General features: G+C 41.4%; 2 protein-coding genes across 6 annotated transcripts; one reads left to right on the forward strand and one right to left on the reverse strand.

The window, feature by feature from the left end:
* Positions 1 to 2,402: 2,402 nt before the first annotated feature.
* DRD1 (dopamine receptor D1) lies at positions 2,403 to 8,303 on the reverse strand. Its single transcript, XM_053376631.1, has 3 exons — positions 8,170 to 8,303; positions 6,564 to 7,473; positions 2,403 to 6,446 (listed from the first exon to the last, which is right to left on the reverse strand). The coding sequence occupies exon 3, from the start codon at positions 5,797 to 5,799 to the stop codon at positions 4,441 to 4,443; it is 1,359 nt and encodes a 452-aa protein (XP_053232606.1). The 5' UTR covers positions 5,800 to 6,446; positions 6,564 to 7,473; positions 8,170 to 8,303; the 3' UTR covers positions 2,403 to 4,440.
* Positions 8,304 to 37,080: 28,777 nt separating this feature from the next.
* Positions 37,081 to 59,954, forward strand: SFXN1 (sideroflexin 1). Of its 5 annotated transcripts, none has more exons than XM_053376636.1 (11): positions 37,082 to 37,381; positions 42,847 to 43,023; positions 44,655 to 44,825; positions 45,605 to 45,703; positions 48,652 to 48,727; positions 50,010 to 50,095; positions 50,846 to 50,973; positions 51,397 to 51,446; positions 55,629 to 55,678; positions 57,303 to 57,350; positions 59,685 to 59,954. In XM_053376636.1, exons 2-11 carry the CDS (start codon positions 42,860 to 42,862, stop codon positions 59,779 to 59,781), a joined length of 969 nt encoding a protein of 322 aa, XP_053232611.1. In that variant the 5' UTR covers positions 37,082 to 37,381; positions 42,847 to 42,859; the 3' UTR covers positions 59,782 to 59,954. The 5 variants fall into 5 exon arrangements, with proteins under 5 accessions (XP_053232612.1, XP_053232611.1, XP_053232609.1 ...); XM_053376634.1 differs by having other exon boundaries at positions 37,213 to 37,319; XM_053376633.1 differs by lacking the exon at positions 37,082 to 37,381 and adding an exon at positions 40,426 to 40,663.
* Positions 59,955 to 60,948: the final 994 nt, after the last annotated feature.

The following is a 60,948-nucleotide window of genomic DNA, read 5'->3' on the forward strand; positions in this document are numbered from 1 at the left end:
GACAAACATTTTCAAATCCAATGCAGAATGAAATAAAGGTCTTCGAGTGGTGCCCAAAAGACATAAGACCGAGCCCTGCTGAATCAGACCAATGGTCTATCATCCTGTTCTCACAGTGGCTAGCCAGATGCCTATGGGCAGCCTGCCAGCAGGATTTGAGCGCAACTCAATGATATGCAGAAGTATACTGCTTCTGAGAGTGGAGGTAGAACATGGCAAAGTTGCCATTGAGAGCTTTCTCCTCCGTGAGCATGCAGCCAGGTTCTTTCCCTTCATTAATGATTGAGCTGGTGAACCAGCCAAAGCTCAAGAACTCTAAAAACCAGCCAGGAAATCCCACTGCTGTGTTATTATTTCCACAATGTAATGTCAGATATAGTGCCAGATAGGTATCCTATTGTATGGTCAAAAATTACTGACTGCAGCAGGGCTGTGCCTGAACAAACTTGGTGCGCTACGTTAGAGAGCAACCTCTTCTTCATGTGGGTATTTAGTATGAAATCTGGACAGAGCCTGTGTGATCTAAACTCTCCATCTGTAGGCCCCCTCTGATCAGGAACTGTGGAAAGCAAGGTCCTGCCACACGTACAGAGATGGGCACAAACAGGTCATACATGCATGAGCTCTGTTCACAAGTTAATCTCAAGACACATAGGGAAAGGACTACAAATAGGGTCCAGCCCAAGATATTTTGCTGCCTGAGGCAGAATACCAAATCCCCACCCAAGGCTGGCCAAGTAAACTGGCTCCTGAGGCAGAAAATCCCACAAGTGCATACCACCTCTGATACCGTATTTCATAGCCATCTAGCTAGTATTGCCTATAGTTAGGAGTAACAAGGAAAGGATGTTATTCACATTGTACACCGAAGTAAACTTGGGCTTGCAGGTAGGGGTGTGCAGGTAATCATGCTCTTGAAGAATCCAATATAGTACTGGCCAATCAGATGCCTGAGGAGCAAGCAGGGCTCACTCAGTACCAGCCCTACCATTAGACAAAATCAACTGCCTGATTTTGGGTGTCATTAAAGGGTAACAAATGGTTATTGTTTTAATCTGTTATTACTGTATTTTAGCTGTCAGGGAAAGGCACTAAAGACATACGAACATAACAAAAACTACTAGATCAGATGAAAACTCTATATCAAGTCCATCATTCTTTCCCTGCAACAGCCAACAAGATGGCTATGAGAAGTCCACATATACACAACAGCACTCTCCTACCCATGATCCCCAGTGACTGGTATTCGGAAGCACACTGTCTCTGATATGGAGTGAAATATATAGCCATCCTAACCAGTAGCCATGGGTAGCCTTATCCTCCATGGGCACGTCTAATCCCCTTTTAAAGCTACCTTCAGCTAGTGGTCATATTCACATGTGATAGCAAACTTCTTAAGACTACAGCCTCCATGACGACAACAACAATGTTTTTGCAGGTTTCAACTAGTTCTCCCACTAACATCAAAGCAATGTTTCAAAGGACTCAAATATTCTTCAACAGCACTGATACTTCAGTGGATCACAGGTTAACAGAAGTACACAGCATTTCTCAATCCAACTCCAACAAAAGAAGACTCTCCGGGGGAGGTCAGATTTGTCCATTGCTTGAGACACCTAAACTATACAACCAATCACATATTCAGGATGCCCTCTATGATTATGAATCTTGGAATTACAAGATTGACCCACTGGAAGATGAAATTCAGCATCCATTTAATTGGCATTGTCAATCAGGTTCTGAAAAATGAAGCCATTCTTGTTTATTCTCCACCTCTGAGATATTACAGGCCAGAAACCACAAAATGGGAGAAGTTTCCAAGCAAAGAGATGAAGCAGTGGCTGAATTATAAACACTGGTGATGGCATAAAAGTGTGGACATCTTAAATGACCACCTTAAAGGTTTTTTTGTGCTTACTCTTTTGCTTATAGATATAATTGCAATAATAAATAACTGTGGGAGAAGAAACCACAAACAGCTCTTTCTGCCAAACCTAGGAACCTAGGAAATTGCCTTATATAGGTCGGATCAATGGTCCATGTAGCTCAGTATTGTCCATACTGACTGACAGAAGCTCTCCAAAATTTCAGGTAGGGGTCTCTCCCAGCCCTCTCTGGAAAAGCTGGGGACTGACCTTGGGACCTTGTGCATACAAAGTAGATCCTCTGCCACTTTTCTCACACCATTTCAAGGAGGATAGAAATCAGTCCAATCTGAATTCAAGTTTCCACGGGCACCAAACAAAGAAACATTTCAATGGGATATGTTCCAATATCTGACGCCATCAGTTAAATGTCTCAATAGTTGTTGCAGCAAGAGGTTACAAGGGCAAAAAAGGAGGAAAGAGATTGTTATTCTTATTAAAAACACAATGACAAATAAAACACAATGATTTATCTAATAAACGTAATGTAAATTGCTTTATTTGACCTTATGTTCACAAAATAATTTTTATTATATGTATGAAAGCAGCTTACAGGCAATAAGAATTATGAAAACATTCACAATACTTAAATAACACAGACCTGATTCAGGGTGTATATTTTCATTAGGCTTCTAAATGATCTCTCCCAGTCCTCTTTTGCTGACTACACTTCTGGATGAATGCTATAATAAGGAGTATGTTTCTGCAAAAGTTTGGGGTTTTGCTAACATTCTTACCCTTCCCCTCACAAAAGGAACCCCCCAGATTATTCTCTTGGAATGTGTTTGTATATCAATGCTGGTGTCTGTTGGTGAGATTGGCATCATCATTGTTTTTCGTTTATATCTTCAAGGGAATGTCGCAGGAATTTTGATTTCTACGTAGGTAGTCAAAAAGAAATGTTGGGCAAACTTGTGGGATAGTGGGGGGTTTTGCTTCTCCATTCACTGTGTCGGCATCCAGAATAGGAATGAGGCACTATTTTCTACATGAGGGAAGCCAACCAAGACAGCTAGAATTTATATCGCAGTATCTCACTTCCGACATTCTGAATGGGTACAGTAGCAAATCGTGCAGCTTCAGATGACATCAATATTTATTTATCTCTTCATTTTTTATTACCAGTTTCAAAAGAGCAAAGGAAACCTCAACAGGCCAGACCAGGGTGAGGGTGGGATGTTTCCCATGGTGGCCAAACAGATGCTTCCAAGAAGTCCATGTGCAAGGCCCAAGGGCAAAAGCCCTCCCTCGTGGTTTTTCAACAGCATCTGGTATTTAGAGGTATACTGCCTCAGAAAATGGAGGCTCTAGCTGTCATGGATAATAGCTATTGATAGGTCTATTCTCCATTTCACTGGTTACATGGGAGGGGGAGTTCTCCCCCCCCCCAAGAAACAATAGTCAAAATTTGACATTAAAAAAAAAGTCCGAGAGGGGTGGTTTATCTTACAAAATGACAAAAACCCACTGTTGGTTAACTAAGATGGTTTTCTTCTTAGCTCAATTCATCTTATAAGTTGTATTCATATATAAGGTGTACTATATACAGTTTCACATGCTGACGTTCAAGCAAAGTCAACATAACAGGAAATTCCAAAATAAATTTATGGCAATTTGTTTCGTTTCTTATAAGGGCACAACTTTTGCATCTTGCCATTCAGTCAACTCTGGTCCTATATTTTTGGTACAGAAAGCCCCACAAGAACACTGCATCATCACCATCACACAACTTTGTCGGTTCTTCAGCTTCTCCTGTGTTTTGAACAACTACGTGTTACATAGTTATCCAGGCAAAGCTCACTTTCAGAATTGTTCCTTTGTTTGTTTTATAAAGTGCTGACTAGTAAACTGGTCAAAAATGCAGTGAATGAGACCCCAGAAATATCCCATTATTTAGACATATATAAAATAAGATAAATAAAGCTAGATTTCTTAACATATGAAAAAATAGCCATTTAAATAATAAATAAATAAAGCCAGTATTGACACATTGTCTTCCTACTATTAAAAATATTCCACTCTTGTTATAAGGCTCTATTGATGTTCAGAAATCATTTATAAAGGCATCCACCTAACCTGGCAAAAGTCACCAAACTTTACTTGCAACCTATGAACACTCAAATACAACTATGCAAGTCAAACAGGAACCTCATACTTAGCTTAATACATTTTGTTCATAAATAATATTCGTTAGCCTCCCCCCAGTTCTGTTTCTGCAAACATTTAACAAGCTGATTTTCCATTTCCTTTGCAGCTGTGCAGTATCTACAATTTAGATCTGTTTCAAATTCAGGATGAACAACATAGAACAATCTCTAAATACAATGTTATGCAGGTTGGAATTCTTTGTTTTAAATTGGATGCTTCTGTCAAACAGCAGCTAACTGAGCTCTGGGCTTTTGTGTGATGGCTTTAAACTCTCGCGATAGCACACTTTCTTACAAAAGAAAAAGAGAGAGAAACACCTTACAAATCTTCCTTCTGCATTTCGATGGGCTGCTAGCTCTTTCACACCTCAGGTTTTATGCTGACCATTTTGTGTGATGGGGTTGATCTTTTCCAAAGAAACGTCAGCTTCAAAATCCAAGATACCTGATAGGGCTGGAGAAATTTTCTCCAACGTTTTAGACAGTTCCCCCTCCTCTTCCTTTTTCGCCATGTCATCTTCTTCTGGGCATATAACAGCATGGGGGATCAGATAGACTAAATTGCATTCTTTGGGGCTGGACCCTCTGGGCTCAAGCTGACTGGAAAAGGCTATGCCCCCATTGTTGTTAATACTAACCGTCTCTATCGCATTGATGGAAGCGGGACAGAGTCTGTAGCATCCCAAGAGAGTAGAGAATGCCTTGCGGAAGTCTGCGTTGAAGGCATAGATGATGGGGTTCAGTGAAGAGTTGGCCCATCCGAACCAAACAAAGACGTCAAAAGTGGCAGAACTAATACAAAACGGTTCTGCTCCCTTGGATTGTATGGTGGGCTCACAGAAGGGCACCATGCAGTTCAGTATGAAAAAGGGTAACCAGCAGCACACAAACACCCCCATGATCACCGACAAAGTCTTCAAGACTTTCGTTTCTCTCTTGAAGGACATTTTGAAGGAACTTTCTGGCTGCTGGCAATCCATGCTGCTTCCATTGCCGGCGGGGGTTTGGCAGTTTTTGGCGTGCACGGCTGCTCTTTCCAAGGCGGAAATGCGCCTGATTTGCTTCTGAGCAATCCTGTATATCCTCGTATAGGTGACTATCATGATGGCCACTGGGATGTAGAAGCTGATGAGGGAGGAAGAGATGGCGTACATCCTGTTTAAGCTGGAGTCACAGTTGTCCATAGCTACCCCTTGGAAAGTGGAGTTCAGGTCTAAGAAGCTGGTGGTTTTAGCCTTGTGCCAGTTCAGCTGCACTGGGATGAAGGAGATCAGCACAGACAAAGTCCATGCCACACTGATCATAATGAAGGCTGCCCTTGGGGTCATTTTCCTCTCATACCTAAATGGGCTGGAGATGGCCCAATATCTGTCCACACTGATGACACACAGGTTTAAGATGGAGGCTGTGGAACACATGATATCAAATGCCACCCAAATATTACAGAAGGACCCAAAAGGCCAGAATCCAGCTATCTCCGCCACGGCTTTCCAAGGCATGACCAAGACGGCTACTAACAAGTCTGAGACTGCCAGAGAGATCACAAAGAAGTTGGTCACCTTGGACCTCAGGTGGCGGAACCTGATGACCGCGGCACAGACCAGTGTGTTCCCTAGGAGCGTGGAAAGAATCAGCAAGGAAAGGAAGCAGCCGGTGAGGATCCGAAAGCAGGAATCCCTTTTCACAAGCATCCCTTCCCCGTCCATAGTGGTGTTGTTCCAAATCATGTTTCCTCCCAAGGCAAGATCATATCATGGGGGCTTGCGATGACATCAGCTCATGTCCTTGCAGAGCTTGCAAAAGAGACATCAGGTGTCCATTAATTACTCACCACCAGGCAGACCCCCTCTAAGGATTGTGCTAAAGTCTCTTCGCTCTCGGGAGGGATCCCATCATCCTTAGGAATCTCATTAAGAAACATCAGGCATTCTGTGGCAAGTATCTGAAACTGACTGTCACAGTCATGGTTTTCCCCCTCCAGTAATCCTTCCTGAATTTCAGCCTAAAATGGAATACTCTTAAGCAGAACAGGCCAGTACAAAAATCCTCAGAGTCCTGTACAAATAAGCTCAGCATCCCAGGGGCACAATCACTCTCCAGCCTACATGGATTCTCCCTTAAATAGGCTATTGATTCAGTTTGTCCAGTGTCCATTTAACTAGCCCTTCAGCTCTATTGAAGCAGAACACATTAGGTGCTTTTGTTTCCGATTTAATTTTCCATCCCTTCCATTGGCGGGACATTTTTATATACATACTCTTTCAGACTTTGTCCCTTTCTGCTACCAAAATTTAAAATGTCAGTTCTGTCTTTACAAGTAGATTCAGAAATCAGCTCCTCACACTGTTCCACATTGTTTTTAAGATTCACAGTCCTAGAGGCAAAGAAAATAAAATTACATTTTAAGACATTCAATACCTAAGAGATCACAATTTATCTGTCTTTTTTTAAAAAAAAAAAGAAAGAAAAGTAGAATTTTTCCAAGTCCTACCTTTTTGACTGTTGATGCTCTAGTGTTGTCCAGGGAAGAACATTTTCCTTTCTACTTTATTGAGAATTTGAATTGCATAGCAAAGCAAAAAAGACAACAATCGCAGCTGCCGGGCTGCATTGCATCAGGTATAATCTTCTGACGGTATGTAGGGTAGGCAGGTATGTGGACCTGCAGGTGTGCATTTTATTATTATTATTATTAGCAAAATCCACCAGCCCTAACTTTCGAGATCTCTCCTTCTAAATTAGTCTTCTGAGGATGTGGACGAGCTCCTTCCTTTTCAGTGCTCCCTTGCGATTCATGTGTAAACTCTGTGCATTAAGTCAGTCCCCGTTTGGGTGCTCATCACCCAAGTCACGTTTTGTACATCCCGTCGAAGTGGCCCATCAGGATGAAATCATCCCAAGCAAAGGCACAATATTTCCAATTATCTGGCAAAGATCTGGGAGAAGTTCAGCTTGTCTTGTAGCCGTCATTGGATGAAGGGAGGGAGGGAAGGAAGGAGTAGGAAAAAGACCTGAGTGCAGATCCCTTTGGCCCTTGATGTAGTTTCCCAGCCACCAACTATTATGTGCAATTGGAGTTTGTTAAGAAGCTGAGGTCCTTCACTGTTGAGCGACTTTCTCTTGTTTCTCTGAGGAGCATCCACCTTCTCCCTACAGCTCAAGATTGTGGCATCCCAGAGATCAGATCATAGCCAGTCCCTCTCCCTTAAAAACACATCCAGGAACAGCAGCTTCCTCAGGGTCGTCTGTTCTCCACCTCTGGGTTTACATCTCTGATCCCAGGTGCTCTTTCTTCAGCATGCTGAGCCAGGGACCCTGACGGCACACGATCCTTCCTGCCCAGAGTGGCAAGCAGCAACATTGCCATGCAAGAAAAGGTCTGTATATTCGAGGTCTCTTTCCTAAATCACAGAGGAGGGAAAGCCAAGCATGAGGCAGAGAAACTGACAAGAAGGAGCCCCTCAGATTGCCTGCCCTTAAAATTAAAGCAGCCTCCCCTGTAGAGAGCATGGAGGAAAACACAAAACTCTTTTCCCATACTCTTCAGGCAGCCACAACAGGAAGCACTGGGAGATTAATTACCTAAATATTCAGATTTTGAGCATGCTCTATTAATTTAAACTCTCCAATACTACATTGCTCTCAGGAGCACTATCTCACAATCGTCCCGAAAGTCAAGGAGTGCTGATTTATCCTGACAGTAAACGGACATAGGTGACAAATTAAATTATTTTGGAATAGTCCATGAAAGTGCACAGCAAGCGAGCCCCCGAGACCTAAGACCCGGGAGATGCCTGATTAGCAATGCCATTTGGCATACATATACACTTTTATATGTGACTGTGCATAGCCACACATGTCTATTAATATTGAAAGATAATCTAAAACATACCGAGCACAAAAGAATGTAGGCATTTCAATTCTCCTAAGTCACCCTTTGTATTTAAAACCAGAGCGCTATAGAAATAACAAGCAAACACCACAAATGAACTCTGCCGCCTTGCCACGAACCCCAGCTCCCACAAACGAAAACACACACATAATCCAAGCTGACACCAAGATCTGAAACTCATCTTTGCCCTCTGGCATGGACCTACCAACATAGAGAAGTCATTTATACCACCGTGTCGTGGCTGTTGCAGAGTGTAGTGGCTGTTGCTCCCAGCTGAAAGATCAACGCTCACCTCATCTTTTTCCTGCTGGTTTATTTCTGGTCCTCCTTTCTCTCTCCCCCCACCCCCCACTATACATCACCACTTTCTCTTTGCAGTTCACTGTGTTCACTAACTTCCCATGTCGCAGACTTCTGCGTGGGCCTGGCTCCCTCTTATGGCAAAAAAGAGAAGCACTTCCCCATATTAACAGATGCCATTATTTGTTTTGTGTCCCTTATGTGTGGCTGTGTATTTGTGCAAGGAGGGGGCGTTAAGAGTCAGGGGGAACACAACCCTTGTCCCTAGTATATATAGTACATACAAATCCTAAAGCAGACCTGCAGCTAAATGGAAAAGGTGTCTTTCTAAGCATGACTTCAGGCCTAATCATTCATTGCTTCAAAGGAGTAGTCTGGTATAGATGTGCCAGTTTCAACCACTTTTCCCCATTTCAAAAACAAAAAAACCCTAATTAATCATACAGGCAGGAGGCAAGGAGAAGAAGCAGACATTGCTCTCCCTTGCCCTGCATTCCTTACCAAAAGCAGGAGGGATTAATTTTGCAGCTGCTCCTTTGCAAGCATGTTCTCTGAGAAGCTGTTTGCAAAGAAGTGCCCTGCACCAGGCAGGAAAGTCGGGATCCATTCCATGGGGTTTCCTGGCTTTCCTTCTTGCCTGATGCCTTCGCCCCTGAGCATAGGCACTGAGTCCTAGGGCCAAAGCAGTTTTGGAGGCCCCAATTTTTTTAGGGGACTGCGTCCCCTCAATGTTCAAAGGACATTTGGCTCCATCCCTGGCTCCTGGACATCACATCAGGCCCCCTCAAATAACTAAAGAAGATGGTGTCTCTGGCCCTGGGCCATCCAACCTGGCAAAGAAGGCAGATATCTCATTTAAATCCCTTACTGGTTGTCTGTAGGCCAATTTTGGAAAGACTTGGAAGAGGCACCCTTATCAAATTGGCTTAAAGGGGTTTGACAATTGGCCCTAATAGGGAAATGGACCAAATAAATATGACTAGCTAACAGAGAGGCACAAAGGCTCATTTGCAACTGCTTGGTATTGTTTTATTGATTACATGAACAAGAAAAGCAATCCTGAACTCTCACAGACATCCAGGCTGTTTTGGTCCTCCCCAGACGGTGGAGATCTGGCTCCAACAGATACTCAGAAGTGATGTTCACTGGCTGGTCTTTGAGCCTAACCCTCTTCACAGAGGACTTCTGAGAATACAATGTGGCAGGATGGCATTTGCTTCTTTGAAATATGATCAATGCACAAAAAAGTGATTGGTGCACAGTCTTAGGGCATGGCATGGTATGTAAAACCAAGTCTTCTGGCACATCACACTGACTAGGCACTTGTAGCCTTCATTCTCCCATGTGGAGGAAGCTAGGCTGGTCACTAAAAAAGCACTCAGATTTGAATAAAATGTGCATGTGTGCTAATTTATATGCATTGGCACCAATTTGGAAAGAGTGGCTCTAGATTGAAAAGAAATTCAAAACATTTCACCATAGAGAGGAGACTCCAGGCAAACAACAAGAACTACCAGAATCCAAGAAATTCCAGGGAGACAAAAGACTCAGAAGGACGCTGACCAAGTGAGAGATGTGGTGTGAGAGCAGAGGGGCAGTTGCTAGGGGTCAAAGGCTATTTCTGCCGCAATATATCTGCCTCCAGTGTCCTAGAGGTGCTCAATCAGCATGAAAGGAGAGCTTTTGAGCCACTGAGAAGAGGTCTCAGAGTGAAAGCAGTGAGAAAGCCACTGAGGATTGACTCCTAGGGTCACTCTGGAGAAGGAATGTGGGGAGACCATAGAGGAGTTGTTCTGTATGCTCCAAAGCTAAATATTTAGGAACACTGAAAATGCACAGTGCTTCAGTTTCAAGACAATGGTGTGCAAGTTCTGTTTTGTACATCGGAACGTCAATGGAAGCACAATGTAAGTCACTCCAAAAGCAGATATTGGAGCACTCCAAATCATTTGCCCATGAATGTGCACAGAAATAGTAGTTCTAGCTCAAAGGCAACACACAGAGATCTGTGTTTGCTGTTGCAGTGCATCCCTAATAATGATTATTGTATGATTATAAGATTATTAAATAATGTTATAGTCTTAGATGGGAGAGGAGGTATGAGGGGACATGTCTGCAGTGACTATCATGAAGTGACCCTGCATATCTGACTTTGCCACTACACTGCTGCCCAAAAGGGAGTGTGGACTGGGATTAATCCCAATCAAGAGACCTGGGTGGAGTCTGCATTTGGCAACTGGGCTTGATGTTCCCTATCCCTGATCTATGGACACAAGTTAAAGAATGGACAACAGTCATGGGAAGATGTAGAGAGGTTGGGAATTGACATGGTACTCCAATGTTTCTTTGAATTTTGTTGACTTATTTTTGTAACACGTTAAGAAAAGATTTTAAAAAATAGATACAGAAATGGATAGATAAATGATAGATATTAAAAATCCATTTTGGTGCCAGTAGGCATATCTAAGATTTAAAGAAACTTCAAAATGTTGAGGGGTTTTTTTCTTTCCAAACACTCCAAGAACCTGTTTGCCCTTTTGTTTAATCTGCAAAGCTCTAAAGAAAGCAATGGATATGAAGAGTCTGACAACATAATGAAAGGCTTTTCAAACATTGAGATTTTGTGGAAGCAAGATTTGTGATCAGCTCATTAGGATAATCTGTTTTCATTATTTGAAAGAAAACCTTGACACCCCACTGTGGTCAAGGTAGTTCAGAGAAATGTGATTGAAGAGTTTCCTAAAAGCTGAAATGGCAGTACACTCACTCTGATACAAGCGAGTGGATTGCACATCTTAATGTGCTTTTGTTGGAGGGAGTTGTTGCGGATTTAAATCACACTGCTTTAGGACTTCCGGGTCTGCCGTGGGCAATGGCACATGGCAGAGATTGCTCGCACTGAGTGACCCACTTGCTGTGAGGAGACAGGAAGGTAGCGAGGGCAACGCACCTTCTCTAAAAAAAAGTCCAAAGGTTTTTAGTTCAGGTTCTGGAGTGTCCAGCAGTGTCGGTAGATGTTCTCAAGGAGTTCCTGAAGCTCCAGCAGGAGCTGTGGGAGGCTCTGAGATTGAGTGCAGACACATGGCATGATCGAGACCCCACAGCAAGAAGCCTTGAGATCCATCATTAAAGCACCAACCTCTCTAAAAGAAAAGGATTTGGGACCAATCTGGATACGGTAAAAGGACTTAAAATCTAGAGACTTTTTCTACCACAAACATTGTCTGACCACAACTCTATAATAGTGTAATTAAGAACAGGGAAGAGTTTCCCAATGAGATGGAGACTAAATGAAAATTTATTAAATGGTCAAGAAATATTAGGAAAGGGGGCAAAAAAAATAAAGGATTCCTTTGAAATTAAGGTAAACCAAGAGGCAGGTTTAAAGGTGGTTTGGGACATAAGTAAAGCGGTAATGCAGGGTTTCTTTATACAACAAAACGCGTACCAAAGAAAGATAAGAGAGATGAAAAAACAAGAAATTTTACAAGAAATAAAAAGAAAAGACAAATAATTAATAATTTCCCCATGAAAAGAGATAGTGAAACAGGACATTAAGATATTGCAAACACAATATTCAATTATAATAAAACAGGAAATAGAATGGAAAATTAAATATTTAAAACAGAAACAATTTGAACAGGCTAATAAGCCAGGGAAACTACTAGTTTGGCAAAGAAAGAAAGAAAAAAACCTGTATTGATAAAATAAATATAGAAGGAAGAGTAGTTTCTATACAGAACTTTATTGAGCTAAACAGGGTAACTTAGAAGAAATGAGTAAATATTTAGAAGACAGTGGAATACCTAAGATGTCAAAAGATAAAATGACATCTTTGAATGGACCAGTGACAATGATGGAATTACAACAAGTAATTTTACAGACAAAATTGGGGAAGGCACCTGGACTTGATGGACTTTCAGCCATATATTATAAAAAGCTACAAGATTACCTTATACAACCTTTAAAGGAAATTATGAATATGACCTTAAATACAGGGGAGCTGCCAGAATCCTGGAAGCGTGCTTATATAACTTTGATCCCTACGCATGATAGAGATCCAGAGCTGGTTAAAAACTATTGACCTATATCTTTGTTGAATAATGATTATAAACTTTTTGTAGATATATTAACCAACACATTGTAAGATATATTAAAAGGTAATCCATCAAGATCAGGCCAGATTCTTGCCAGGAAGACAAATGAAAGATAATATCAGAAATATAACTGATGTAATAGAATATTTAGCAGTGAGAAATGAAAAATAAGCAGCCTTAATCTTTTTAGATGCAGAAAAAGCATTTGATAATGTCTCCTGGGATTTTATATGTTTTAAGTTTTGGACTATATGAGCTGTGGAGACACTTTTATAAAAGGAGTTATAGCAATATATATAGAATCACAGCAAAATCGATAGTAAATAACATACTGACTATTGTGAGATTACTGAAAGTACTAGACAAGGTTGTCTACTGTCACCTTTATCGTTTATATTAGTTTTAGAAGTTTTGGTGCAAAGAATAAGATGTAATCAAGAAATTAAAGGGAAAAGGGTGGGACAGAGACAATACAAATTAAAAGCATTTGCAGATGACGTGGTCATATCTGTAGAAGAATCAATAGAGTCGATTCTGAAAGTATTAGAAGAGATTTTAAAAATGGAGGGCTTAAAATTAATAAAGATAAAACCAAGCTCCTGGTAAAGAACATGAATGATGAGAGTAAAAATAAATGCAAAATATATCAGGTCTAAAGATTGAAAAGAAGGTTAAGTATTTAGGTGTATGGTTAACAGCAAAGAATATAAATCTATATAAAGATAATTTTCTTAAAACCGACTTCCGGTTAGCGCCAGCGCTTAATGGCGGATTTCTCCCGGAGCTCCGGGAGAGATCTGCTTCGTAGGTTCGGGTCCCGTCAGCTACGGCGGAGCGGGGACCCCCAAAAATCACAGGCGCGTAGCCTGTGAACTGGAGACTCGGCGGGCACCTTTGCGCCCCCCCGACGCTGTGAAATAGCCTTTTTAAAGGCTGCGGATCAGCGGAGGGTGTGTGGAGCGGTGCTGAGAGTCGTCTTCACCCAGCCTGCGAAGCGAAGCCGCGTCGCCATTAGCGGAGAGCGCTGACTTCTTCCAGTGAATTTGGACTAAAAGGAACATCTATCCGTGAGTAGGATTGACCGCTAAGATATAATTGGGCACTAAAATTAAAGAAATTGGATACCGAGACGGACAAGCACCAAAAAGGAAGTCTGCTTTCCGTTCTGTAGCAAGATCAAAGCGAAAGGCATTTCAGCTGTAACTGTTTGAGAGTGGTGGGAACTAATAAATCCATCACCAAGTAAAGAACTCCCTCCCCGAAGGCAGGAGGGGGGGGAGAAGATTTTAAAGTGTTTCCCTGCCATTTTAAAAGAAATTGAGCTATTCATCGCTGCTCCTGTACCTGGGGATCGGACTGCCGGAGAAAAGGCACCGGCTAAGGATTGTTGATATAAGAAGGTAAAAAAGTATCTTTAACTGACTTTGGCTACTCTCAACCTGAAACATTTATTTTGTTGCACAGCAAAGCTATTTGCAGGACATTATTGACTTGGATTCTTTAGAAAGAGAAAAGAACAATAGAAAAGAACTTTGTTTATTTTCTGGAGAGTGGGGGATTAACTTGAAAGTAAAGAACTGACTGCACGCCCTCTAGAGGACTTATACATTGTTTCAGCAACAAGTGGAGCTTAAAATTTGAGAACTTTTGTCTGACAGCTCAAGAGTGTGGGAATGACCTTGAGTAAAAGACTTTGTTATGGCAGATGGTAAAGAGAAATCTCACAAGAAAGAGGATTTACAAGAAACAACCTTGAGATCTGGCAGACAATACAAAGTTGAATCTTTCATGCAAAGAAGGGCTTCTGTATCAGGAGCCCCTGGAACTACAGTTATTCCAAAGGCAAAAGTGAAAATAATGTCTTCAGAAGAATCCTTTGCTAAGGTATTGGAGAAGATAAATGACTCTTTAGAGGAATTAAAAAAGCAAGGTGCAGAAACCAAAGTACAAGTTGCTGAAACAAATAAGAAAATTGAAGAAATCTCTGGGAAAATTGATTCAAATACAAAAAGTATAACTGACCTTGGGAATAAAGTGAACTCAAATGCAGAAGCAATTGGGAAATTATTGGAAGAATCATCTACAACAAGAAAGATAGCTGAGGAAGCTAAAGAAATTGCAACTGCTGCTGAGGGAAAGTTTCCACCAGTGTTCAAGAAACTAGATGAGTATGAACTGGCACTTTCTATGCAAGATATGCAACGCAAGGAGAGGAACCTAAGGATCAGACTTGTGCCGGAAAAGGAAGGAGACAACCTGGTGGACTACCTGACAAAAGAATTTTCTGACTTTTGGAAGCAGGAGCTGGACAAAGAAGAATTTAAGATAGAAAGTGCATTTAGACTGGGAGCAAGGCAGAGGAAGAACAGACCCAGAGACTGTTTAATAACTCTGAGATCAAAGGAGGAACGGGACAAAATACTGAACCTGCATTACCAAACAACCCTTCGAATTGAAGATTTTCACATTGAGATTTTTAAAGATATTCCCAAAAGCATTTTGGACGCAAGAGGACACTACAAGGACCTGGTGATACTGCTGAAAAGGAACTACATTCAATTCAGGTGGGAGTTTCCCCAAGGCTTGTCTTTTAAATACAAGGGGAAGAAAAGAAGAATAAAGACAGTGAGTGATAAAGACAAGTTCTTAGGAGAACACGAAGAAGATCTACAGAAAGAGACGTTTCCAGGGCAAGGGCATCCTTCACTAGATACGGACACGGAACCACCGACAAACGAGGAACAAAAATTGGGAGCTGTAGGAGGAAAGAGTAAATAACCCCATCATGGCTCTGCAACTTCTAACCTGGAATTGTAACGGTTTGAACATTCCCAGAAAAAGGAAAAATATATTTCATGCTCTAAAGAAAGACCAATTGGACTTGATTTGCTTACAAGAGACCCATGTGACAAGAGCACATAGGAAATTATTAATAAACAAAAGACTGGGACAAGAATTTATATCTTCAGACAGAGTAAAAAAGAGAGGAGTAGTGATTTATGCAAAGGAAAAGCTGCAACCGAAACAAATCTTCAAAGACGACCAAGGAAGATATTTGGCAATTGAAATCCAATTTCAAGGAGAAAAGTATCTGATAGTGGGAGTTTATGCGCCAAATGAAGGGAAAGCTGAATTTTTCAAGAAGTTGCATGAGACTTTGATGGACTATATGGATTATAATCTAATTATGATGGGAGACATGAATGGAGTGGTTTCAACAAATATGGACAAAGCACAAAGACAGGTAGTAACAAAAGATGGAAGACTACCAAAGACCTTTTTCGAAATGACTGACAATATGGATTTGATAGACATCTGGAGAACAAAACACCCATTAGAAAGAGAGGGAACCTTCTTCTCTGAAGCCAAAATGACATGGACAAGGATCGACCAAATTTGGGTGACTAGCAGTATGGCGCAGAACATAAAGAGAGTGGAAATCTGCCCAAAAACTTTCTCCGACCATAACGCAGTAAAGATGGTGATGAAGCAAACAACAACTGGTTCCTTCAGATGGAGAATGAATGACACCTTATTTAGAGATGAGGAGATTTGCAAAAAGGCCCAAAAAACTTTGAAAGATTATTTTGAAATTAACTTAAGGACTAAAGTAGAAAAGAGAATAGTATGGGACGCAAGTAAAGCCGTGATGAGAGGGTTTTTGATACAACAAAACACATTAAAGAAAAGAAAGCAAAACGAGAGGAAAGAGAAAATTTTGGAAAAGATAAAAGAAGGGGAAAGGAAACTAAGATTGAAGCCAAAATCGCAAGAGATTTTAAGAGAAATTAAATTGTATCAAATACAATATATGGAACTGATGAATCAAGAAATAGAATGGAAAATTAAACAAATGAGACAAAAGACTTTTGAATCTGCAGATAAATGTGGTAAGTTATTGGCTTGGCAAATAAAGAAGAGACAAAAACTCAACACGGTAACAAACTTAGAAGTGGAGGGAAAGAATATATGCAACCCAGTGGAAATTAGGAATTGTTTTCAGAGCTACTTTAGACAACTGTATACACAAGGGCCGCAAAAAGAAACAGATATACAACAATTCCTCGAGAAAAATGGGCTGAAAAAGATTTCGCAGGAAAGTAAGACAATTTTGAACCAGGAGATATCAGCACAGGAAATAGAAGATGCCATTCAAAACATGACGTTGGGCAAATCACCTGGACCGGATGGACTGACTTCCAAATATTACAAAGTTTTGAAGGAAGGGCTTATACAACCTTTGAAGGAAGTCTGCAACGAGATTATGGAGGGGAGGAAGGCACCCGATACGTGGAGAGAGGCCTACATTACACTTATACCAAAGACAGAGACTGAAAAGACCCAACTTAAGAACTACCGACCCATCTCGTTACTAAATGTGGATTACAAAATCTTTGCTGATGTTTTAGCAAAGAGACTGAAAAGAGTTTTGATGGAGGAGATTCATGGGGACCAAGCGGGCTTTCTCCCGAAAAGGCATTTGTCGGACAATGTAAGGAATATAATTGACATTTTGGAGAAGTTGGAAGTGAATATAAATACTAAGGCTGTTTTGATATTTGTGGACGCCGAGAAAGCCTTTGACAACATTTCTTGGAGCTTTATGTTGAAGAACCTCCGGGGGATGGGGGTAGGCCAAGGGTTTGAGAATGGTATAGGTGCAATTTATTCTGAACAGAAAGCAAAATTAATTGTAAATAATGTGGTTACAGAAGAGTTCAAGATTGAAAAAGGGACACGACAGGGGTGCCCTATCTCCCCATTACTTTTTATATCGGTCCTGGAGGTTTTGCTTAATATGATTAGGAGGGACCAGTTGGTTAAAGGGATTCAGGTCGGAGCTAAACAATACAAACTGAGAGCATTTGCAGATGACCTAGTACTTACATTGCAAGAGCCAGAAGCTAGTACGAAAAGAGTTTTGGAAATAATCCAAGAGTTTGGTCAATTGGCAGGATTTAAATTGAATAAGTTAAAAACAAAGGTATTGGAGAAAAATCTAACACAGGTTGAAAAAGAAAGGTTTCAGAATGAGACAGGGTTGACTGTGGTTAAAAAAGTGAAATATTTGGGTATAAACATGACAGCTAAGAATGTGAATTTATTTAAAGATAATTATGAAAAAACTTGGACAGAAGTGAAAAAAGACTTGGAGATTTGGTCAAATTTAAAGCTTTCCTTGTTAGGTCGAATTGCAGTTATAAAGATGAATGTATTGCCAAGAATGTTGTTTTTGTTTCAAGCATTGCAAATAATGGATAAAATGGACTGTTTCAAGAAGTGGCAAAAAGACATATCTAAATTTGTCTGGCAGGGCAAAAAGCCCAGAATTAAATTTAAGATATTAACGGATTCAAAGGAAAGAGGGGGGTTTGCCCTGCCAGACTTCAAACTGTACTATGAAGCGGCAGCTTTCTGCTGGCTGAAAGAATGGCTGCTTCTTGAAAACACAGACATTTTGGATTTGGAAGGTTTTAACAATATTTTTGGGTGGCATGCATATCTGTGGTATGACAAGGTTAAAGCACATAAAAGTTTTAAAAACCATATTGTCAGAAAAGCACTATTAAATGTCTGGGTCAGATATAAAGACTTGCTGGAAAACAAAACTCCAAGGTGGCTATCGCCAATGGAAGCAAAGGCTGTTAAAAAGTCTAATATGGAGTCAAAGTGGCCAAGATACTGGGAAATCTTGGAAAAGGAAGGGGACAAATTGAGATTGCAGAGTTTTGAGAAATTAAAAGGGAAGGTGAGAGATTGGTTGCACTATCATCAAATAAATGAAGTGTTTAAAATGGACAGTAAAATTGGCTTCCAGGTGGAAAAATCAAAATTGGAGACAGAATTGTTAGAACCCAGTACCAAGAATTTGTCAAAAATGTATAATCTGCTGCTGAAATGGAATACACAAGATGAAACGGTTAAATCAGCTATGATTAAATGGGCTCAGGACATTGGTCATAATATTTTGTTTGCTGATTGGGAAAAGTTGTGGACCACCGGGATGAAATTTACGGCATGTAATGCCTTAAGAGAAAATATTATGAAAATGATATATAGGTGGTACATAACCCCAGTCAAGCTTGCAAGGATTTACCATTTGCCTGACAATAAATGTTGGAAATGTAAAGAAAAGGAAGGTACATTTTTTCACCTTTGGTGGACGTGCCCGAAGATTAAGGCATTCTGGGAAATGATCTATAATGAACTTAAAAAGGTATTTAAATATACTTTCACCAAGAAACCAGAGGCCTTTCTCTTGGGTATTGTCGGCCAAGGGGTGTTAAAGACAGATATAACTTTCTTCATGTATGCTACAACAGCAGCTAGAATACTCATTGCGAAGTACTGGAAGACGCAAGACTTACCCACACTGGAAGAATGGCAGATGAAGGTGATAGACTATATGGGCTTGGCAGAAATGACGAGCAGAATCCGAAACCAGGGAAGAGAAGCAGCGCAAGAAGATTGGAAAAAGTTTAAGGACTATTTAAAGAAATACTACAAAATTAATGAGAGTTAGAATGATGTTGGATTGGAAAGTAAATGGTTACTATTAGTAATGGTTAAGACAAGGAGAATAAGGAAGATTAGTTTGAATTTTTATTAAAATAAGGGAAGATTTGCTGAGTAATTGATAAGAACTTGGAATACAGAGAAGGGAGGCACGAGGAAGTCGGGGAAGAAAGGTGTAAGAAACTAAGATATGAAATGGTACATGTTTTTTGTTTTGATTGTGTTTTTTGTTTGTTTATGTATTTGTTATATGTTTGTGTTGTTATAAAAATCTGTAATAAAAAATTATTATAAAAAAAATAATAATTTTCTTAAAACCTGGGAAAATATCAAAATAAATTTGCAAATATGGGGTAGAATTAAACATTTGTTGCTGAGTAGAGTGTTGACTATAAAGATGAATGTATTACCAAGAATGTTAATTTTGTTTCAATTAATACTGCCAGTTGGCAAGACAGATTGCTTCAGCAAATGGCAAAAAGATATTTCTAACTATATCTGGCAAGGGGGAAAAACAAGAATAAAATATAAAATACCAATAGACACGAAAGAGAGAGGAGGTTTCTCCCTGCCAGTATGAGATTATATTATGAAGCATCTTGTCTGTGCTGGTTGAAGGAATGGTTGCTGTTGAAGAATCTGCATATTTTAGATTTGGAAGCTCACAATAATATTTTTGGTAGGCATGCTTCTTTGTGGTATGAAAAGGTGAAAGTACATGAAGGTTTTACAAACCATATAATTGTGAAAAAATGATATAGCATATGGGATAAATATAAAAAATCACTGGAAACTAAAATACCTCTTTGGCTTTCACCTTTGGAAGCCATAGCAATGAAAAAGAAAAATATGATGGAAAGTTGGGCAACTTTTAGAAATTTACTAAGAGAGGAGGGTGGAGAATTTAAATTAAAAGAGTTTAAGGATTTACCAGGAATGTTAACAACATGGTTACAATATCATCATTTGAAGGAAATATTTTAAAAGGATATGAAGCGGGGGTTTGAGGAACAACTATCTCAATTAGAGAGAGACTTGTTAAATTCTAATGTTAAAGTGATGTCTAAAATGTCCAAAATGTTATTGGAATGGGAGACAAAAGATGAACAAGTGAAATCTTCAGTGATACATTGGGCAATAGATATTGGTCATAAGATGGGAACGATTACTGAATACAGATATAAAATTTACAGCATGTTATGGTTTAAAAGAAAATTATATGAAAATGCTATATAGATGGTACCTAACACAATGCATAAATCAAAGTTGAATAAGTGTTGGAAATGTAAAAAGAAAGAAGGCACCTGTTATGTATGCCGGCGTGGTTGCTCGAGAGCAAACAGGCAAGACTCCCACTGGTCTTTTCAAGGCTTTATTATCTGTACAAAACATTTACAGTGCAGAGCGTCTCCAGTCCATGTCTGCTCAGTTGCTAGCAGAATCTGGGAGTGGGCGGTCCTTAAACTTTCCCCAGCATAGCAGTCTTTTGACCCCCATCCTACGCCTCCCCTCTCTGCACGTAAACCGACTGCGCAGAGAGGGCGTGGGCAAAGGGGGACCTGCCTCCCCCCCCCCGCTTTGCTCAGGCTCGGTGTTGTGGCTCTCTCTAGCATCTTCCGAGCCCTGCATCCCTTCCCCACTGGAGGCGGGGCTTCCCTCCTCACCGGAGGAAGAGCTGCTTCGCATGATCTTCCGAGGCTCCCTGTAACCCAACTGCCCTTCTACCTCTCGCCTCTGAGCTGATGGCAGTTCCCTGACAGCACCTTTTTCACATGTGGTGGTCTTGTAATAAGGTTAAAGCTTACTGGGAAATGATATATAATGAATTGAAAAAGATGTTTAAGATAACATTCGTAAAAAAAACAACCCAGAAGCTTTTCTCTTGGCAATTATAGGATTAGAACTACCGAAACAGTATAGAAATTTATTCATGTATGTGGCTACAACTGCAAGAATGTTATTTGCCCAAAAGTGGAAGGAAGAAGAGGAGAATGGTTGCAGAAACGAATGGAGTACGCATAAATGGCGAAACTTACCGGAAGAGTAAGAAATCAAGATAACAAACTTTTTAGAAAGGAATGGAATGCAATTTGTAGGGAAGGGTGGAAATAAATGTAAGGAACCACAGAAAGAGGGGGAAGGAAATTGATTGAAATTGAAAATATTAAAACTTGGTTAGATAATTGTTGTAACATATATAAATGAAAATTATAAATATTTTTAAATAAATAAATAAATTACACTGCTTTAGTTCCCAGCTTTCTTTCTGTGAAGGATTCCTATCATGAAATGTCCTCCTCTACCTTCCTGATCATCCTGCACCCTCTGAAAAAAAACTGCTTCTGGAGGTTAAAATACCTATGGGAATAATGTTAATTATGGTACAGGAACTGCAGGCTGAAGGAGGAATTAGCAGAATTGCACTTTCTTTTGTAAACAAAGGAGCAGCTTGGGTCTCAAGCTTTTCATTAATAATAATAATTCTGATCTACAAAAGCATCTTTCAGGTTTCTTGAATGTTCCAAAATAAGAAACTTCATTTCCTTTCTTCCCTGCAATGCAAATTATTTATAACCCTGATGTATACATTATTAAAGGCCAGTAAAATAGTTATTTAGGTGACAATTCTATGCTTACTTACTTGGAATAAAGTCTCATTGAGCTCAGTGGGACTTATTTCTGAGTAAACCTGTGCAAGTTTTGCAATGTTAAAAATAAATCTCCTATATTGGCATAACAAACTGTTCTCCGGTAAAGCTTGTAAATGAAGACTTAAGAAATCTAAGGCAGGGCGTTGGAGGGAGGGTTAACTGTCATGAAAGAACAAATAGACTCACTGAGCTGTCAAGCAGAATCAAAGGTTAATTTCCTAGGGTTTAGCATTTGTAGAGCTGCTTTTATGCCACCTATAATTTTTCTTAATGTCAGTTACGACAGATAATGCTTAGCTAACCTTGAGCAGCTAACAGTAATGCACGTTACAGTCTGTTGGGTTTGGGGTTTTTTTCAAACACACACACACACACCAAGGGGAGGGGAGAGGGGGAATTGTACCACTGCGAGCTTCCCTTCCCACGGCTTATTATTATCCTGTCCTCTAAACATTATTCATTTCATCCTTGAGGGAAAAGATGTGGAGCAAGGAGGTGAGAAAACATAATTATTTGCCACCAGGAGAGCCTTTATATGCTACTTAGTGGGATTTGTTAAAACACACACACACAAATAGATTATATTAATACACAACCATTTTGCCGTATCTGTTTAAATGGCTTCCACTGTTTTTTTAGAACAGCCTTCCTCAACCTTGTGCCCTCCAGATGTTTTCGATTACAGCTCTCATCATCTCTGCCTATGGGCCATGCTGGCTGGGACTGATGGGAGTTATAGTTCAACATCTGGAGGGCACCCAGTTGAAGAAGTCTGTTCTACACTAAAGGCAACAGCAATAAATCTGTGAAGCATTGATTTGATTAAAGAAGGTGCTTGAGTAAAAATGGTAACATGTTCCTAGTAGTATAATGTTTAAGGCAAAAGGGTAGATGAAACAGGCTGAAGGGCCCACCAATGACAAGTGGTCAGTTTGGAACTTCTTCATTTAAGGGTCCTGCTTCCTTCACAAGCTGGATGGTGATAAAAGCAACAAAATCAGTTGCAAAAATGTGTAGGCAACTGCCTTCCATGCTTCTTATATGGACTCTCATTTATTGAAGGTTTTAAACAGAGGTTGGATGGCCATCTGCTACGGATGCTTTAGTTGAGATTCCTGTATTGCAGGGGGTTGGACTAGATGACTCTTAGGGTCCCTTCCAACTCTATGAATCTTTTTTTTATAATAATTTTTATTAAATTTTTCCTTTACAAATTGATCAACGCAACCATGTTCTCAAATTTCCAGTTTTTGTACTTCCACCAGCTCCTCCACCAATCATCCATATTTTCTATCTTTACGCATTTTCTATATATAATATTGCCAATTAATATTTTCATCTCTGTTTCTTTTTTACAATACACCTTTAACTATCACAAAGCCTCTTTAAAACCCACTAGCGTTGTCTGTTCATCACATATGTTTTTCAGATAATCCGTGAACTTTCCCCAGTCCCCAACTCTATGATTCTTAGGTCACATCACTGACCTACCCCCCATGTCTCTAGTATCTAAAGTCATGCCACCTCCTGGCCAGGTGTAATTGTCAACATGCAGAGGGCCAGAAGGCTAGTTGGCTAGCCCCAGCTGGGCCATCTCCTTCCAGCCGTCCCGCTGCGAAGACCCATTGGCCTCTGCTCTGACGTAAATCAGCGACCTGGGCTTCAAAGCCAAGGCACACAATCAGCAGATTGAACTGCACACACAGAATAGGCGTGAGGCTTGTGAAAGCATACTACAACTACAGATTTATTAATCATAAATCAGGACAAAGAAACATGTCGTCTCTCTCTTCATCTCAGAGAGAGAGGGAAAAACAAAAGCAATGCACACAACATAAGTTTCCAGCAAGCTGTGCTGGAATGTAAACAGACATGTGACACGCAACAGTTCCACACGTCTGCTCCTTAAGGTGGAATAGAAATTCTCAACAGTAAGGGGGGGGGAGAAGCAGGAGATGGGCTGAATCCCAAAGTACAGACCTCCTTTTTCCAGCTGGGACATCGGTCATGGAATCATTACAAACACTGCATTTTGCATTGCAATATTGCAGGATTTTAACAGCCACCCTACAACGGGTGCAGCTTTCAAGTTGTGTGAATTATTCTTTTGAAAATGTTTACAACAGAACAAGCCCGTCAAGATAAATCTGGATTTACAATGAGGTCTTTTGAAAGTTTCCATTTAAATCTAAGGCATCCCAATAGCACTGCATGTCAAGATGACAGCACTCTTGCCGACTGCTGGGGGAGGGGATTGTGCAGCACAATCCCAGGCTATTTCTTTTCCATTTTGATGACTTGCCTGTCAGCAGCCAATATATGGCTGTACATATGCTTCATTCACGACAACTCAGAATGACTGGGAAACATCTGTAAAACTTATGTAAACCTCTCAACAGGTTTTAAATTCTAGCATTTAATACACTGTGAGCCCTATGTTGTTAATAAAACACTGCAACTCGTTTGCCGGTCTAAAGAACCAATGTGATTTAGAACTGATTTGTCCCATGTGAGTAATAAAATGAAAGCTGTTAAAATCCCATTGTTAATATTTAAGTGACTTCAGAGCAGGGGAATCATGTCAGACTGATGGAACCCTGGAAATCATTTAGCCACAGCTTTAGACTCAACCTTCCTGTTGATGTGCCCCAATGTGCTAGTTCAAGGATCAATTATTTTTCAGTGATATATCAAACATTTCCTTTGGCAAACAAAGACTAACCTTGATCTGCATTTAGGCAGGAATAGCCAGATGCACAAATATAAGATTGGGCACATCTGGCTTGCCAGAAGTACATGTGAAAAGGATCTATGGGTCTTAGTAGACCACAAACTTAACATGAGTTGCAGCAGCAAAAAAGCTAATGCTATTCTAGGTTGCATCAACAGAAGTAGTGTATAATGCCCAGACCAAGGACAGTAATAGTCCTGCTATATTCTGCCTTGGTCAGACCACATCTAGAGTACTTTGTCCAGTTCTGGGCACCACAATTTAAGAAGCATACTGACAAGCTGGAATGTGTGCAGAGGAGTGTGACCAAGATGATCAAGGGTCCGGAATTCAAGCCTTGAGGAACAGTTGAGGAAGCTGGGTATGTTTAGCATGGAAAAGAGGAGACTGAAAGGAGATATGTTAGCCAATCCAGTATATAAAGAGCTGTCACATGGGAAATGGAGCAAGCTTGTTTTCTCCTGCATTGGAGGGTAGGACCTGAATCAATGGCTTCAAGTTACAAGAAACGAGATCCTAACTAAACTTCAGGAAGAACTTTATGACAGTAAGAGCTGTTCAGTAGTGGAGCACACTCTCTCAAAGGTGGTGGACTCTACTTCCTTGGAGGTTTCAAAGCAGAAGTAGAATGGCCATCCATCACGGATGCTTTAGTTGAGATTCCTGTGCTGCAGGGGTTGAACAAAATTACCCTCAGGGTTCCTCTACAATTCTATGATTCTATGAAATGCTGCATGAAATGTAGGAACAATATAAGAATTCACTACCTTCATTTCAGTTAAGTCAGCCGTTCCCAACCTGGTGCCTTCCAAATGTTTTGGACTCCAAATCCTATCAGCCACATCCAGCATGGCCAACAGTAGGGAGTTGTAGTTCAAAACATCTAGAGGGTATCAGGATAGTCTGACTTAGATCAACATATATGATAGTGGTGAAGAACCTCCAACCCATAAGTTATTTTAGACCCACCATCAGTCCCAATTTGGCATGTGAGGCCATTTTCTCCAAACCACACCCTCCTGTGTCAAGCCCCACTGGGATCAGCTATACTACAGAACTTCTGACTGGGAACTCCATAGTACAGCTGAATTCTATCCAAAGCAGGACTTGCCAATCAACTGGGTGCCTTCATAAGATTTCCATGAGAAAGTAACCGACAGCAGCAGAGAGGGGTTGGTGGGGAGACAGGATCAGAAAAGGGGAGAGGGGATTGAATAGTAAGAGGCAATTGCAAGGCAAACTGCTAGAAAGGGAGAGATAGAGAAGTAAGGTGACAAGCAGCATCACAGTGATGCTTCAACATGCAAGAGGAATGGAGCAGATGCTGCCAAGAGGAAGAGAGAAATTTAGAGGCACAGAGAGAGACAAGTTGTACTGTTATACCTATCCTTTTGGGATATGTCAGGCGCATACCAGAGGGAGGGAGAACTGGTTCTGCAGCATTAGGGTAGATAAAAAATAATAACTGGTGAAGCTGCGATTTCCAGGCAATGGCTAGGCAATGGCCTAGCAGAATTGTGGGGTGAAGCTATACAAAATAGGCACCCAAAGCAGGATCTGGTTTGGAGGAGTAGCTACTGGCTGGACAGTTCTCAAGAAGAGGGCAAAAGTCTGAAAGTACAGTAGGGCTTCCAGCTGAGCAATTCAGAAGAGTGGGTAAGGTAGAAACTGCAACAATAACACGCAAAGGAGGAGGGAGCAAAGAAGATCCTTGAGAGCTCAGGGATCCATGACAAGTATTAGTCCTAGAAAACAAACAGCAACAGAACCCACTTGGCCAGCTTTCAAAATGCTTCATCAGACTGCATCCTTAGTTTCTTCTCAGAAAGAGTACCACATCAATAGGAAGGCCAGCCTGACCCTAGCCATTGGCCAAGAAGGAGCAGCTTAAGATAGCTTGCTTCTCTGATCCTGAAAGAAAGAAATCTGTTTCCATTGTCAATTGTCTTGTTACTGCAGAAGCAAGAAAAGCATCCCCCTGACCCCTATAACCATTCAGAAGACCCAAACCAATTGGGAAATGCAATCCTAACAAGAACACCAAGAAAATATTATCAGTCTGTCTCCAGCTGAATGCACATGCCTTTTAACAACTCTCCTTTTTGTTCTGACATTGTCAAAACCAATCTTCCCCATCCACCATTTTCTATCACCTTTTGTGATAGGAGTCTCGTCCTTTTGTTTGCAAGCCTGAGGATCAGGGGCTGTGTCTGTTTGTGGCTTATATACAGCACTGACATAACGCAGGCACTCTGGGAGGAAAAAATCACAATAATGTTATTAATATTCTTACAAACAGATCATTCAAAGGTTTTCATTTCATTTTCAGCCCATCAGAGTGACACTGGTGAGCATTCAGTGGTAAATGCATGAATCTAAATGAAGTGCTCAGTATGACAGGCCAGGTCCTTTAAACAATAGTGAGAGGGGAAGGAAATTAAAAAATGCTGGCTCCAGCAGGTTAATTGGGACAAATGAGGTGAAATAATAAAGGCAAGGACATGGAAGGACAACTCTTTAGAAATATTTGGAAACATAATTCATGTACCGCCCATGGGGTAGAAATGGATAGAATATAAATGTATAAGTCATTGTGTCAGAAACAAAACTTATTAGAGTCCTTGCATGTTTTGATTTGTAATTTTCTGTATACAACATGGAATGACCCAGAAAGCAGCCATCTCAACCCTATTCAGGGGGATCACATTCAGTGCTTCCACTAGACACTCAGATTAGCAATGAGCATAGAACCTAAATGGATATGTGAGTGAATGCATGGAGGCTCTCTACTGGGGTGGAGAACCTGTGGTCGTTGAGATGGACTACAACTCCCATCATCCCTGAGCATTGAACCCATACTGGGGGGGGTTGGGCTGATGGGAGTCGCAGTCCAACCACGTCTGGAGGACTACAGATCCTCCATTCTTGATGTATTCTGTCCTTAATCTGACTAAGTGTAGACTGGGAGTATGGCTCTGCAAACAAGCCTGGCCTTGTGTTTCTGTAAATCGAACAAGAGTGGTTACCATCTGGGCCTTCATTTCACACAGCAAAAATGTCTCAGATCAGCCCTGCATCTTAACTTCTGGGCTCAGGAGTTCAGCCAATTTACAAGTCACATTAGACTGGGATTACAAGAAGAACTGACATTTCCTCTGAGTTTGTGTGTGTTTGTTGTTATTACATTTATATCCCACCGTCCCTCCAAGGAGATCATGGTGGCATAAATGGTTCTCCTCCCTCTCCATTTTATTTTCGCAACAACTCAGTGAGGTAGGTTCGGCTGAGACACTGCCTGGCAGCAAGCTTCATGGCCAAGTGGGGATTTGACAACTTTGTCTCCCAAGTCCTAGGCCAGCACTCTAACCACTACACTACGCTAGTGATGTTGACATCCATCTTTTTCATGAGATGTAAGTGATGCAAGCTCACTGAATAATACATGATGTTAGCTCCTATGTAGCCTACAAATAAATAGGTACCGGGGTCTATAGTCTAAGGCTTATCTAAGGCTGCAGTCTTAAACTACACAAAATTAAATTTAAAATGTCAGAGAGAGACAGAGAAAACCAAGTTCCAGGAGATCCCTGGCTTGGATGACTACAGCTGCAAGTCTTGGCAAGGTAGTTCTTTGGTTGCTCTCAATAGAATCATTGCTGGTCCTACTCAGTCCCACTGAGGTTAATAAACACAACTAACTCAGGTTCATTACTTTAAATGGGTCTGCTTTGTGTAGAACTTAATTGGATTCAACCAACACAGTGCATTTAAGGCTAAGGTTGAATCAGCTCCTTTTTGGTCTGAAATATGGGGTTTCCTTAAAAAATTCAGAAACTTGAAAATGATCAGAAATAAATACTATAATGATTTAAACTACGCTTAAGACGGAGCATTTAAGATTAACAAAATGGAGCAATACCCGAATCCTATCCTTTCAATTTGGATTTGTAATAAAAACAGACTTGCTCAGTTACATGATTTCTCCCTTGCATATTTAAACTCTTTCAGCCTGTTGGGGTGCACACTGCAATCATAAACATATGCAAGGAACTAAGCTCCACTCAAAGCAGTGAAATTTAATTCCATGCCAGCATGCTTAGAATTAAACTGTTAATCTTAGCTAAGCACCAGAACTCATGAAAATTCCAAACAATTTTGCTTATGTGAGAAGTTTCTATTTTTCCACTGTGATTCTTATCCAAGACAGTACATGGATAGCAAATTCTGGAGGTCTTTTACTATTCTGTTTGCAAACCATTCCAGTAGCAGCCTGGCTAGTCAGCTTTCTATTATTCCTCTTAAAAGCAAGATAGATCCATTATGCCACCAGTATCTGCCATTCATCATGCTTTTATATTAATATATCAGAAAGGAATTGTTTGATTGAGTTGTACAAAGACCAAAGTTCCTCCTAGTCTCTAAAGTAGAGCTATTCTTAAATGTTATAAAAAAGGTTTTATTAGGAAGCGAGGAGCTAACTTTGTATCAGCTGAAGCAATAATCCATTTATTTAACAGAATGTGATTTGCCATAAGGGAGATGGCCTATTTGGGGGCATAAGAGAGATCTTTCTTTATTTTTTAATGTTTCATTATGTATTTAATGGAATTTTGTGTTGACATGGCTTTGCAATCATCGCCACTGCTGTGATTGTGTACTGCATTGTCATCGTTCATCAGCAATACAACATGCAGCTTGATTTGATTCAATGCCTTGTGTGCAATACTAAGTATAAAGTCTGTTAAAGTCTAATTTATCTACAATGAATTATCCTGAGTAGGGTGCCCTACTGAGTGATTGTTCTAATTTTTGTAAGAGCTATAAGTGCAGAACCAGAATAAAGCACAATGATTTTGATGAGACTGGGAACAAAAGGAATATTGCTTGCCTTTCTTTGCCAAATGACTGTCACAGAACTCTCTGTCTCTCTCTCTCTCTCTCTCACACACACACACACACACGCCAAATTTGCATTGATTTTGTTCTCTCTTACATTAACGAAAGATAAAATAAAAATAAAAGCCATAGCTACCAGCAGTTTGTTTTCTGGATGTGATTTCTTTGTGGCTTTGAACAGTCCCAGGGCTAGATGCCATTCATCTCAATGAGGTCCTAATGAAATCCAGCTAGTCACAATGTCTTTTGATAGCCTTGACACTCTTCCCTCTGTCAGTTGCTGTATGAATTATTTGTTGTTTCTGAGCAAGTCTTATGAGCGTCCCTCTGTGAGACACACAGCTTCCCAGAGCTGGAAATATTTTGTGGGTCTCTTTCATCAGAGTGTTATTCACATCTGACTCATAAGACGTCAGGGACGGCATTTTCTGATATCACAGAATTGTCTCGTGTTGCTTGCTCTGGAACTCTTAATGGTAAACAGATTCATTCAGGGTGTGTGCACATTACTACTTTAAGAGCAGAGTGAAGTTGTTTTTTTCAATCTGTTTCACAGCCTGCCTGCCCGTCCGCCCACCTCCCCCCCCCCCCACCAGCTGGTTATATCAACATGACTTCATTAGTGTCAGATTCATTTCTGTTTATGCACCTGCCATGGGGCGTTGACAGGGTGATGATATATTTGCAATGGTGTTCACACCTTGGCTAAAGACAAATTAGGAACAGTTTACAGACTTCAGTCGGTGTGAACCTGGTTTGAGAAACATATCAAATGGTAGAATCTTAATAAAAAGTAGAGGATACATATGCATTTTGGATAAGGTTGTGTGAACATGGATTAAAGACCCAGCATTAGAAACACAGTGAGTGCACAGTAAACAGAGCTGTGAATACATCCTCATAATCTATAATAGTAAATTTGTGCATTTACACTTGTAGCCAGCAAAAGGTAGTTGTGCAAGTATGTATCTCCATGATTTGTAGCAGCTCCACAAGAGTTTCCACTTCCCTCTTGTTTTAACAATAGCAACAATATAAAGGGTTTCTGCCACCATGACAAGCCTTTTAAATTAAATTGATAAAATTAAGAAAGTTTGGGAGAAAACCAGTAATGGAGTTCTCTGTGAAAGAGCAACAGGCTTAGTTCTGGTACAGTGGTACCTCGGGTTAAGAACTTAATTCGTTCTGGAGGGCCGTTCTTTTTTTTTTTTTTTTGCATAAAATTTTTTATTAATTTACAACAAAACAAAACATACATAAAATTTTTCACATCCAATTTTCACAAATTGCTTCTTTTCTGGACTTCCTTCAGCTTCTCCGTAAATCATCCATAGTCATTATTTTAAATACGCATTTCGTAATTTATATTGTCATTATTTATACCCTTAATTTCCTTTCTCTTTAGACAATACTTCTTAGTTTTTCACAGTGCTTTTTTAAACCCCTCTAGCGTTATCTGTCCCTCACTTATACTTTCCAGATATTCCCCAAATTTCCTCCAGTCCTCGATGAACTTTTGGTCTCTTAGATATCTAATTAACCTGAAGCGTCTGTAACCTGAGGTACCAGTGTACTGAGAACATATTATCTCAGAGGTGCCAGGTCCCACACTGCCCTCCAAGTCCCCATAAGTCAGGCATAGGCAAAATCGGCCCTCCAGATGTTTTGGGACTACAACTCCCATGACCCCCAGCTAACAGGACCAGCGGTCAGGGATGATGGGAACTGTAGTCCCAAAACATCTGGAAGGCCAAGTTTGCCTACGCCTGCCATAAATCATTAATTTGCAACTAGTTCTGGTTAGTAGACTTAAAGTTCTAGTAAAAAGGCAAATAGATCTCACATGCCTGAAGTGTGAATTTTGAAGGATAGCTGTGTTTCGGTCTGCATATTGTTTCAAGCTCAAGTTTGATGGATTCACCTTTAAATGTGAACTGAATTAGATTTCGCCTCCATCACTAAGGTATCATTTGTGTTCTTTAACTAGTATTGGGAGCCATTGCCCACTCCTATGAACTGCTATGTGCATGCCCATCTCCTGGGCACTGGGCTATAACAGATTATAAACATGCAGTTTTAAAACCAACTTATTTTTTTGCTACTTGTTTGGTGTCTGCTGAGACATTAGCAGGAAGGTTTCAGAAAGTAAATTATGGGCTGCATGCAATGCACGGCGGGAATTCCTCTCCTTCCCTGCCTCTCTTACCCGTGAAAGTTTCTACCATTATAAATTTGATGGAGTCTTTAAGGTGTTATGGGACTCTTTATTGCTTTTGCTGAAGCAAACCAAACCCCCCCCCTCCCTGGAAACTGTAGCAATTTGTAGTTTTCCTTGAGCTTTCTCAAAGACCTTAGTCATTCCCCCAAGGAGTTGAAGACTTATCTTCACTTGCAGTTCTTCAAAGCCATTTTGAAATGTGTCTCCGCTGCTGGGCTGACAATCTCTATGTGTGTTTTAAAATCTCATCCTACAGTGACAATGAGTGAGCAGCCCCCGGGGCAAAATCAGCTTGTCTTTGAAATTTTCCATAAGCAAATGCAGGGGTGAGCATTCAGGCAGTAGTAGGCAGTAGCTGCAGATTGTCCATTTCTTAGCAATGAACCCCCTGAGAATTTCTTTTAGATGAATTCTCTCAATTTTCCTATCATTTTCATCACTGGGGCTGTAATCATATGGCTCCTTAGTTTACCTAGAAGTAAGCCTCATGGAAGACAGTGGCATAATAGAATCATAGTGTTGGAAGGGGTCTCAAGGGTCTAGCCCCTAACAAGGCAGGAAACCCACGGCTACCTAATATGTGACCATCCTGCTTCTGATTAAAAACCTCTAACATAGGGCAGACCACCACCTTTTGAGGCAGTGTGTTTCATAATCAAACACCTCATACTGTCGGGAAGTACTTCCTAAGTCTAAATCCTTTTCCTTGTAAATTGATTCAGATCCTAACCAATGGTCTGACAGAGCATAAAAGGCAGGATTTGTGATATGTGCTTCAGAACTGTTTTTTAGGCGCGCCTTCCTCTTTTGATTATTTTCCTGCATCTACTACATATTTTGGAAAGCTGTTTGTCCATTTAATATGCATTTGGACACCTCAGAACAGATCGCAAGCAAATTTGTTTCGTTTTTGTAAGTCACTTTGGGTTCACCTTTCTGAAAAAAGCAACTAAATAAGTAAATAAATAGAATAATAATTTTGCATTATGGTTCCTGAAATCAAGGAGGAAGAATCCATCTATGCTTGGGTGCAATTGGACTCCATTTTGAATCAAGATGGTGGATCAAACCTTTCAAAACTGCACTGATCTTTACCACTGATTCCAAAACTGCATTGATTTTTTGGTCTTAGAATTCCCAAACAACACCAGGTACAAGGCTGCTAGTGTTTTATATATGCAATTTATAATACATACATACCCATTTACTATTCATCTTTTTCTTGTTATCTATATTACATATCTAAGAGAAACAATAGCTCCATAAAAGTAGAAATATAGAAATCAACACTGTAATATGAATCATACGTCTATTTTGTAACATGAACCAAAACAGAATCAGTTCAAATGCTGAATGGGAACTAAACTTATATTGGCCTGAACATCCAAATTGCTAAACTCAAAGTGGAACTGAGCTACAATATTTAGCAATGCTATTCACTGGGGGGAAATCCATTAGTGCATTGTGCCACTTCTAATCTTTCATGACTGCAAACAAAGGAAACAAAGTATCCCCAAAGTTTATTACCAGAAAACTCAACCAATTCCCTAGTAACATTCTATATATATGATACAGGCTTTCAATAAAAGCAAAATAATTTTCATCTGTCATTCTGAGTTGCTGTAAAAACCTAGTCCTGTAGTGCCACTTACAGGATAGATCTAGTAATTGTGAACAAACCTTTTGTGATATGCTGCCATACACTGCAACTACAGTGGTACCTCGGTTACATATGCTTCAGGTTACAGACGCTTCAGGTTACAGACTCCGCTAACCCAGAAATAGTACCTCGGGTTAAGAACTTTGCTTCAGGATGAGAACAGAAATCGTGCTCTGGCAGAGCGGCAGCAGCAGGAGGCCCCATTAGCTAAAGTGGTGCTTCAGGTTAAGAACAGTTTCAGGTTAAGAACGGACCTCCAGAACGAATTAAGTACTTAACCTGAGGTACCACTGTATTTCATTGTGTGAAACATTCAGTAAGCTAATTTGCTAGTTGTGACAGCTCATTGGATTTCATCTCAAGTTAGTGTATGTAAACAATCTTATTTTTAAGGTATTCAGGCAATCGCTGGGTTGAATTCTCCATGGCAAATGATTCTCATTGTAGATCCTTGTTTCTCCACTCCTGCCTTCCAACTTGATTTGGACAGCTCAGAATGAGCTGTTCCTTTGCTGTAAAGAACAAAGCCCTTCTTAAAGGTTGGTGCAGGCAAACAAAGCCTGTGGGTTTAGATTTGCTTTATTAATACTGATGTTGGGTTAGACTTGTATGCACTCAATTACTATGTAAGAAAACATGTGTATGGTCACGTTACCATCTTTCATGTGGGGGGCATACAGAGAAGTCTCCTTGAACCTGTAGTAGCCTCTGGTTCTGACAGCCACTACAAGCAGCAGCAGTTGTAAATCCATCTCCCAACTTTTGCCTCATCCCATGCTCTTAGAAAGGAAGGCAAACATCCCCATCCACTCTACCTTGTAGCAACACCTCACTTTTTATTGCCAGAAAAATAAACAAGGAAATTGCTGCTGTTTCATTATATTCATTTGATGATTTGTGTCTGAGATCAAAATAAACTGTTGAACAGGTTATATAATGGCTCTTGAGATGGTTTAGAGGTGCAAAGGAATAGGCCAGTAGGGAACAGCATGGTGGAGTGCAGCCATTCACCTGACCTCCGGTCAGCTGTGTGGCTGCTGCTTACTGGGAGGTAACGGAGTGAGGAATCAGCAAGACTGGTGTGCAGCAACCGGTAGAGCCAGTTTGGTGCTCCAGTTAGGGTGTGTGTACCATGCCAATCTCCCCACCAACCCTCCTGGTAAGCAACAGCGCCACAACTCACTGTCAGGTGAGCAGTGGCCCTTCACCATGCCATCCACTACTGGACTCAGGGTACAACATTTCATATTTAGGATGTTTAATCTAGGCCAGGGGTAGGCAACATAAGGCCCGTGGGCCGGATGCAGCCCTATCGCCTTCCCAATCTGGCCTGCGGACGGTCTGGGAATCAGAGTGGTTTTTACATGAGTAGAATGTGTGCTTTTATTTAAAATGCATCTCTGGGTTATTTGTGGGGCACAGGAATTCACTCATTATTATTTTTTTCAAAATATAGTCTGGCCCACCACATGGTTTGAGGGACGGTGGACCGGCCCACAGCTTAAAAAGGTTGTTGACCCTGATCTAGGTGGCTATGAGTGGCAGGGAGACCTACTGGGTCAATTAAGATGAGGTTCACACAGGCAGCAAGGCAGCCTCAGTTAGCCCTTATTTAAACAAGGAGATGAAAGTAAGAGAATAATGGAAAAGGAGATTGCTCAGTCTATAGCTGACAGACTCAGCGTGGGTGGTTATGCCAGAGACAGTATGCTTCTGAATACCAGTTGCTATGAATCACAGGTGAGGAGAATGGTGCCAGCTCTGCTTGTGGGCTTCCAATAGGCATCTGGTTGGTCACTGTGAAATCATGATGTTGTGCCTTTGGCCTGTGCCAGAAGGGCTTGTCTTACGTTCTTAATGGAGTTTTCAGATAGTTTATTTGAAATGCCAGGGCTTATATGCATGAGTCAGTCATCTTGAAGAAATGGATGTTAGCTACAATGGCCAGGGAGGCTGTAGTTCTAAATGCAAACGGCAGGCCTGCATCCCAGAGTTGTTATTCAGCATCTCCTTACTCAGATACCCCTGAAAATGTGGGCTTTTCACACACATATCAAACCACAGGCCTGGTAAGTGAATGTGTATATTGCCTTATGCCTTAACACTTAAAAGCAAATTCCATTGCAATCTTTAGTGTAATTCCAGGGTGCTTAGGTCAGCAGCACTGGTTTTCTGATTTACTATAAATTCGGCAGTTAAGCAGCATTTAAACTGAAACCTGCAAGCTGAGCACACACTTGTTTAGCTTTAACAGGGTCATCACCTTTTCAACTAGTTACAAAAGAAGAGATGAGCTTATGCAAGACTGTGACATACTCATTTTTGTCCTGACTTTCCCTTTGTCGTTTTCATCGGACTATCTCCAGGCTACTTAATGCTCTCAGCAAAGAAACCAATAATCCCAATGTTGCTAAGAAGCTATTCATTCCGTTGGCCTCAAATAGGATTGTGAAAATCAGCTCAATGATTTCTTACGTATCCCCTGTGAACAGAAGACACTCTGGTTTATGGGAGATGATTTATAACGAAATGAAAAAGGTATTTAAATATACCTTTCTGAAGAAACCAGAGGCCTTTCTCCTGTGCATGGTCGGCCAATTGGTGCCAAAGAAGGATAGAACTTTCTTTATGTATGCTACAACAGCAGCAAGAATACTTATTGCAAAGTATTGGAAGACACAAGATCTACCCACCCTGGAAGAATGGCAGATGAAGGTGATGGACTATATGGAACTGGCGGAAATGACTGGCAGAATCCGAGACCAGGGAGAAGAGTCGGTGGAGGAAGATTGGAAGAAATTCAAAGACTATTTACAGAAACATTGCAAAATTAATGAATGTTAGAATGATGTTGGAATGAATTTATGTGATTTTAGCAGATATGCTACAAAGATTTAGGAAAAATAGACTGTTAATTGGTGAAAGGAGGGAAAGTAAAATTATATTAATTTCAAGATAAATTTACAGGACAAAAATTTGAAAAGAGGGAAAGGATTTGCTGAAATGGATAATTGACTTAGAATACAAAAAAGGGAGGTGCGAGGAGGTCAGGGAAATAAGCTAATGAAAGATAAGTAATGGGAAGATTTGTTGTATTTTTTATTGACTTTTCTTTTTTGCTTAATGGATTTCAATTCTCTGTTCTTTCTTTTGGATTTTTCTTTTTTCTTTTTTGTATTTTATCTTTTATTGTTTAAAATGAGATTTTTTTGTTTTTTTTATTGTTCTTTTTGTATTTCTAAAAACTTTAATAAATATCTTATAAAAAAAGAAAAAGAAAAAGAAAAGTTCAAAAAAAAAAAGAAGACACTCTGGTTTATTTTCTTAAGTGTAAAAAAGTTACAAATGACTACAATTGTAGTCATTTGTAACTTTTACAATTGTAGTCATTTGTAACTTTTACAATTGTAGTCATTTGTAACTTTTTACACTTAAAAGATGCCCTTGCCAGAAACAGCTTCCGGACGAAAACAGGAGCACTTCCCGACGGGAATTTAATCTGAAAACGAGCCATGAGGAGACATCTCAAACACTGGCAACATATTTGTCAGCGCATAGCTCAGCTGGTTAGACGTTATCGAGTATGGCGCTGATAATGCCAAGTTGCAGGTTCGATCCCGGTATGGCACAGCTGCATATTCCTGAAATTGCAGGGGGTTGAGCTAGATGATCCTAAGGGTGCCTTCCAACTCCACAATCCCATGATTTGCTGCTGGAAGGTAAGTCCGCGTTAAATAGGAAAGAGAAAGCGAGCGGGGCATGTTGAGGCCCAAGCTGCCATAGAGAAGCCTGGCGATCCCCTACCCCACTCCAAACACCGGGCAAAGTGCTGCCCTCACATGTTTTTCTAAGAAGCCGGGCGCGGGGGGGGGGGCTGATTCAGCTAAAATCCCGGTCGGGGGGTGGGGCTTGCGGGGTCCATTCCGCTCCTCCTCCCCACATGCTGAGCACCGCAGAGGCGGGCAACGCTTCACCTTTTGGCTCTCCCTCGCGGCGCCAGGCCCGGGTGCCTGGAGCGAGCGAAGGCAGCCCTCCGCCACGGCGCCACCTCGCCGCCCTTCGCCTCCTTCCCTGGCGCGCCCTCCTCTTCCTTTCCCTTCCCTCCCGAGGGGGCGGTCCGGACGCTGCTCGCCCCTCCCACCCCGGCTTGGCCCGCTCTGCAGCCGCCGCCGCCGCTTGCTCGCTGCCTCCTGAATTTCTTCCGGCGGGCTTTGGCGCGCCTATCGGACGGGAGCCGGCGCGGACGTGCGAGAGGCAGCCGTGGAGCGGGGCGCGCAGCGGGCGCCGTGAGTAACCCTGGGCAGCAACCAGAAGCACCTCTCTCTCCCCATCCCCGGCCGCTCGGGAGGTAGGCGCTCCTTCGACGGCGCTTCACCCAGCCAGCAGCCCCAAAGTGGGGGGTGACCCTCCTCGCTCTCCATCCCCCGGAGCGGGTGCAGGGAGGGAGGCCGGCTTGGCGCCCCGCAGCTGCTGCTGCGTCTCTGCAGATGACCGAGAGCTACGCCTCCCTTTCTCTCCGGTGGCCGTCTCTCGAGCGCGCTAGAGGCATCCTCTTCCCCCAGGGTGCATCTGCCTACAACAGTAGCCTCTCCCCCCAAATACAATACATAGGAGCCAAGATCCCTTCGGCCTCCCAATAAAATATTTGAGTGCCCCCCCCCGTTGATGGGCATTTCCACTCCAACGGTACGCGTGCGCCGTGTCTTCTGAGCGATGGAGCGGGGCGGGGCTTACCTGGGCCCCCCAATATTTTATTCAAGTTGGCACCCTTGATGCAATGTGGCATTGCAATGCCCGTTTAGCTAACCCACTTTTCCTGTCCTCCTGTATACCGTGTGCATCTATTCAGTGAGCTCAGCGACTAACCCAAAATGTCCCTCTCGGTTATGTGTGCGTTCCCAGTAGATGGATCTAAAAGTATTGGTTTAGGTTTTTTAAAAAAGAATAAATAAGAGAAAGAGTCGTTCGTTTGGGTACTGATCGCTTTCTCCCTTCTTCCAGCTGCCTGATTTTGCGTTAAATGGACCTCATAGACCGGGTTAAGGTGTGTGCGCTTTTACAATTAATAATTTCCCACGGCCACGTTGTTAGTTAGGAAGGGAACAGACGCGGCCATTCTCCCCAGGAACCTTGTTTGCTGCAGTAGCGTTAGGAAAGGAAAGGGTAAAGCCGTCTAGGAGGCTGTCCGGGCTCGGCTAAGAGAAATGTGTCACTGCGGAGAACAGGTTTTCGTGTGAAGTTGCTGCGCTGGCAGGGACTGCTGTGAACCGCGAACATCTGGAGGTGACTTCAGCGCGGAATGATGAAATCTCCCGCTAAGTTACACACCAAAGATGGCTGCTTTGCTGCTGTGCAGGCTGCCTCGGCAGTGGGAATTATACGGGAGCTGTAATTTTTGTTGCTAGGTTACGTGGGGACTTCTCCCACCCTCCTATAAATTGCATCTTGTAATATTGATGTTGTAGACCCTCTTCCTGACTTCTGTCTTCCTTTGCTTCGTAGGCTCCTCCTAGCGCACTGTGGGGAAGTGTATATTGCAGACAAAGCTGCTGGTGCAGATAAATGCCAGTGCAAGCTGATTTTAAGTGAAAGTAACATTGGAGGGCAGGGCTGTTTGCCTCCCTAGCTTGATAGATGTGTTGCACCACTCCTCCTTCCCAGCCATCAGCTGGGCTGCTGGTTTTCTCAGACTGGAGCTGCAGGCAGGGCACAGTTTTGTCAAGTGAAGCAAATGAAGTCTGACACCCGTAGCCTCGAAGTTCTGAATGGCACCTTCTTTAGAAATGCCACGAGTTGATTTTCATTAGAAGCAGGGGAGGGGAAAACTAAAATTGCTTAGAGGAGGCAGGAACCTTGGTGGGTTTGCTACCTGTCCCATTGCATGATGCTTGTTGTTCTTGAGCTATTCTGCGTAACCTTCCCAGTGTACCTGAACCCTCCTGCTGTGACAAGATGGCCAGAAAAGTAGTTGGCAGAAAGGGTATGAGTGTTTGTGTTGAATTTCATCACTTTAATTTTAGACTTGCTTATTCCGTGTGGCTGTAGTGCATTGCACTGATACCTTCAGGGTGGTTATTAACTCTTAGTAATTTGCTCTTTGGTGACAGCAGTCATGAAATTAAAAGACGCCTGCTCCTTGGGAGAAGGGCGATGGCAAACTTAGACAGTATCTTAAAAAGCAGAGACATCACCTTGCCAACAAAGGTCCATATAGTTAAAGCCATGGTCTTTCCAGTAGTGATGTATGGAAGTGAGAGCTGGACCATAAAGAAGGCTGATTGCCGAAGAATTGATGCTTTTGAACTATGGTGCTGGAGGAGACTCTTGAGAGTCCCATGGACTGCAAAAAGATCAAACGTATCCATTCTTCAGGAAATCAGCCCTGAGTGCTCACTGGAAGGACAGATCGTGAAGCTGAGGCTCCAATACTTTGGCCACCGCATGAGAAGAGAAGACTCCCTGGAAAAGACCCTAATGTTGGGAAAGATGGAGGGCACAAGGAGAAGGGGATGACGGAGGACGAGATGGTTGGACGGTGTTCTCGAAGCTACAAACATAAGTCTGACCAAACTACGGGAGGCAGTGGAAGACAGGAGTGCCTGGCGTGCTCTGGTCCGAAGAGTCGGACACGACTAAACAACAACAATTTACTCTTTGGCTGGCATACTTGGAATAGCTTTTTACAGGAACTTGTTCAGGGGTGGGAACCCCCCAGGGGGCAAAGTGCAGCCCTCCATGACTACATACAGCCCCTGACAGATTAATCCTAAGGCAATATGGCCCTCAGCAGTAAAACATTTTTACTTTTGTCCATGTGACTGTAGTTAAAGTGTGGATGGGGCTAGGGAAGCGTTCTTATCAGTTATATGAGGTGGGGGACTTTACAGCTAAGTCTTGACTGTGATTAATGTATCTTTGCACCCAAAAGAAATGAATGAGCAAGACTTTTTGGCTGCAAGCCACAAGAGAACTCTCAGAAAAGAGATAAGCTTTCTTCTTCTTCTAAGAATCCTCCAAGAAAGCTCTTAAATAACTGAGCTCATTTTGAATTGAACTAAGCAGAGCGTGCCCATTGCTTTTTGGAATCCTGTTCCTGAAGTGAATTTGTTAGATTACTTTATGCAAATTACTAAATCCCCACCACTATATTTATAATTTTTTTTGTTGGTATTAATCTGTCTCAAAATACAATGACCTGCTAAGTCAAACTGCTAGAGAATCACAGCATTTGCTGTGGCTTCAGAGGCTGGTAACTGTAACTGCTGCTTTCCTTGTTGTTTTTGTTGCATTGTGTAGGTAATCCTTACAATCTTATAAGGCATGGATGGGAGGTGGGGGCTGTGGTCCTTCAGATGTTATTTGACTGCCACTTCCATCATCGCTGACCATTGGGCATGCTGGCTGAGACTGTTGGAAGTTGGAGTCCAAGAACTTCTTGGCGGCCACAGGTTCTCCACCCCTTCTATAAAGCACATGAAGCATTTTGAAAAATGCAATTAACTACATCAGTGCTATTGTTTGTTATCACCAGGTACTGGGTTTTGTGGATTATTTGGTCTTCTCGAGTCAGTGTCAGCTCTTGTGTCCTTCAGAAGCTGAATGGACATTTCATAAGCAAAACTCATTCCAGGCAAGCAATAAACATATATACCCAAAACACACTAATCTGATTATAACACTCCAGTCTGAAAAATGTAGTTTAAACTAGAAGGATGTACGTAAATGTTTTCAGCTCTAATCATGCAGTATATTGCTGTGGAAAATAATGCATTTCCATGTACCAGCTGTGTCTTGCAACCATATTATACAATAGAAAGTTTTTATTTTTAAAAGAGAACTAATTTTGGATTGCTACTGGAGTTTCATTGCAGGTACATTGTTGACCTTTAAACAAGGTCTAAAGTCTCCTTTTTTGCTGTTATATGTACTCTTTCATACTAAAAGCATTTGGCTGAACTTTGTTCAAGACTTGCATTTCATTTTGAAACTAGATTAGTTTTTACACTTGTGTTACTGTTCTCCTACATTTTGTGTTGGTAAGACCCTGTAACCTTTCAAACATTCAGGCTATTCACCAGCTCAAGTTTAACCAGCCAGTTTAACCCTGGCTACAACAAAATGCTTACACTGTACTGTTTCCCAAAGACTTTGCGCTTCTGGAACAGCCATTGAAATCCTATATGCCCTACCTTTTCCAAATGCAATACACAGGTATAGTTAATTCTGAGGTTCTCTTTCAATCTTGGAGATTGCAGCTGGAATCCAGAGAACTGCAAAGCTGCTTCCACATGTACACCAAGTCTGCCTATGAATAATCAGAAGGGTTCCCAAATATAACTGGGCTGTCTCACCACAATTAGAAGTGTGTGAAGTAATACACATTACTATCTAAAGAGAGCTAGTTATTTACATCCAGAATCTAAACTTGCCTGATTGCATACTCTAGAGCAGCATTCAGTGGAGCATGAGCGGTTTCTGCTATCAGCAAAAAAATGCAATCCTTTGCACATGAGGAAGATTCCTAGGTATTCAAATTGTCTCTTTGGATCCCTACCTTGGGCAGTACATTGACCAGCTTCAGTGATTCAAAGATGGGAAATGGTAGCTCACACTGTCTGTCAATTATGGCATAAGCAGTTGCGGTTTTAAAACAATAAGAAAGATAAGTTGGAGCCAAGTTCAGCAATGCAATTAAACTGTCTAGGGTAACTGGATTTTTTTTCTTGGAGTTTTTTTGGGTTTTTTAACTGAGTGAATATTGGCCAGTGGAGATCTTGTCCTATGATAAGGTTTCAGATTAGAAACTTCAGCAAGCCTTTCCGGTTCTAAGGAAATGTGCCCTACAACCAGGAGACAATGAAAAGGTGTGTTTGTGGTTTGGCTTGTCTATGAGAATCCAAGCTTGACTGATAATGCTGACATGGGAGTAGGCAGGACAAGCTTTTGTGTCTTTCACGAATAAAACCATCAACAACTAGCAAATTTGTAACCCTCAAGATAAACACCTTGGTTTTTTAGTATTGGGTCGACTGGTAGGCATTGGACTATCTCTAGTACCCACTGGCATTTTTGATGCAGCCCCCCGATGAAGGAATGAGAGCTCAGCATATTGTTGTTGCAGGTGATAGAAGAATAAATGGCACCTGCTTTCATTTTTCATATCCATGTGCACATGTATACACACATGCACAGAAATTGTGTAGTATGCTGCTTCAGAGGTTACCTGCATCTTTAAGGCATGGGTGAGAAATAATGAGAAGTCTGTGAGATCTGTGTGTCGGATTAGTTTCTGACACTATGGACAACATGCCCATAGTTCTTTTGCTGCCTTCTGCTAACTGCATCTTTAAGATGACTAGGGGAAAGTAAAATCCAATACAGTCATTAATGCGTATATCTCAAATAATTTTGTAAGCAGATACACACACTGTTTCATCCTCAAGTGAGCTGCAATAAACTTTTCTGCTATTATGAATAGAAAATTAAATATGATGGGAAGCTTACAAAACAGACAAGGGCATTCAACAAAAGCTTTGTGGGACATCTTGACCTACTTTTAGCATGATCTCATCCATGTTGCAAGCAGGGTTTTCTATTGAAAACTCTGGTCAAATATCCTGTTATTGGAGATGTAGCACAAGTGCTATTTCAGCATTTGACTGCATCACTGGGCTGAGTTTTCTCTATCTCTGATTTTCAACAAGAGTTCAGAGATCTGTGGCAGAGAACCAGAAATCTAAAGGGATCCAGATAAACGCAGGAAGCCAAGAACTGTGAAACTGAAAACTGCTTCTGTCTCCGTTTCTTATTTAGTGTTCTTGAAAAAATGTCAGCCGATATACCATTCAACATCAATATCAAAGAGCCTCGCTGGGATCAAAGTACGTTTATTGGACGAGCGAGCCATTTCTTCACTGTCACTGATCCTAGGAATATTTTGTTGTCCAATGAGCAGCTAGAAAAAGCAAGAAAAATTGTGCATGATTACAGGTAAATGTTTATTTTAAAAAAGCACCCTAATTTAATCCCAAGGGCTCAGTTTCATTGTTCTGACAATAATGACAAAAATGACAATAAAGATATTGTATCATATCGTAGTTGAGAATACTCGAGGCATAATGTAAAAAGAGTAAAATAAAATAGCCACTTGCAGTAGAAAATGGTACCCAGGCCCCACGCTCTTCAAAAAAAGCAACTCTTGTAGTGTCTGGTCAAGAAGAGTCCCCAGCTTGAATTTCAGGAAGTCTTAAATGAGAAGAGAATCCCACAGGCCTCCTTAAGACACCCTCTTGCAAACATGGTGTACAGATGTTATAATCAAAAGGATATACTATGCTGATGTTAGAGGGGGGAATATGTACACAGTGTAAGAAGCAGCCTCTGTGATATGTGGGTGTGTGGATGTGGGTGTGTATTTATGCATTATGACCAGCCCTTCCAGACATCCCTTTTATTGTGCATTCATTATTTTTGTGCTCATGCTATCGAGGCTGTCATATGCGATCCCACTTTCAATCCTGTTTGTGCCTGAAAACACGTTGGGGTGGTGACAGTGCTTTGTTTTCAATCAGGTCATATCCTGTCACTGCCTGCTGAAATCCCATAACTTTCTGTACAAAAAAAATGTTCTGGTTTATTTCTGCCTTGCCTCTGTTGTGCTATAAACCCCTCCAGAGAGCAATACGCTATTACTGTGTCAAGAATATGAGGCAGAACGCCATAAAACACCAGTCCAGAGGCATCCACCGTCATGAATTGTAACTGCTGATCAGAGCTGGCATGCACCGTGTTCCAGGTGTTAATTGGTTTTTACAGTGTGGTCAGATCATAGAATCAAAGAACGATAGAGTTGGAAGGGACCCTGAGGATCATCTAGTGAGTCGCAGCCTTTCTCAACCTGTGGGTCCCCAGATGTTGTTGAACTACAACTCCCATCACCCCTAGCTAGCAAGGCCAGAGCTCAGGAATGATGTAGTCCAACAAGATCTGGGGACCCACAGGTTGAGAACCACTGAAAGTCCAACCCTCTGCAATGCAGGAATATGCAGCTGTCCCATATGGGGATCCAACCTGCAACCTTCGCATTATTAGCACCACACTCTAACCAACTGAGCTATCCAGGCAGTGTGCCAAGAGCTACAATAAGTGGGGTGCTCCTAAACATGGTTACTTGAAAGGAAAAGGCCTTCTGCAATGAACATTTAGGAATGAGGAATTAAACTTTGTTGTCAGCAGTGAGAAAGAAAGAAAGATGGGGTGGAGAGTAAGGGGGTGATAAAATATTTTGGAGTAGAATGCCAGAAGTCAATTTTGCAAACGAGCAGTGACTATTTTCTCCTTAGGGCCTTGCCCTTTGATGCACAATTGCAGGAACAAAATTCAATGTGAGCCAGCTGCTTACATTGACCTACCTGCAGTACTCCTGTGACTATGCTGACATGAGAAAGAGCAGTTACGATGATGGAAAGGGACACAGAGGTTCTTATGCTAAGCTACTGCACAGTTGTGTGTGCAGAGAAGATATGTGCCAATCTTTCATGCGAATAATTACTTAAGTTTTGGACCTATCTTAACGTCATATTTATAATTACATAGTCACATATATTTCCATCTGCCCCAAGACAAGGAATTGCATGCCCTGGATTAACAGAAGATGAACTATGGAGGGCGAAGTATATCTACGATTCAGCCTTCCATCCAGATACTGGGGAAAAGATGGTTTTAATTGGCCGCATGTCTGCTCAGGTGCCCATGAACATGACCATTACTGGCTGCATGATGACCTTTTATAGGTAAGTAATGCATGATAGTACATGAGTGAAATAAATATGCAATTGGGAAATCCAATTTGAAGGCCATAGTACTACTGACACTGGTTGTAACAACTTTGTGTATTCTAAAGGGTTTTAGTGCTGCTGCAGCCCAAGTGAATGATGTTGTATACTTTGAATGTTTCAAAAAACAGTTAAAATGAACGTTTTGGGTTTCTTCTTCTCCCTTATATTTTTCATATATTGGTTTGGTTATTTATTTACCTTCAAAAGAAAACAAAGTGGAGAAAATTCAACCTGAGAATTCTTGAACTTCAGTATGCGAGATACTGATGGAAAGATGAAGTATCAAATTTCCCTTTAACCATGGTTATCGCTACCTTCCCACTTGAATTATAGTAATTGGCTTTTTTGTCAAGTCTTACAGGATAAAAACCACCATTTTAATCTATGTGACTCTCTAAATCTGAGCTGGAAATGTTTGTCAAGTAACATAGCTCTGTACCTGGGAAAAGCACTTCAAGTTTTACATTATTGTAACTGAACAGCTACATCTAAGAGAATCTTAACTTATTTCGGTACTCAAACTGGAACAGATTCCTCAAGAAGACCTGTGCATTTCTACATTTCATGTAGGAAAGCTATCATTTTGTGAAGTAACTGTTCAAAAGACTGATTTGGCTGATCCTATACAGAATAATCTTTGGGGGGAGTGTGATGAAGAATAATCAACCCAACAGCGTTTGATTGTCTTAATCTCATCACTTTAAAGAAAATTGATGGTACTTTTTGTTTTTAAGAACTACTCCAGCAGTGGTCTTCTGGCAGTGGATTAACCAGTCGTTCAATGCCATCGTAAATTACACCAATAGGAGTGGAGATGCTCCAATTACTGTCAGGTAAGGTATTTAAGCCACACCTGCGAGAAAATTCAAAAACCTTGAATTACAATATCTGCTCTAGTTTAGACCTAAATTCAATGCTATGATGTGAACGGCCTGAGAAAATGCTTTAATATTTTGCACATGTAATCTCTCTGAGTTAAAGTTATGCTCTAATTAGTGTAATGTGATATGCAGGCAGTGTTATCTTTGATGAAAGCCAAAATAGCTCACAAGACTGATGACGTGACCAGTCACTAAAGCAGGGGTGGCTAACTTGTTTTGCCCCCTCCCCCGAAAAGAAGCCACATTCACCCTTGACCACGTGCCAGCAGTGTGTGCACCAGTCCACATTCTCACATGCACACACACAGTCCAACACTCTCCCCTACTCGGGTTATCTAGAGGGGGTGTGGTCATCTCCCTTTCTGCACTCCTAAAACGATCAGTCTGATGACTGGGGAGGAGACTGCTTGCATCTCCCTCACAGTGATGGGCTCTGCCCATCCCAGCACTGGGTCTATGTTAGTGCTTTCCCCCACTTTTAATACCAGCCATCAAATTGATGGGGCCTTGCCCAACCAGGAAGAAATGGTTAGCCCCCCAAACCGTGGGGGCTAGTCGTCCCTGCCCTAAATCATCTTCCCTAAAGCTTGGGGTGAGGGTGGTAATTGGTTGTGGAGCCGGCAGTAAGGTTTAGTTTTTGAGCCGCAGCCAGGCCCTGCATATTTGAAACAGCCCTGTATTCTGCCCTGCTCTGAGGAATTCATGCCCAAGGCAAGAGAGGTCCCCTGCTTCTTCTGAATGGCTTCCAGCAGCTGTAATAATAATGGATCCCAGATTGCCTAGTTTGGATTATTATTAAATTTGCAATGTGGTTTTTCATAGACTGGCTTGACGTGACGACATGTAAGCACAAGGTAAACTATAATGGGTAAATCGAAGTGATGCTAATTTAATAACATTAATATGTAACATGCATATAGCGAGCATTCCAAGCACTTCACGTACACCGCCTCAGTAATATATGCAAGATATTACTAGATGCATGACTGCCTAGTTACTTCTGTCTGGTACTAAAAACAAGTTATTTGCATGTAGATAATCACCCAAGGTCATATCTGCATAATTTGAATGACTAAATTAGGCTACTAATGCATTCTAGACATCTACTATGGATTGCAGCTGGTATGGGATCAGAGCATTTCAAACAGGCATGTGTGCTTCACTTCTATAGTCCATGAAGTTTTCTGGTTCTGGTGGGGTCTTTTAAATGTCTTGAGAATTATTCACCTAGTCCAGCGCATCTGGGAAACCTTGAGGTAGAAGACCAAAATATGTTGCCCAGATGTGACAAGAGCAGAGCAAAGATGATGTTCTTGACTGTAGGAGCAGAACTGCCAGTAGGAGACAGGTGGTCACAGTACAGCCACTCAGTGTCGCTTGACATCCTAAGCTTGCACACTCAGGGGTTGTGTGTGTGTGTGTGTGTGTGTGTGTGTGTGTGTGTGAGAGAGAGAGAGAGAGAGAGAGAGAGAGAGACCATAATTACATGCTCGGAAGTCTTTGCATCAGAGCTGAGGAACCTAAGCCCTCTACATGTTGTTAGACTGCGGTTTCCTTTGTCTCTGATCCTTGGCCATGCTGGCTGGAGCTGGTAGGAGTCCAACGATATCCAGGGGCCCTGAGGTTCCCCACCCCTGCTCTTTATTCTTCCAGCTGCTTTTGGTATAACCAGTTTCTGACTGGTATCAGAGTGTAAAGGCACACAGTGAAGCAACTTTTTTGAAGCTAAGCACCTCTGGGTCTGGTCACTGCCTGGGTGGGAGAGCACTTGAGAGCCTTGTGTATGTGGTGCTGAACAGGATATAAATGTAAGAAATGAAGTGAAATACTTCCCAAGATATTCTGAGGTGATCTATCTGCCTCTGGTGAAGATGGCTCAAGGTTACTCAGCCTCCTTGCCAGCTTATGATGGCATTAGACCCGATTGGGGTGGGGGACCCTGTTTGGGGGCCGAGATGATGAACGTTGTTAGACTTTTGTTAAGGCTCCAGCCCCAAAATTAGTACCTTGAGGACCCTTTGTATCTTTTCTCCTTCATGAAAAGGACAGTCTGTCCATGCACCTAGATCCTCCTGCTCTCTGATAAATGGACTGGCATAGTTCACCGTATAGTAGAGCTGGCAGAGGAAATAGCTGCAAAAAGAAAGCCATGGCTCATTCTGCAGAGGAAGAGTCTACAAGGATATCTGAAGCTACAAGGATATCTGAAGCTTCTATCGTGCTTCTAAACATAGTGAACTGTCAAACGTATGAGGCAGCTTTATATTGTTAGCCCATTAGCCTGTCTAATCTACTATCATATGGCATGGCTGACAGTGGGTCTCCGAGTGAGATCTTTTAAACGGAATGTACCAAGGACTGAGATGAGGATGTGTTGCATACAAAAACCACATGCTCTACCACTCAACTATAAGATCTCAGCCCTCAGTCTAAGCACGATGCTTCCACTGAGTCCATCATCAGAGTACAGGTGTACACCACCCAGCTGTCAGTTTGGTACCCTAGAATATAGAAGTCGTGCTGGATGGGATCAGAGGCCAGCATCCTGCCATCACAGTGGCTAACCGGATGCCTATGGGAAGCCAGAAGCTGGAACCTGAGGGCAATAGCACTCCTCACATGTGATACCCAGTGACTGGCATTCTGAGGCATACCGCCTCCCAGCTGTGGATATAGAACATATAGATCATTTAGGAGTCAGCCACTTAGCATCATAAGTGGGAAAGGGAAAAGTTTGTAACCCCACTAGATGCCTTGACATTATATTCCGGTACAGTTTTGTCTTTCAGCCAGGAGAACATATTACAGTACCATGCCAGTTGTGCTTACATAATTGGAACATGTGCGATGTAACATATACGGCTATTGTGCGCACACAAACATTCTTATTTTTGTTTTAGCCAGCTGGGAACAGCCTATGTTTCTGCCACCACAGGTGCTGTTGCAACTGCTCTAGGACTTAACGCACTAACAAAGGTATTTAATCATTTCCTCCGTTTTGCTTTGAGAAAGAGTTTTGATTGTTGTGGAAACTTTTAGTTAATGATTTCCATACGCACGAGGAGTAACAAGCGTTATTGTGGCACCTTAAAAGCCAATGCATTTATTGTGACATGACCTTGCATATTCAGGAGCCTACTTAATCTTTTCATCTGTGGGTTTATCAGTCTCTTGTGATTGAATCCTGTTTGCTTCAGTTCAGTTCAGTTCATTTTTATAGCTTTGAATATGTCAGCACACAGAAATTAGATGTCAGGGAGAAGTGTTCTAGCCTAGCATTTTCCCTAGCATTTTCTGGAACTTCCAGCTTTTTTTGTACAACAATATTTTTATATGGAAGAGTACTCAGTTATGTGAGCTCAGGCTTGGATTTACCACCTCACTGAAAATATAGTCACAGTTTCTAGGGCAAGCTCTCTTGCAACTGATACTCAGATAAGGTGCGGTTTCTGATTCTTGCATGAAATCCACTTTAGATTTCTTTATAAATAGTTTATACTGCTTGTATAATAAAAATCTAAGCAGTTTACATAGAAACAATGAAACAACATTAACTAATACAAATATAATAATAATACATTTTCCTAAAAGCTAGATAAAAGCAAAATGTGATTGTATATCACAAATAAAAACTGAGCGAAGCGCAGAACAAAACAAAAATAAAGCTTTGGTATACATTTTAAAGAGGTGTTTAAAGGTCATTTTTATCTACAACCCCAAAACATTTAACATGTGCATATCTTCACTGTCCATGTCGTGCATCTGATGAAGTAGGATCTTGCCTGGGAAAGCTTCTGCTGCAATAAATCTTCAAGAAACCATGAGACACCCTGCTGTGTTTGCTGACATACTCTAAGATAGCTACACTTCAAAAAGCTTTCACAGAATGACTACAACTATTTTTCAAAGAGAAAGATAGAGGGATTTTTTAAAAAATTGATCATATAGCTTGCCTAAATGGCATTTCATCAAAAACTTAACCTGATTTCTGGGAGTGATTATAACTCAATATTTCTGTTCTAAAATATTTTTATGTCACTGGAGTACAGTTGAGAAACCACTCTCATTTTTTAAAAGGTACAATCTATACAAGTGTTCTCAAAAGATTCTAGCTTCAGGCACATATATTCTCTGATGTGTTGGCATAGATTCTTAAGATCAGCTTTTCACAAAACAATACTTAAGATGATATTTTAGAGTGGCTGAGGATTGCTGGGGTTTGTCCATCTTCAGGTAACTCTTACTTCTTTTTTCACAGCATGTCTCACCTCTTATAGGACGTTTTGTTCCTTTTGCTGCTGTAGCTGCTGCTAACTGCATTAATATCCCATTAATGAGGCAAAGGTAAGATAAAAATCTAGCGTGTGCCACAGAGCACCTCTTGGCTTAGTAGGGATGCTGCAAAATTTGTTCTAAGCCAGACTCTGAAAGGAAATTCAGAGGCTCATTAAAGCCCATTTCAAAGCTGGCACAAGCTTTAAATGGTCCTGAATTCTTCTCCAGCTTTGACTGGAGTTGGATGTGACTCCTGCAGAGTAAGCCACTTTCAGGAAGCCACACCTACCCACCCCACACCTGATGTCATGACAGCAGGTGTGGAGCAGGTAAGGGCAAGACTTCAAAGGAGCAATCGGGAGCTTAAAACTCCCAAGTTGTTCCTTGAATCCAGGAAGGTAAGTTCCTACCCACACAACAGCTGATGTGGATCAACACTCACACTTTGGCCAGGCAGGGGTGGGGGAGATAGAGATCTGGCCCGCCAGCCAGCAAAGATTCCCCACCCTGTGCTAAACCAACCCATGGCTTAGCTTTCAGTGGTGCAGCAGGAGGAGGACTGGGAGAGGAGCACAGTGGCCACAATCCAATCTCTAGCATTTGCACAAAGCCATAGCATTGCTTGAGCATCATGTGCAAACCAGCTCCTATGAATGTAATGAAAAACAAAGCAGGGCTGTTGTTGAAGTTTACAAATGATTAACAACTGTTCTGGAACGTAACTTTAGGAACATAAACAATTTGAGCATATAGTGCCCTTAAAGAGTAACCTTTCGCAATTGTTCAGCTTTTTTCTTTTCTTTTTTTAAAACCCAACAGGGAACTAAAGTATGGTATTCCCATTACAGACGAAAATGGAAACCGATTGGGTGAATCATCCAGAGCTGCCCAACAGGCCATTGTGCAGGTGGTTATCTCACGGATCCTTATGGCTGCTCCTGGCATGGGTTAGTTCACCTTCAGCTAAGCATAAGTAGTGATTGAAATCATGCTCTTCTAAGAACTTTGGCTTCACTATATTAGATTTGAACAGCTAATGGCTCACACATAAAAGATACTGTAGAGAAACATGGCGGAGTTTTATTTATTTTTACAATGTATCTGCAATGCACTGTTGATATTGTAGCCATTGCTCTGGTTCTTTAAAATCTTAATTATATCTCTTGTGAAACTTCATGTGCACATTCTCCCTCATCTCTTTATAACCCTTTTTCATCTCCATACATTGCTAATTTATTTATGCATATTAATAGAGTGCCTCAGGAAAGCTATACACTACCAGTAAACTCATTGAAGCATACCTGTTATTAGAAAGTGCTCTGTATACATAGTTTGCTAAGGCTTAAGCATTTCATTCTTTGTTTTTGTAGCCATTCCCCCGTTCATAATGAATTCTTTGGAAAAGAAGGCATTTTTAAAGGTAAGCCTAAGCTCCTGAAGATATATTAATTTCCTTCTTACAGCCAGTATAATTAAGAGATCAGTTTTAATGAAATAGCCGTTCACAGAGCAATAAAAAGAAAAAGAGAAAATCTGCTGTTATTCGCTGTCCTGCTCTAGGGAACATTTTTGTTTGTGAATAAAACAAGGGTTTGGCGGGGGGGGGGGATGTGAAAGCTCTTCATTCCATTGTGCAAATTAGATCCACACCGTTGCTTTCATAAATTGTAACAAGGAGATATATGTTGATTAAAGCGTTGATGCTAAAAGTCAGGGTTATTTTCAGATGCATGACATCTCCTGCAAGGACCTAATTCGAAACTGATGTACATGAAGCATGCTGTCACATAGAAGCTGCTTTAAGTTAAAATTGATCTGAATGGCAACGGCTGTCATGCATCAATCGAGTACTGAATGGCAGCTCCCTACATAGTCAGATGACTTTTTCCATCCTGCTGCAAATTTGCTTATTTGGGGCAGAGTGAGAGGTTTGTGGTGGCCTGGAGACACCGGCCTGAAATACAGTATGCCTCTGAATACCACTTGCTGGGAATCGAAGATGGGCAGATGCTCCTGCGCTCATGTCTTGCTTGCAGGCTTCCCACAGGCATCTGGTTGGCCACTGTGAGAACAGGATGCTGGACTAGATGGGCCATTGGCCTGATCCACCAGGGCTCTTCTTGGATTTTTGTGCATATAAGTGGCTTGAAGTGGCAACAGGGAGTAATCGTTAAAGTGGCCTCCATGCTTCTTATGTCTTGCTGATGCACTAAACATCAAGAATATTACCAGCACCACACATTGTTGCTGACCTATGCAATTCCACGAGAAGCAGCTCTTTTCATGTAACATTCTGTATGTCGGGGAATTCAGTGTCATTGTAAGATATTAATCTCACCTAGGGCAAGCACAGGGCTTCTGCTGACAGGGTTCATGAGTGAATCCCTCCCATAATTTTTTTCTTGCAACAATGAAGTGAGAATAATTTTCTAGGGACATAGTTCATTAAATATCAGTTATGCTATATAGACCATCATTATCCCCACTGACAGATAGCTACTTGCCTGAGGTTACCTAGTGACTTAGTAAGTGTTGGATCCAAGTCTCCTCGGTTGATATGAAGTGTTAGCTGAAATAGGTTATGTGGAGTTCAATGCTTCATGTTCGAATAGTCAGTCAGTCAGTTAAATTTATTTGCTAAAATCCACTGGACTTCACAAATGTATTGAGGTACATTCTAGCACACTTAGCCCCCAGCACACTGGGCGCTGTGTTGCACAATGAAATGTTGTCTAATCCTCTGGGCTGCTAAAGCAAACATGGAAACATAATTCTAGTTACAGGTAGCTAGCCGTGTTGGTCTGCAGTAGTCGAAACAAAATAAAAAAATTCCTTGGCTCTGAAGAAGTGTGCATGCACATGAAAGCTCATACCAATAACAAACTTAGTTGGTCTCTAAGGTGCTACTGGAAGGAAATTTTTTTTATTATTTTGATGGAAACATAATGTGTAAGTGTATTTATCCCCATCCATCAGCAAATAAGAAATATTCTCTGTAGAATTCCAGTGGGGGACTTGAATATGTTGGAAGGAGCAGGGATGTTTGCTTAAGCATATTACACATTTTGGAGTTAACATTGTTTGCATTTGACTGTGACAAGTTACGTGATGAACATTTCTGTTGGTTCAGTGATATTTCTTGCAACGGCTAATGAAAAGAGAATGCCATATGTCAAGCAAAGTCTCCATTGGCGTGTATGTAGTTTAATCAACATGAAGATGTTGTAATTTTTTCAGATCAGCACATCTGAAAGAGCCCTTCAGTGACTGTTCAGTGTTCTTTGACACCATCATGACTCCCTTTATGTTTTCCTGCTCCTCCCCGCCCCCTCTCTGCCTCATGGACTGTGAGCTCAGGTGAATCATTGCTCTACAGCTAGTTAATTATAAGACTTGCTATTGATCAGCCCTGGATCCATTGAGCAATGAACTGCACTTCTTTTTTAAATAAAACAAGCAGCTTCGGCATGTCAGCTTAAAGTTCATTACTTGTACTACTCTGACACCATCTACATCCTGCTTTATTAATGCATACAGGCTTTAGCATTTCCCCACCATTCCAGATAATAGCTCTTGTTCACTCAGCCTAAGAAAAAAAAATCTTTACTTTAAAGGTTCAGACAAAGAGAAGGAAACGAGGGATTGTGTGAAGGTCTTCATTTATTTGAATCCTGCCACAGAAACATTACCTTCCTTTCTAATAATAATAATAGTAATTTTTTATTTATACCAAACTGGAGTAAAGGTTTCCGGCTAGTATGAGCCAGCCCCATGCATCTGAGAAATACATTTAAACATCCATATGTCTGTTGAGCATCAGTGGCTCCTCTTGTTCCCACATATAGGAATGTTTTGTGTGCCTGCTCCATCTGAAAATGGTAGCTGACTTGAATGGTGCTATGAGCCCCAATGCAAATGCTTAGAAAAGGAGACTGCCTGCTGTTGTTTCTCATGATTCTGTGTAACAACAAACTTAAAACAAACTTTTTAAAACAAACTTGTGTCCAAGAGGCAGCCCTACACAAAACTGTTTATCGTACAAAAAATGAAATATTTCCGAACAACAGCTTTGAGAAATACAGTGTCATCTTGCATTTGGTGTTAGAACATCTCCAGTGCAGAGTTCTATCCTCTGCCCTTTTGTTATGATTCCATTGGGTGGCATCTACTGGTGTCTGGTTGATCATAAACTGTGGTGCAATAAGAAGTAAATGGGAGTCCTTTGGCTGGCTGGAGTTCTGCCATCTGCTCAGTTTCCAGAGAGATGTAAATGCTGCATCATTACATGCCGCACCATCCTTGAAGCTTAAAGCTGCCATTTGTTCCTTGACTACCTGATTCACAAGCAGCTACTTTGTGGCTTTGGATTCCTGCAGCGCAGAGAGAGCCCCAGTAACCTTAGTTGTCCACATCTGTGGGTGTTTATGGAATGCTTTTTACTTGAAAATCATAATTGCACACATCCATTGTAATTCTAACCAATTAACTATTTTACTTTTAATCTTCATCCTGTTTATGATACCATATATGAAAGGGAATGATTGTTTTTGGTAACAGAAGCAAATTCCGTATAGAAAAGGCTTGCTGTGGTTTGGTTTCATTAGCATTTACTTTCTGGTAGAAGTCTTAACACAGCATCTTTATAATATCCCTTAAATGATTAATTGTTGCAAGATTAGTTTTGCTTGATGATGTGACAATAAACTCTGCATAGGATTTGTATGCTGTGAAACAATGCATTGGGTTTTTTTAGATGTTATAATAATTCCCAAAGAATAGCTGTTCCTTACTGACACAGGAACAACAGTTGATAATGGGAAAAGGGGAGGCTTGTCTATCAGTTTTTATGAAGTTTTAAAAAGGTTTTTTTTTGCAAAGTGAGGGTAGGGGTAGGATTGTATTACTCTTGCTTATAGAGAAATACCCCAGAATGCAACCCCTTCCCCAATTTCTCTTTAAGTGGCACTTGCAATTCTTTCAAAAAGAAATTCGGTGCAACTTTAAAATATACATTGGAATTAATCCTTTTGCATTATTTAACAAATGCAATATGGGATCACATTGCTCACATTGTCTGAGTGATTCCTCAGTACTTCCTGATATGTGTATTCTTATTACAACGATATATATACCTCTAAAGCACCCATCCCAGGGTTTTAATGGATAACAGCAATGAACATTTTCAAAACCTGAAGGCCCAAGCCTTTTCCCCTATAGCAATGGCAGTGCTTTCAGTGGAATTTTACAAAAGTAATTCATCTAATTGCAGGAAAGGACTGTTTTCATCCCTTAAACAATCTGTGTCTCTGATATTATAATACTGCCCTACTTTTAGAAATCTGTCCTGCTGCTAAGAACACATCAGCAAAGTCGGGGTGTGCGGGTGGCTATTGACCTTGGAGGCTAGAACACCTGACTAAGGCTGGGAATGTTTGCAGAACCCATAGTAGTTAGGTGTGTGTTCAAGCATGCCTTCTCCATTTTGCATAAATTTTCAGAGTCCATGTGCTTTGAAAAGGTTTGGACCCAAGAACGTGAATAGTACATATGTGGTGAGAGGAGATATCTCATTTCATCATGTCACATTTCTTTTAAAATGCAGAGGTTTCCATGGATGAGTGCCCCCATTCAAGTGGGTTTAGTTGGCTTCTGGTGAGTAAAAAAATAAAATGATTTCATGGGGATATGGTTGTGGTTATCATAACAATGTTTCCTTCTGTGATGGATGTTGATTTTGAACCCTAAATGGGGAATTGCACATTGCGCTTCATGTGTGCAGTGTGGCTGCGTATCTTGTGTTTTCTTTAAGAGAGCCAGTGTGGTGTAGTGTTTAAGAGCGGTAGATTTGTAATCTGGTGAACGGGGTTCGCGTCTCCGCTCCTCTACATGCAGCTGCTGGGTGACTTTGGGCCAGTCACACTTTTTTGAAGTCTCTCAGCTCCACTCACCTCACACAGTGTTTGTTGTGGGGGAGGAAGGGAAAGGAGAATGTTAGCCACTTTGAGACTCCTTTGGGTAGTGATAAAGTGGGATATCAAATCCAAACTCCTCTTCTTCTTCTTCTTCTTCTTCTTCTTCTTCTTCTTCTTCTTCTTCTTTTTCTTTAATTCCAGCAATGGTGGGAGGGGCAATTGCTACTGAGATCACAACATGTGGAAAGAATAGGATTGTCCTTTCCCTCTCCACCTATGACCCCATCCAAAAACAACCCACCAGGTTCAGCTGTAATCAATTACGGTAAAGAAAAGCTAGTGGCTTCACAGAGGCATCTGATTGGTGTCTTTGAGGACCAAATACTGGACTAGATGGGCCTTTGATCTGGTTCAGCAGAGACAATACCTGCATGCTACACATTAAGCATAATGTGTAGTTTTGACTTTGGCACAATGAGGCCATCAAAGCCTCTCTTTAAGACTAAGGCAAATAACTTGGAGAAAGTGCTATGATAACCTTTTCCCAAAGCAGCTACCGGGGCAGCAATGCAAACAAAAGCAGACCTTGAGCCTCTGGAATAGGCTGACTTTGTCTTGGTTGGGGAAGATACAGAGCAAACCAAAGGGGAGGAACAGGGGGGCCATATAAGCCCAGAGGGGGAACAGCATGTCATAGTATGGAGTCGGGGAATTTCTAGTCCACAGGCCAATCCTGGCCCACCAAGGGGTCACCAGCTGATAGGCAGGAGGACAGGCTTTCATCAGCTGTGTGGGGATTACTGGCCTGTGCAAAAGCACCCATGGAAACAGCTTGCACACACAAGCTACTTCAACGAGGTTTAAGACATCGTCTTCTCCAGAGGTTCACATGAGAGCATAGGGCTGCCTCCTGCCTTTCCTTTAAAGTCCCCAATATGGTGAGACTTGGAAAAGGCTTTGTGAGCCTTCTCCTGCTCCCCATTTAAACCTCCAAGTTTTGGGGCTCAAGCTGGGTAGGGAGGAGACTCACGGAACCCTTTACAAGTCTCCCTGTGGTTCCTTTTCAAGCCTCCCATATCAGAACCGTGTTCATTACTATCAGCTCTGTTGAATAGTAAATAAATTGAATGTAGCACATCAAGTGATGCAGGAGCAAAGGAAAGAAACAATGGGGAGTTCCATGCATCTGATGAAGTGGACTTTAGCCCATGAAATCTTTTGCTGCAATATCTGTGCTTTTAATATTGATGTCCAGAGTTAGGATTTTAAGGTGCTTTGAAACTATCTGCGCATTTTAAAGAGGCCAGTTCGTACTTTGAGGAGAGTTACCTCAAATAACCTAACTTAATGTTTGTCTTTTCCAGTTTGGTGTTCGCAACACCTCTGTGCTGTGCATTATTTCCACAAAAAAGGTAATGTGTGTGTTTTTTAAAAAAAATACTTTGGGCTATGGTGAAAGGTAAGATTATGCTGAGCACATTGCAAAAAATTTAGAAAACAGAGTCATCATCATTTCTATGGATATGAGCAGAGAGACATTCCAGAAGTCAGAACATAACCCCCCCCCACACACATTTTTTTTTAAGACTGGAAGTAAGAAATTTTCAAAATGACCTTATTCTTAGGATAGGTTCCCAGCCCAAAGTCTGCTCTTGCCTAGCTCTGAGGAAGCAGGTTAGGTAGCACTTCTGTTCTAATCCTGCCTGGAATAATAAGATTAGATCTTTCTCACGTTCATTTTCCTCTCCTTCACCCCATTCACTTGTAGTTATTAACAGTGCTATTTTTCTAGAAAAAGCGGTGCCAGAACTCACCATGAACACCCGACTTGTTCTCTTATAATGACAATGACGCCCACCTGGAACTGAGTTCCAGCTGGGGGGGGGGAGCCCTGATTCTGTCTTGAAACACTTTCTCATTCATGACTATGTGAGGAAGATGATGCTGCTGTTTCCCAGCCAATGAGAAACCACTCTGATGCCTCTTCAACTTCTTTTACTTAGGAGTGGGACTTTCAGCAGCGGGTTACCTTGTTCCTATGTAGATTGGTGGTCTCAAACTCACCCCGGTTACTGCCGTACCGGCTTAGAATAAAATACTGCCAGTTAAATCAACAGCACAGACCTCCAACACAGGTCTGTTCTTTAGAGAAACAGATCCAAGACAATGCAACAACAGACAATACATAAAACCTTAACCAAGGGATGCGGGTGGCGCTGTGGGTTAAACCACAGAGCCTAGGACTTGCCGATCAGAAGGTCGGCGGTTCGAATCCCCACAACGGGGTGAGCTCCCGTTGCTCAGTCCCTGCTCCTGCCAACCTAGCAGTTCGAAAGCATGTCAAAGTGCAAGTAGATAAATAGGTACCACTCCGGCAGGAAGGTAAATGGCGTTTCCGTGCGCTGCTCTGGTTCGCCAGTAGCGGCTTAGTCATGCTGGCCACATGACCCGGAAGCTGTTTGCCGGCTCCCTCAGCCAATAAAGCGAGATGAGTGCCGCAACCCCAGAGTTGATCACGACTGGACCTAACGGTCAGGGGACCCTTTACCTTTACCTAAGGACTACGTGCATGGAACACCACCACCTAGTGGTTGGTGGTGTTGCTTATATAATCATCACTCCCTCTTCACCACCCAGAGGAAGCCCAGGAGAGGAAGCACAGCAGTCTTTCTTTCTCATCACCACAGGCATTTTCTTGGTTGTTTTCTATAGCTACCCACTGGGGCTATGCTCTACAGTTATACAGCCAGATTACTAATGGGCTGCTGTGGGGAAGGATGCCATAGATTCCCTAAGAGCTTCTTAACACTGAAGTGCTTTATCCTGCAAGCCAGTATAGGATTATGGGGAAAAACCTTACAGAGGCACCTGGAACGTCTTTCTGTTGAAGATGAACAGCTTTGGTGTTCCCTGTTGCAACACTGTGGTCCTTTGTGCCACCTTGTATAAGGGATATGTTTGCTTCTGCATTGAGCTCTAAAGGAAGCTACATAAACAAAGTTTGACTCCCATTTGCTGGGATCAATAAATATAAACTTCATTTCATGGATTGATCAAGGTTCTTTCGTGGAACCAGAAATCCCCCTGCTGCTTCTCTTCTGGCACATGAATGCTGATTTAACTCAAAGCAGTTTGATTGTTAACTTTATTTCCCTTCTTGGCTTCGAAAAGGCCTATGAGTTGCATATAGCCAAAGCAGTTCCAGGCTTAGCTTGAGAGGGATCAGAATTTATCACGCTTAGGTGGGTATTCTCTGGTGTTGACATGTTAAAGGGTTCTGTGACACAGTTTTTGATTTTAACTGCATGCCTTTGTTTTCACACATGCTAAACTGTTTTTTATTATTAAGAGTGAATGCAATTAAAATGTTAGCAATCAGTTTTAAAGACCTGTTGGTGATACACGAACTGTTAGGCCAAGTTTAATTTATAAGTGAAAGCTTAATGGTTCATGTAAAGTGCATTTTCCTGGCTGACACATTAACATACCTCACCAGTTAACTTTAGCCAAGCAAAACAGCCAAGCAAAAACTTGAAAATCTTCTTCTGTGGCTCATAACAGGGACTATTTGAAGTGCAAGAAAATACTTTTAGAATTGATAATGAAGTACCCTTAGTACAAAATCATATTTGATATAAATTCCAACTTTTTTTAAAAAAATCATCATCATAAAGCTTTACCACTTGCATGTATGAAATTTGATCATGGGTTGTATGTGACGTCTCTTCTATTTTTCTTTTGCTCAGTTCCATGTCTGTAACTCGTCTGGAGCCAGAATTACAAGCCAAGATCCAAAAGAGCAACCCTGAATTGGAGCGTGTGTATTTTAACAAAGGGTTATAATTTGTAGAAGACAAAATATCCCTCAATGACAATTAGGTGAACCTATTTTAAATTGTGAGAAAGCCTTGTTGAAGACAACTCGGTCCTAGTGTATTATTTCAATTTTACACTTTTTTTTTAGCACTGAGGTTATTTAAGCATTGCAATATAATTTTCGTAATTATGGCCTCAAATTGCTGTCAATGCCAGTACTTCACTGTCCACTTTGTTTTTCTGCTGCCAATATTTAAAACAGTTCCCATTAACTACTCTCAAGAAGCTAAAGATGAGATTCCTTTGGAAAATGTGGCAGACAGAAGGAGATCACAGGATGCTATTTTAGATTTGCTGCCTTTCTCAATTTTGCCCTGCAGTAGGGTTGCCATACATCTGGGAATTCCAGGACATGTCCTCTTTTGGGGGTCCTCCATGCCCATCTGGGAGGATTTTACATTTTAAAGAAAATGTCCTGGATTTTGGTTTTTTTATTTTTAAAAAATGTGCATGGCTCTGGTGTAGACGACCCAGGCTCTGGCTTGAGCCCTAAAAAAGCTCAACAACTTTATGTGTCCAAATTTTTACCTCTTGAAATATGGCAACCCTACCCTACAGGAAAGCAAAGAGCAAGTTCATCTTTGCTATTATATTTATACCTACAGTTCAGGTGGTAATTCTCCATCAGATTCCTTTCCTCAAAGGCCCAGAGTGTGAATGTGTGGTTTGCATTTGATACTGGGTTCATAAGTTGCCTTATCTCAGTTATGTAACAAGTATTTGGGGATGGGTGGGAGAAGTGTGATGGGTGGGGGAACTTGAATGATGTAGAGCAAAGGAAAGCTATCTTCCCCCATCACTTCTGAAATCACTTAACTAATACAGTGAAAGGAAACTGGTAATCACAGAAAACATAGCCTCTTATAGTGTGCAAAGTTCCCACAGATGGGGCAAACTCACCAAATTCCTCCGAATTGCATTGGAGCCTATCCAAGTGTTGCGCAGGGTACATGGTACAGTCCTCTCATTAGGGGTTGCATTTTAAATGTGTCCCATGTTAAAACGTGTGCATATAAAGTTAGTATACTATGCTAACTCCCTGGGTGCAGAAGAAACCGCCCTGTTCAACGTGTGAATTCACTCTTAGTCATGGTGCCTGGCATACTGCAGCGTCGGGCAGGATTCTAATGGCTG

Source organism: Podarcis raffonei, chromosome 2 (genome assembly GCF_027172205.1).
Source record: "Podarcis raffonei isolate rPodRaf1 chromosome 2, rPodRaf1.pri, whole genome shotgun sequence".
Lineage (NCBI taxonomy): Eukaryota > Metazoa > Chordata > Lepidosauria > Squamata > Lacertidae > Podarcis > Podarcis raffonei.

Excerpts from the sequence above, each read along its gene's own strand:
- DRD1 (XM_053376631.1), bottom strand. The coding sequence starts at position 5,799 with ATGATTTGGAACAACACCACTATGGACGGGGAAGGGATGCTTGTGAAA.
- SFXN1 (XM_053376633.1), top strand. The coding sequence starts at position 40,524 with ATGCAATTAACTACATCAGTGCTATTGTTTGTTATCACCAGGTACTGG. Across the intron at positions 43,024-44,654 it reads AAAATTGTGCATGATTACAG|ACAAGGAATTGCATGCCCTG; the intron begins GTAAATGTTTAT and ends ATCTGCCCCAAG. Across the intron at positions 50,096-50,845 it reads ATCCCATTAATGAGGCAAAG|GGAACTAAAGTATGGTATTC; the intron begins GTAAGATAAAAA and ends AAAACCCAACAG.